Source organism: Battus philenor, unplaced genomic scaffold, assembly GCF_028537555.1.
Source record: "Battus philenor isolate CCGP_79_NKW_IND1 unplaced genomic scaffold, ilBatPhil1.0.hap1 SCAF_14, whole genome shotgun sequence".
NCBI lineage: Eukaryota > Metazoa > Arthropoda > Insecta > Lepidoptera > Papilionidae > Battus > Battus philenor.
In genome coordinates, this window is record NW_027181676.1 from 12822430 (window position 1) to 12874664 (window position 52235).

General features: G+C 33.7%; 4 protein-coding genes across 6 annotated transcripts; 1 reads left to right on the forward strand and 3 right to left on the reverse strand.

Moving 5' to 3' along the window:
- Positions 1 to 875: 875 nt before the first annotated feature.
- LOC137933775 (uncharacterized) lies at positions 876 to 16246 on the reverse strand. The gene is made up of 14 exons (XM_068777825.1): positions 16149 to 16246; positions 14560 to 14610; positions 12896 to 13114; positions 11926 to 12011; positions 11468 to 11531; positions 10435 to 10569; positions 9489 to 9605; positions 7963 to 8148; positions 6401 to 6628; positions 4419 to 4453; positions 3801 to 3861; positions 3254 to 3394; positions 2109 to 2339; positions 876 to 1269 (listed from the first exon to the last, which is right to left on the reverse strand). The coding sequence occupies exons 1-14, from the start codon at positions 16182 to 16184 to the stop codon at positions 898 to 900; spliced, it is 1962 nt and encodes a 653-aa protein (XP_068633926.1). The 5' UTR covers positions 16185 to 16246; the 3' UTR covers positions 876 to 897.
- Positions 16247 to 20537: 4291 nt separating this feature from the next.
- On the reverse strand, positions 20538 to 24714 carry LOC137933769 (activator of 90 kDa heat shock protein ATPase homolog 1). The gene is made up of 4 exons (XM_068777816.1): positions 24126 to 24714; positions 22761 to 23297; positions 21747 to 21905; positions 20538 to 20771 (listed from the first exon to the last, which is right to left on the reverse strand). Exons 1-3 carry the CDS (start codon positions 24480 to 24482, stop codon positions 21774 to 21776), a joined length of 1026 nt encoding a protein of 341 aa, XP_068633917.1. The 5' UTR covers positions 24483 to 24714; the 3' UTR covers positions 20538 to 20771; positions 21747 to 21773.
- Positions 24715 to 29432: 4718 nt separating this feature from the next.
- Positions 29433 to 49412, forward strand: LOC137933746 (short/branched chain specific acyl-CoA dehydrogenase, mitochondrial). The gene is made up of 9 exons (XM_068777776.1): positions 29433 to 29534; positions 32026 to 32146; positions 37561 to 37661; positions 38634 to 38840; positions 41490 to 41660; positions 43805 to 43968; positions 46978 to 47122; positions 48631 to 48766; positions 49144 to 49412. Exons 1-9 carry the CDS (start codon positions 29505 to 29507, stop codon positions 49320 to 49322), a joined length of 1254 nt encoding a protein of 417 aa, XP_068633877.1. The 5' UTR covers positions 29433 to 29504; the 3' UTR covers positions 49323 to 49412.
- A 1254-nt stretch (positions 49413 to 50666) lies between these two features.
- LOC137933847 (protein FMC1 homolog) lies at positions 50667 to 51951 on the reverse strand. 3 transcript variants are annotated; one of them, XM_068777919.1, is made up of 3 exons: positions 51812 to 51836; positions 51682 to 51745; positions 50667 to 51049 (listed from the first exon to the last, which is right to left on the reverse strand). In XM_068777919.1, exon 3 carries the CDS (start codon positions 51038 to 51040, stop codon positions 50717 to 50719), a length of 324 nt encoding a protein of 107 aa, XP_068634020.1. In that variant the 5' UTR covers positions 51041 to 51049; positions 51682 to 51745; positions 51812 to 51836; the 3' UTR covers positions 50667 to 50716. The 3 variants fall into 3 exon arrangements, with proteins under 3 accessions (XP_068634020.1, XP_068634021.1, XP_068634019.1); XM_068777920.1 differs by lacking the exon at positions 51682 to 51745 and having other exon boundaries at positions 51812 to 51899; XM_068777918.1 differs by lacking the exon at positions 50667 to 51049 and having other exon boundaries at positions 51057 to 51745; positions 51812 to 51951.
- Positions 51952 to 52235: the final 284 nt, after the last annotated feature.

Sequence of the window (52235 nt, forward strand, 5' to 3'; positions counted from 1 at the left end):
TGTGAAGAGGTTTTGTTGAAAAGTATTTATTTGTAATCGAACATTATTAGGGTTAGTTTTTATAATTACGTTTTTGAATATACACTTTACAACCACAGGTTAACATGTAAGATCAATGAACTACTAATTTTAATGGAAAATTTATTAAATCGACATTTGGGAAGACTGAGACATACGCCGGCTGCGATTCATTGGAACGTCTTACATTAAGGGAGTACAATATTAACTGTGACAACTATGTATACATAATTATAAATACAAATAAAATTATTGCTTCGATTTTATTTTGTTTTATTTCTAATTGTTCAAACAAATTCGGATACCAAAAAATCTTTATAGGGGTTTCTTTGTTAATTATAGTATGGTACACCCTATTCAATAATCAATTATGGAAACTATAAATAACTTAATGATAATATTGTAAGAAAATTTATTTCCCATAGACAGATTACTAGATACTAAACTAAAATATTATTTATTATCTGTCCCCAGAGACATTGTGCTATCGGAAGTGATTGGTCTGTAGCATTCCAACAGAATTATTTCATAGTGATCACTTTATACAGGAATGTTTGGAAATAGATGTCAAAGCTAAAAACTACAGATTTGCTAACAAATATGCTTTTACACCTATCGCCCGTATCCGTAGTACCTGTAATAGTACTTGACACTATATATTTATATATATATACAAATATATTGTTAATGGCATATACAGGGTATCCAATGGAAGAATTCGAATTTCAAATTCAAATTATTCCATAACCGTTAGGCGGGGAAGAGGGGAAGTGGAATATTTAGTTCGTGGCTGCAGACACGACAAATGTATACTATTGTAAGGTTATTTAAAAAACCTTAAATCGATTTTATGATATTAAAACTTTATTATAAAAAAAATTACACAGAACTTCTCCATATGCCATCATTGTTATATGGCCTCGTGTAGTTCTTCATTCTTTTGTACACGGGCAAAAGTACTAAAGGTCTCTCGGACAATGGCAAAGGTGTTGGTTTCACGTCTATAACTCTTACCGGAGGTTCATCTTGGGCGTCAAAGATACCGAAGTTGAACCGCGGGTTGTTGACTACCCTCGCCGTGGTCCTCAGGTGAGGCACCTGGCTGGGGAGGAACACGTGTTGGAAACGTCGTAACAATTCCTCCAAAGTTTCGTTACTAATTCTCTGCCGGTATCCCGGTAGCGTTGAGGAGAGCTCCGAGAACATTTTCTTGCAGTTGGCTCCTTTGCTTCTCTTTGATATTGGACACGTCTAAAACAGTAATACATTGAACATATTTTTAATATAGGATCGACACTGCTTACAAGCAAATTTCAAGAGGATGGGCAGCAGCGTTCTCTATCTGCGTACTATAATACCGCACTGAAACCACCAACACGCTTGACAAGCGTGGCAATAATGGTATATCCCCCATTGGTATCTTTGGTGAAGGCCAATGCCTTGCTGTCTATTGGATGAAACGATGATATCTACTCCACGTGGTTGACAGACGAAGATTAAGGTGATCAGAAGACGCTTGATGTAGACCGTTTCCAAGCGCTGCTATTGGAAAACTATGGGTTAAGCCAGTAGTGGACGCTTTACAGCTGAAATGACGATGATGATGTTCTTCAATACCTAAATCATCACCTTTAGAATCGCTGCTTTTAAAGACTTATTTTCTCAGTATTCCACAGATAGAGTGTCGGGTGCTCGGTGAAGACAAATAACAAAACAAGTTTAAGAAAGTCTCCTAGCAATGTATTAGACATTTCCTTTTCACTGACTATATTCATTTCCCAACCTAAATTTTAAAAATTCTTTCTTATTTATGACGAAGCCTTGGTTATCCAGCTGCAAAACTTCTTTTGCGAAATACTTCTGGAACTGGCTGCCTGAACCACCTGGAAACGCTCAGAAAGAGTTTCCATAATGTTTCCACAAAGGCAAGCCCACACCATCCAAACCTCTTATTCTTTCTATCAATTACCTGCAACAGGTTTTTGCTAGTCTAGATGTGTATTTTTGAGAGGACACTGTAGAGGTTGGAAATCAAGGCTTTAAAGAAGAAAGAAGATTATAAAAGTTCAGAAATTTAACTAGAATCTTACCGCCAACATTGTGTCGAGAACATTTAAAAGTTTCTGCTGCGAGCTGCAATGTTCCCTATACAGAGGAACGGAGCTGAAGGCTGCTGAGTAAGTCGATCTCATCGGATACCAGACGCCCTGGCAGAAGTCTCGCAGCCTGTCCTGCGTCTTGAAGAAGTCTATAAAGCCGTACTTGTTAAGAACATCCATTTTTTTCATGATGCACGTGGCCGGTGCAGTCTCTTCTTTGCACTGAAAAAAAATAGATTCTATAATTTCAAAAGATTAAACTGAAATGGAATAAATAGAAAATATAGCCACTGAGGCTTTGTAGTTTTCAAATGGAGACAATAGACCGGCAAGCGCAGCAGAGAACATACACCCAAAATGTCGATGTACGATGAAATGACGACGGTAGATTACTAAATATGTAATTTAAGTTTTTTATAGTGACTCCCGTTGGAACGTCTCGTTGCCGCAACTTATTTTTGGGACAGGGATATAAATCTTCCTATTTTCTCCCTCTCTCTATCTTATCACAATTTTTCTCTTTCGTCCCTCTTTCAAAATTCATATTTTATATAATTCTCGCAGCACACAATTACATTACATTCACCCATCTCCTCCCATCCATCGCCACATTTTTTGAAATTTTAATCATTTACATTTCCAATTGACTGTTTTCATTTTTATTTCCTACTATTTCTCTATATTGTTATTTCATACAGTTCCTTCTCAGAACAGTGTCCTCTTGCACGATTATGTCACGTTTAATAACATCGTAAGTATGGCGGCTCTGTTTCTCCTCAAGAAGGGAAAGCGATGCTGCTGGAAACAATATTCTTACCCATTTCCACTTCACAAGCCCATCTAAACCTTCCATACACGTGTTAGTCTTCTGTACACCTTATGTTTGCTGGTCCGTGGTCAGACTCCAGAACTTTAAAGAACCAGTGGTCATCTTTTTTGCGCGCTATAACCCGCCCATAGCAACTTTACCTAATCCGATGAGCTATGTCAGCTTTCGTCCATCTATGGATCTCGACGTTCCCGATTCGATCTCGTAGAGATATCTCGAGCATAATTTGAACATGTTGAACGACCGTGAGCCAATCAAAGAGGACATAGTTGAATTAAAACAATGCTGTGATATACTTCTTTATTACCTTTGTACCTTCCGGCCAGCTTTGTTTGGGCGGAGTGGAAACATTAACGTATTCCAGTTTCGTCACCGCTTCCACGCCGCACTCTTCCATCACCTTCTTGTCCACGAAGTCCGGCACCGAGCAAAACTGTCGCCTGTCCCGCTTCAACAACAGAACAACAACAATTTTAATTCATAGTTGTCAGTTTAGCCACGCCCTTTGACTAATTGTAAAGCAGTATTCACATGGAACAGTTAAAGTAAAGCAAACAAACTCTTCATAAATTATGAACATCGAGATCATTTCAACCGTTAGACATATATACTGCAGACTGATACAGGATGATTGGCTATTGGAGTAAAAGCTTCAAAGCTTTTGCTGACAAATAAGCTACACGTTCATTCCTTTAAACCATTTTTACATTTATAAGCGTATATTCGTTGCTTACAAAAAGGTTAGTAATATTATAGTCTGTAGAAAGGTAAAACAAGCTTGTCTTTATATCTTCGGTACTAACCACAACCACCACGTTGTAATTAAAGGAAGTCATAAATAATCTAATACTTACAGGTCTAAATTTAGACGAGCTAATTTGGCAAATAAAATCATTCTGCAATCCACTCGAGTGTCTGAAAATCAAAATATTTCCATCAATTAAAGAATACATCACTAAAATCGGTACACTAATCATCACCATATTAATATAAGTTCATTCACTGCTGGACCCTATGTCCAGAAATACAAAAACAAATTAGATAAGATTTGTGACTGCTGTCTAGTCATGACGCCTTCCTGATAACGAGAGATCGGTGAAGTGCAGTTATCATCACTACATAAGTACCCCATGGATTCCCAACAGGACCCGTTGGAATTTCCCTGAATCCAGTATCTTCAAACGACCTATAGAAGGGCGCTCCTGAAGAACCGTGATCTTCACTCCAGAATATGGGGGCTCCAGCGGCTATCTATTCTACGCGCTATGACCTCGAGGTCTCTCTCTGAAGCTAACTACAACCCGTACTATACCGGTCTATCCCCCACGCCTGGAAACTACATGATTCGTAACTACCTTCGAAAATATACGTTAAACTGGTCATTGTGTAATTGACTTTCTAATGATGAATACAGATGATTTTTACGAAAATCAAACTGTAGTTTAGATAATAAATATTAAAAAAAAACTTACTTGCACGGATGCTCCTTTTTGGTGTCAGGACAGTTCTGAAAATATAAAAAAAAGTATAATTCAGGCAACATTACCTTATTGGTAATAAAAAAATCAAAACTTGTTGCGTTATTTTAATTGAATAGATGTAACTTGTCAACATTCCATTGATTCCGTGTGCCTGGTTCATCGCGTTATAGGAACAGGAGCTGTGTACGATGTTCAGAGCTGACAAATACATTTACTTTAACTAACCTAGGAGTCAGCTAAATTTTGAACGTAGACAGTAAGAAAAAGTCTAGAAACCGCTTGTTTAAATAACCTATTAATCCGTACCGTAGCACGTTCTAGAAATTACCTGATGTTCACTTTTAACAGGTTTACGTCTTCAAGCAGATTATAGAAACGTTTCGTTGTTAAACCCCGCGTAAAAATTTGGTAAGAATAAATTGGTACCACCTGTAATATATAAGGGAGCTCAATTTGATTCTAGCTTCCGTCGTATAAAACTTTTTCGAAAATGGTCCCATAGTTGATCACTAAATGATGAAAAGTGGAAGATCATCATCATGTACGCCAATAGACACCTATTGCAAGGCATAAGCATCTTCCAAATATCGCTACGAGACTGAGCATTCAGCGACTTCATATATACCATACATACATACAAGAACGCGTTCTAGATCTCTCTTTTTTTATCAACGGTTAAGACAAATATCGGTAAACGTGCACCCTTACACAGGATGTGTGACCTCCACAATTCATATATTAGTGATATTGATATATTCTCGTGCTCTCTCGTATCTTTTAATAGACAATTTCGTTCGAAATTATTGCATACACAATACAATTTAAACCTCATTGCAACGTGACGGCTTGCTGTGACTCGTAATTATTGCGGTGTAATATGCAGAATGCGCTGGATCTTTAATTCCTGTTTAGTAATGTTTTTTTTTATTGCTTGACTTTAAATCATTAAATGTTCTTAGTGAGATAGTTATAAAGTAACAATTGAAACTAATTTTATATTTCTAAGTTTCTAAGTTTATACTTTCTTACTGCCTTTTGTTGCTGTTTATCTCCAATAAAGTAAATAAATAAGACCCACATCCGACATATTCCATACATTTTGATTCACATAAACTTCTTGAATGCTATATATTAAGATTTATTTAATAAAATACTTTTAATTTAACATTTCAAACTAATTAAAGAAAGGTATGAGATATCTTGTGAAAATTTGTATAAAACCATGTATTATTTTGCTTTCGTCATTTATTGGCATGAATAAAAATTGTTAGAATATGAGATAAAGCCTTCTCTGGTAAAACAAAATGCCAACCCGGTAAAACTGTATCTAGCCTGAGAGGAGCCCTCAAGTTTTTGCTCATAAGAATTGGCTAAGCGCTCTCTGCGCCCTGTCGCTACAAACTCTGATTTGGAACTGGAATTTTTAAATGCCACTAAGGTAGCAGTGTAAGATCTAAAAATTGTACAAGTTGTGGGCGCATCCAGCGAAGCACCAGCTCGTTGCCACCGCTGGTGGAGGATCATCATCATAATACTAGCTTGGTGTTGATGTCCCTAAATGTCACCACAACACCAGTCTTGCGCTTCCTGCAGCCATCACCTTTACATCACCTTAACTTCAAATATATATAATATTTATCTAATATATAAAATTCTCGTGTCACGGTGTTCGAACTTGAACTCCTCTGAAACGGCTTGACCGATTTTTACCAAATTTTATATGCGTATTTAGTAGGTCTGAGAATCGGCTACTATCTATTTTTCATACCCCTAAGTGATAAGGTTTGTTCACCCTTAAACATTTTTTTTTGACGAAATTTTTTGTTTTTATTTTTTTATGATACAACATACAAAAATACATACAACCCTAAATTTTCAACCCTTATTTTTAAATTGAAAATTAAATTTTTTTTTTTTTGCAAAACAACGTTTGCGGGATCAGCTAGTAATGTTATATAAATAAGCCAACGTACCTCTGTAAGCACGTCAAACGTGCAAGCCAATACTTTGTTAATCTCGCAGTCAAATTCGTAACCAACTATCGGTTTGGACAAACACTTCGTGTCCACCCTCGCCTTCGCGTGCACCCACTTGCCGTCCCGCGTGATATTGTCCAGCATCCTGGAGAAGGCCAGGGTGTCGACGGTCCCGGAGCTCGACACGATCCTCAGTTTTTCAAATATACACTTCTCTTGTTCGCACTGAAGTTTTCAAAACACACTTATAAACTGAACTAACATGTATTGTATAATAACATACTTATCGGTTATAAAAATATTAATTTGCAAATCTAAAAAGTTCATGTAAGCAACCGACCAATTAAACAGTGGGAATACTTGACCAGTTCAGAAATTCTTTGCTGGATTGCGTGTATACTTTTGTATCTTCATTCTGAAACTCATTCTAGACCTCTTTGTTTAAAAAATTTATCAAAAACTTTCTTTTTGCCAAAGTTTATTAGAAAATTGAGAAAAACATAAATGATAAAACGCCATAATACAACTCGAAAGAAAAATTAATGTAACGTTCTCGACTTTTTGAATAGAACAAGTGTGGAGTTTCTTGCCGATTCTTCTAGCGCATATCTGTTTTCCGGAAGCGGTGGTAGAGTTATATACGTATACATATACACATACTTAAACATATACATATACATATATATATAAAGAATTTTGACAAAGACCAAAACTTTACAAACTTTTTCTTTTGTCCCATTATTATAAAAAAAAGTCAATAAATGATGATGTTAAGAGCAAAAATATAATATCACAGATGACAACCATTACACAGTAAGAAATTTAGTTAGTATATATAATGTAGTAAACAAATCAACCTTTATATTTGTAGGAACTACAACTCGTCGATGTCAGCTATTAAATAAAACATAAGAATGTATGTTTTCAAAAATACCTAACGGATACTGGATATAATAATCTATATTATTTATTTTAATTCATAAATAGTTAATAACTAAAATGTTCCATATTTACAATACAGAATTTAGTAAATATGTCATGGTTAATTAATAAATATGTTAGCTATGTTTGTCATTTAAATTATGTTTAGGTTTTTACTTTGAAACCATTATAAATCAGGACTACACTACAGCGTTCATTTTCGTGGTCTTATAGTTTCCCATTTTAATATAATCAACATTCAGCCTTAGAACGTCAACTATTGGACATAGACCTTCCGCATAGATTTCCAATAAGGCCGTGTGCAGCCTGCATCTAACGTCTAAGGTCGTCACTTGAACAAAGTCTCTTCAAGTTTACCGGTTCTTGGTCTCCAGAGCTTTAAGGCTCCAGTAGATATCTGTTGCCTGCTATGATGCTTGTTGTTAAGCTAGCGCCATCTATCGTAAAACGATGTCCTACGTACTTAAGACGAACTACACATGCCCTCACATATCTATTTATTTCTTTTTTATTAACGTTGTTACCAAAAGTTAAATAATACCATTAATTAAAGACGAATTCTGTCTGTTCTACCAATAATTAGCCCTGAGCTGTGCATTACCACAAGAGAAACTTACCGTTAACGGAACTATCTTAACGTCGAACTTGTTGCCGTGTTTCGGGGACTCCGTGGTGGCGCTTGGCCCTGGGGCTATGACCAGCCGCTCCTCCTTATTCCACGACAACTGGAAGCCACACTCGGACCGCCACTCCGGTGAGATGAAGTCTCGCATATCACAGCAATCCAGGGGATCATTAACCGCCTGAAAACATTGTAGTAACAACAAAGTAATATTTCTTCTTTCGAAGACAGCTTGCAGCCCTTTAAACATGTTTATAGGAATGAAAGGTCATAGAATGAGCAACAGAAAAGCGCGTAAAAATATTAAATAAAAACAAAGTCCCTGTCCCACAATAGATAAGGGGGTACGGGAGTCCCCACAGAAGGGGACTTATTGTAAAAAAAACACGTTAATAAGGCCCGCTAATCATTCCGAAAATTCAATTTATTTATCGACTTTATCCCATCAATATATTGTTATAAAATTAATTAATTATAATAAAATAGTAGTACATATTAAACCGAAACAATTTGTTTCTAACAAATTACTCTAACAGCGACTTGCTCAAACATGCAATTTCAACTTGCGACATGTCTTCTTGATTTTTTTATATTGTACTTGTGTTGAAAACTTTACTTTCTCAGTTCTACATTTTCTAATTGTAATATTAATTATAAATATTGTTTTGTAAATTATTAATAAGTTATACTACAAATGTCCGCCAAACAATTTTAAAATTTTAATTGGCCCTTTTCATTAAAAATGTTGCACACCCCTGGTATAGATTACAACATTTATACAACTTATGTTTAAGTATTTATTTCTACATACTATTATTAATCTAGACATTACACAGTACTACCAGTGAAATTTAAATTCTAGGTTTAATAATTCAACGATAATGTATATTATAGATTCATTTGTGGAAGCAACATATAAACTCTAGTTTATAAGGACATATAAACATTGTTATAAAATGTGTTTATATTGTTAAAAGGGAGAAACCATGGATTAATGGATTGACTAGAGAATTATTTCTTTATTTAGGTACACCAGCGGTACAAATAAGTTAAAAATACATTAATAAAAATTGAATTTTTTATAATATGTATGTTTGTATATATGTATGTTTTACACACGTTAACTATCTATTATTTATACTTCGACCTTTTCCATACTATGGTTGTCTGTAAGTGTTTGTCTCGTGTGATAAGACCGCCCATTGTACTCTTTTGTTTGTTATTATGAAACTATTTAAATGTATTCTAGCGTATACAACAAAGATATAAAATAAATAAATAAAAGTCATTCTACACATAATGAATCTAGTATGTTTCTTTATAGGTAACACGACTTTAAAAGTTTACTATATACAACATTGCAGAAAGATCAGGCCACATAAAATCCAATAAAAGTGAAAATTAATCGCGCGTGAGAGGAAACATCTGGATTTAAAAATGATTCTTCTCCGTATGCTTAAAAGTACTATATTAATATCAGTAGTGGATGATTCCGTGATAGAAGATTATAGCATTACTCACCTCGTTCTCTTCTGTGCCGATATCTGCAATTTTTACAGATTCCACAGCAGTGAGTTTATCATTGCCAACTGGTTTGGCGTGAGACACGACCGTTCTGTGGTTGTTCGACGAAACTGGCTGAAAATATGCCAAATGTGGCTGGTCACAAGATATATTTTTGTGTTAATGAGTCTTCATTGATCCAAATTGATACTAGGGGATTCCCCGAGCACCTGCATGGGTTTTAACTCAAGGAGAGTCTCTCGTGTATCTGTGACCCAGCGGTGGGGCAGTGATTGCTTGTTTCAGTTGCAGCAAGGAGTCGAAGAAAGAAACATCGCATCACTTATGGACAACCAGGACAGGGACTTTTCTAGAATACTGCAGGTTTATAGGAGAGATCATAAAAATAAACAAGTAGGTAAAACAATATGTATAAGAGTAGTTAAAATAAATATTTAAATTTGTGATAAATATAAAGAAAATAGTGAAATAAAAATTCAATTATAAAGGTATGTAATTATAAGAAAAAAGTAAACTTATAAATAAAAATAAAATAAAATTTCCTTCACAATTAGACTTTCATTTTTTATATTTGTTTTTCGTGTTATATAAAATTAACTAGTTTCACCTACCTTTATTAATTTACCTCTGCACCGCCTAGCGTTTACTGGTAGAGAAAGCCTTCGGCATTCAGTTCGTCGTTATATATAAAATGTATGTATAAAAAGTGTTTAAATAAATAAAATGTATTCTGATAGGAAGGCGACGAAAATGAGATTATAAATGAAAGGATTGATGAATTAATAAATGATATTGAGAACGACGAAAGATGAGCACGCAAATAATATGACAAATAAAAATATATTTGGTAGAAATAGTTACTGTATACCCAATACATGAGAAGTACGAAAGGCCAGGGCCAAAATAAATGACTATACAAAATTATTTGTAACATTCGACTTACAATTCTGTCGAACATCAAATGGGCGTCTATTTGCTCGCTGTGCATGTGGTACACCAACATGGACTCAAACCCACATTCGCTCAGCACCGTCGCGTTGAACAACTCCGGCAATTTACAGCATTTGCTACTGAAGTACTGTGCACATATATTGTATAAAAATATTTCAAATTCAAGTTTTATTCAGTAAAAAATAGTAAATTATCTATGTAGCACACAACAGCATCTGATAATTAAAAAGTGTTTCTGAAGGTAGATAAAAAAGTAACTTTACAATTTGTTTACATACCCACAAAATAAATAACGGTGTACCCGAAGTTATATAGACATAAATAACATGTTACAATACCCGACGATGAATATTGCACATCGACTTTTAGAACGGCTAATTCGGCTTCCGGACAAAACGTTATAGTGTGGGACAGAGATAATGCTCTACGAAGCCGATTGACTCTTTCCGAAAGTAAAATATTTATCGACGGGTACATTTTGTATTAAAATTTTGTTGAATTGTTTAATATAATACAAATTAATGTCAAATAAAAAAAGGTATGCGACTAACACACTAATCTATTTTCGATATATATAAATGATTTCCACCGATGTACAGACTCATCACGATATCCCTAGAGCCATAAGTCTTAGAGACTTAAAATTTGATAAATAATATTCTTCTTATTGAGTATGGCTAAGAACAGATTTTATAATCAATCCTCAATAGAGTTCAGAGGAATTGATTTAAAAATACAAATTTTCAAACTACAACTCATGTTATTATAAAACTGGCCAAAACATTTTGTTTTGACATATTAAAAGTTACCATATTTTTTATAAGATTACATTTATAAAAGGTAGTGCTTGCTATTGTTAGCTGATCTCGTCTCTTCAAAATGAATATTCCTACCAAACTTTAAGTCCGAATATATATATATAACATAGGTGTATGTGTGTATGCGTAATTAAACATAAAACAATATCTTTTCGGTCATTACAAGAGTCATAGGCGGTACTGTGTGACAGATAATAAAAAACTTACGTGTTGCAAGAACCATGCGGGTCGGCGGTCCAATGTTATATACTTTTTAAGGTTTGCGTACCGGCTGAAATGTAGAAAAAAAAAACAAGGACATATGTTTCGATTTATTTTTAAAAAATATTGCTGAAGCCTGAATAGCTGACAACTACGGCTACAAATGATAGAAGGAGGAAAAAATATATTGTGTACTATGGAAGACGAGAACGAAAATAAAAATTCTAGTGAAAAAAAAATTATTAAGAAATACAAAACCCTGTTCCCAATTAAATAGGAGGTGGAAGAGGTCCCCAATAGCGGGGGCCAAAAAAAGAAAGAAAAAACAACGGCTACAATGTTTTTTTTGTTTTAAGCCAATTTCGCGCGTTCAAAATTCGAACGCGGATTTGAATTCGAACATGCATTCATTTATTTGCATACAAATTTTCTTTTATTGAACAGTTTTCTTCCTTAATAGTTACCTTTGTGAAAACATGTAGTTGAATGAAGCGAGTGACGACACAGGTGCGCAGCCATCTTCTTTCAGCCACTTGTCGTCGGGGCAGTTCTGTAACGAAACTAACTTATTACAGTCTACCCGCGGTAACAAATTAGTTGCTTATCGTTGTAAATCAATTTAGCCACGCCTTTCAACGAATTTGATCATAGTAAAATAGAAAGTCGTATTCACATTGACCAATTGAAGTAACTTCTTCGAAGCAATAGATATAGGTGAACTTATGAACAGTTTCTTTAAAGTTGAAGGCTCTTGTTGGAGCATAAATCTGACAAAACCTCGAATTAGTCGGTTGCTATTGCCTTTGTTAACATTAGTTAATATTCTTTGTTGTACACGCTAGAAAATATATACATAGTTGTATAATAGTACTATAATATATACATAGTTGTATAAGTACAATACTCGGTCTTATCACTCGAGGCAATTTAACAGTAGAAAGATAAATAACGGGCATACAGACAAAACATGTATATTTACAAACATATATATACGTACATATGTATATAACATATATACTTATAATAAATACGGTATAATACATAATTATATATACAATAATAAATAAAAACATCAAACTGACTCGGATCGCACTTGCCTCGGAAAAAATAAAGAAACGAAGAAATAAAAAAATGGAAAAAGGATAAATAATCAATGGTCTAGTAAATATTTCTTAACCATATTTTTAAAAATAGGTAATGAGTCAGCACGTCTTATATTCAGCGGTAAATTATTCCACAAAAGAACGAACTGTGTGATAAAATATCTGGACATAAACGAAAAAGAATGCGCCGGCATTTAATTTCAGATTCTCTGATGATCTACGATATTACTAATATATTTGAAAGCATTAGCGCTAGGAGAATTGGAAATATAAAATCCATCACCGCTTCAATCGATGATTAGAATAATGATGATGATTTACGCATACTTACAGCAATAAGGTTATCCACGACGCAATGCAGCAGGGCCTGTCCAGGGCAAGTGTTCGTGTATCGCCTGGTTCTGTTACCATAGCAGACGTCCAGCGCCACTTTCCCTGCCTCACGCCAATCATCAGGCAACAGGGTAGCCAGCGCAGCAGCCGACTGCTCCCTCGACGGTAAAGCGTCGGGAAGTCCAAGTCTCTTGTTCAGGCAGTTCCATTGGTGACACTGTAAAATTACATTGCATAATTCTTACGCATTTAATGGAATCAGGCGTTACCTTGCGGAAGTACATTCTAAGTAAGAGAAGGACCAATATTTAGCCACTTCCACACAACCACACAAGTGATTTAACGGTGGCAGTTGTGTAATTCGCAGTGTTTGCCGCATACGCATTTATCAGCGGGCTGGCGGGCGGTGCACTTTGTTGCACGACTTTTTTTCCCTCGTTCCTTTTCTTACTTGAAATTCTTACGAATAAGAAAATATTATGAATAGATAATGTTTCGGCCATCTCGATCTCATACGATTAGTGATGATGAACGTGTCTGCAGTTGCAGCTCAGTCGATTTTCCCTCCCGATACCGGTCAATGAAATATTAAACATTCATATAATTTATATTTTTGTGATAGCAATACTGAAATTTAATATTTCCTTGTTTTTTTTCACTGTCAACATTGAACCTATGTGTCATTAAATTTGCTATAATAAGCTGCTGTTTATGTAATTTTAATTCACGGTGTGTTTTATTTTAGCAGTTTTATTATAAAAATATCAGTATGGTAAAAACATTGGAAGATACAAGATATAAGGTTTAAAGTCACCTGTAAGCAATGGAGTGGGCTATGCTCGGAGTTTCGCTTTGCTCAACTGATGCGACAGTGGGCACATGAGTGGTGACATTGAAATGTTCTGGAGTGGTAATCATGAACTGGAAGACACGGGCAACATAGTTGCAGGAAGTCACTGGATAAAGACAGTAATCTTTTGAGGAGACCTATGGTTACCAGTAGACGTCTATTATTTAATGGAATCAGGCGTTACCTCGCGGAAGTCCATCCTAAGTAAGAAAAGGACCAATATTTAGCCACTTCCGCACATTACTCAACACGTGTTTCACCCCTCCACGGGGCATCTTCAGGAGTCATGCTACACCGATTAGTGCCAAACACAGAGTCACTCTGAGTATTTTGGCGGTGGCGGTTGTGTGATTCGCATTGTTTGCCGCATACGCATTTATCACGGCAGAAGTGGCTAAATATTGGTCCTTTTCTTACTTAGACGTCTATTACCTCAAAAGGAGAAGAAAGATATCTTATCTTGTAAGAAATATAGTTTGTATTGATATGTTCGTGTTTCAACTAAAAACTTTTTCGTTTTAGTTTAAGCTATTACATATACATCTCTGAAATATCTATAAAATGACGCCAAGTCAAAGCCTCGTATAAGTTCGGTAGTGGTCAGAGTCCTCTAACAAGGTATTACATCATAATCTCTCCCACACACAGACCAGACCTCCCACACAGAATGTCAGTATCATTAGGAAATGGCCTCCCTCGAGCCTCTTCCTCGCTGCCTATCCTAAGGTCCTTGATCTCCACTTTAGAACCTAAATACCTTCATTAACAACCCATAACATATATAAATACTAGAAACTATTAAGTATACTTACCAATCGTGAATTTCTCAAGTAAGATGTGCCAAAACCAACTTGCGCCAAAGCCTGTTTCACATAAATGTTTATTTGGTTAACAAAGGATTTAATTTAAAAATTACCCCCCGTATATATCTTTAGGTGCCTACCTATGTATGCCTTATAGTGAGCGCCTATTGGCTGAAACAGCAATACATTTGTCCACAGAGCTAATAATATTATGAAGCCTAGAAAAAGATATGTGTGCTATCCTTATGTATATTGCTTTTTATTTTAAAAAAGTAATAAAATTATTATACCACTAATAAACTAATTCAAGTACATTTTTAATCTGTACAGTTTTAATGGTTAAATATATTTTCCCGCCAAAACGTGTGTCATGTTAAACAGTAACATGAGATACGTTTTTTGCGTTTCACGTTCATTGTTCGCCGTTATCTTTTCTTCAACTTACAATGTAATCATTAAACTCGACCGCGTGAACAAAGAGATGTATTAATACAATAAAATATTATTCAATTAACTTTTCTCAATAATCATATTTAGGAAGATTTATTTAATAACTAATTTTAGTGAATTTTATTACAAGAATATGTAATAAATTAAATTTGTTAGTAAGTATGTAATGTAGTTGTTCATTTAAAATCATTTTTAGGTTATAAAAAGATTAATTGGAAATAGGTGTAACATTTTTAAGGGATTAAATATAATTTGTTTCCCGTCAATTTATGTATACACAAACCATCGTACCTCCGAGTACACCTTTTGTAAAAATCAATGGTTTCACAAAGAATACGTAACCTCATGACTATACAGTTAAAAAAGCGTTTTAAAAATTCATCTGACTACATATTAAAATTAATTATTATATACTATTTGACCTTGTAGACTTTATACTGCCAGAAGTTATATTAGAGAGTTATCACTTTAAAGTGGGTGATTGGAAATAGCTGCAAGAACTTGAAATAGATGAACGTACAACTCATATGCTGTCATTACCATTTTAAAGATATTGGTACATCAACCTGTATAGATTAAATAATAAGATCATCATCAGATGATCATCAGATTAGGCGATTTATTAAATATATTAAAGTTACTAAAAACGTCTAGACAATTATATATTTGGTCAGTCCAATGCTTGCAATTTGTAATTTATATTGATTCCTATATTTATTAATTACACCTTATTTTGTTTACAAACCGTGTATTCTATTTTTAAATGTTTTTTTTTTGTTTTAAATTTCTACATCCTCCTGTGGAATTATTTTTACATGATTTCATTACATTATTTTTAAGCTGTGGACCTTAATGTATTTTCTAATGTTAATAAAATTAAAATAATTACTATAATTATATGTAATCTGTGATTTTATACTTTTAATAATAATAATGTGAAATTGTTTGCTTGTTTCTTTATTTAATAAATATTTAAACCTCACTATTTTAAATGTAGATAACTTTACCATTATGTATTTTATTTAATATTTTTATCTAAAATAAAAATAGAATAAGTTGACCTGGTTTACAAGAGTATTAAAACTAAACGGTTTGAATATAGAGAGAGAATAATGAAAAAACTTTTTGTACCATAAGTTATAACTTACATGTTGAAGTAGAACGCAGATCAACAAAATGCGCATGTTCGCCACCTCAAGGTCCAAGAGCCACTGTGCCGGAGATAGAGTTGCCCCTTAGGCGCCGCGGTCACCGAGCGAAGCGATAACTCTGCGATGTTCATAAAAATACGCGCAGCAAACTTATTCACTGATACGGAGAAACTAGAGTAACTTAGTTTATTTAGGACGCTGTAAACAATGACTCGGTGTTCCCATCTGTGAGCTGTATCCCAACAGGTAGCAGACTAAGACTTGAGATCCTAAATCGCGGGTTTGTGCATTATTTTTGCCACTGCTCACAAAGAAGTTTCCAGATGATGGGCAGCAGCGTACTGTCGTACCATAATACCACACTAAGATCGCCAACCCGCCTGCATAGCGTGGCGATTATAGTATACCCCTCCACAGATATCTTTGAGGGAGGAGTGTGCCTTGCAGTGGACGTCTATGGGCTGATACGACGAAATAACGGCTATCTAATAGTCATACTAATGCATACCACAGTTGTTAGTTCTCACTCGTAGACCCCTATGCCATGTTTTTCCGTGTCGAGTATACCCCCTACTTACCTGATATTGATTTCCTGTAATTTTCTAACTGTAAAGAAGTTTAGTGTTAAAAACTTAAAATAAAAATACATGTTAATTTATACATTTATTAATTGAACTTAAATTAAAACTACTCAAAATAAAATTTTGTATCTGTTATGTAAAATATACGTAACATTAAATAAACATAAAATAAACTATAAATAAAATAACAAAAATAATAAGTCAATATTTTTAGTGAGAAGGATGAACCTGATGCTTTAATAATAAATTATCAACATTTGGCGTCAATTTTGTAATGGTTAATATTAAATCTTCTCGACTAATGATGTCCACTCTGTTTCTTTTTTTCGTTAGGAGATTGGTAACAGCGCTGAACCCCCTTTCCATTGTATTGCGACCACAAAGCGAATACCAACATCCTACAACTTACACAAATTTATAAACATATGTAATAATTTTTGTATTTCATAGGTACTTTTATAAATAATGTAAATGTTTTGATATTATAAGATAGTATGATGTAAGTAAATAGGTACTATCAGTGTAGGTGTTGAGATCCATTATCGTGGACCCCCATTTTCATTTCATGAACCCCCAATTTTTTTTTCTCAGACGTAGACCCATTGCAGGTTGACATAGACCCCTAGGGGTAGATAAAGACCACTGGGAATCACTCGTTTAACTCATTATATGAATGATTGATTGATGAATGATGAAGTTTGACGTTGATTTATGGGAAAACTGATATAAGATTCACATATATAATAAAATATATATAAATCACATTTACTGCAGCAGTACTTTCTATTATTAATTTTGTTTGAAGTATGTCAACTTCAATATTCATGGTAATAGTTAATAGATATAAAAGCGTCAAAGGAGTGAATGTACAGTTCGTTTGACAATAAAAGTCTTCAAAGCCTTTGCATTTATTTCCAATGACTGGTATATGATTCCTGAAAAATGTAGACTAAAAACTTCGGTAGTCTACAGATAGTAAACTATTATCATAGTATGTACTATATTATTACGTTGCATATTGTCTGCAGCCATTGATTTTTGGATAGTTTGTACATATATTAGTTGACAGATAATGAACTTACCGATCATTCTGTGTATATTTATGATTTTTATACTGATACTTCATGAAGTGACTAGGTGCAGAAGTTCCAGAGAGGGGAACTAGGTTTGATCTGCAACTCGACCCGCTTTGAGCATTCCAGTCCAGGAGTACACACGAGTACCGAACATTCACTTAATCGGTATTCGTTTTTCATTACTACAACTTCGGAATACATTGCCGGCTGAAGATGTCACGGAAGAAACTCCAGCAACGCTTGTATTTACGTATAAAATAAATCTGTCTTATGATTATATCTCGTGTAAGTTGTAACAAGCTCCAAGAACAGTGTACTCATAACTGTATGTAAAATGATTTGCTTTCAGTTTGGCCTTTAAGTCGTTCAGAAATTAAGTAACCCGGTATTAGGTCAATGCAATTGTAACATAGATATTACTTTTAGTAAGTTACCACATACCTAAAGACGAAGGTCTAGGACCAGTGTGTTTTGACCCTGAGAACTTACGGATCTGTAACCTTTTAAAAAAGCTCAAGGTCACCCAGGGAGTAGAGGGCTATTTTCGGAACTTAGCTAAGAGATAGAATCATAAATGTTGAGATCTACAGAACCGAAGCCATCGACGTAGCTTGAAGAATTACTTGTATGAAATGGCAGTGGGCCGTGGAGATCGCTCGTGCCAACAGACGTTGGAGTTAAAAGGTTCTCGAATGGCAGCCAGGTGCCAGTAGACGCGGCATGGGTAAGCCCCCCGCTAGGTAAACCGACAAAATAGTCAACGTCAAGCGAAGTCGCTAGATGCAGCGCAGGACGGTTCATCGCACTGGCAGGCATGATGAAATCTTAGTAAATTAACCTAAATGTAAAGCTAAAATAAACACAAAGATAAAATAATTATTTATAACTGATTTATTAAGTGTTCTATCGTTTTTTTTTATTTTGATGCTAAATTTAATGATTAATTCTATTACTGTGGAATAATTATTGTTTGCTATTTTTCACATCCTTAGTTTTTTTAGTGGCAACACTATCATATACCTGTCGAAGACCTTTCCTTTTTTTCTGAATAAGTGAAATGGCATTTATTCTCTAATCCCAATTTAATTAACTCAAACCAACTAAATATAAACAAAAATTCCGATTTGATTCCGAGAATTGATTAACAAACGAACGGTCGCGTTAACAAAAACGTGTTTTATATTCCATTTTTATATTTATAAGCGTAAAAATTTATATTCCAAATATTTGAATAGGACGACAACGATTTAAATATAGAATACCTGACATCCGGTCGTTCCATTCCCATGGTAACATGAAATATAAAAAAGTTGAAAGATATCTTGTTAATAAAATACAGCATTCGTTTGAACAAAAACCACAGATAAAATATTATCATACATAAGAACGAACCGCAAACCAGTCAAACATAAATTTTGCAATGTGAAATGTACATTTATATCAACATAATTACGTTAAATATTATATTGAAGTCATGTCTATAAATAATGTTGTCTATTTTCGCTCCAAAGGCCAATCGTGTTTGCATATAAATATACACAGATCAAATTATTTTTGTACTAGTTTCGCAAGTCAAGACGTTTGGGGACGGTCTAGACATATGCTCTCTTAGAAACAGAGTACATGTAGAGTAATTGGTTATAGGTGCAAAAGCTCGAAATGAAGTATAGCTTATTTGTCAGCGAACACTTTTAATGCTTTTACATCTATTTCTAAACATCCTGTATAAAGTGATGACTGTGAAATATGTTACATTAAATTATTTTTATAAAAATACAACAGAATAATTTGTGGCAGTAATGGCTGCTATTTCGAATTTTGAAAAAAAAATATTTCTGAAACTATAGATATTTGAATTAATTGGCAGAAAATTAACTATAAATTGGCTGTTTAATTAAAATTATGACACTTATTATTAAACATCGTGTATGCAGAGTATTTTTCTCCCTCAACTTTCAATCAGTGTCAGTGATGAACGAAATATGTTGTTTATATTATACTAGGTAATCCTGAAATCTAATGAAAAAATTGAACAAAAAGGCAGTTTTAATAACCTAAATATAAATGAACAATTTAAAAAACTTCCTTTTCTTTAAATTGGATTTATGGTTTTTGAATCTATTGAAGACAGCCCGCTGATAAATGCGTATGCGGCAAACAATGCGAATTAAACAACTGCCACCTTTAATTCACTCAACACGTGTTTCACCCCTCCACGGGGCATCGTCAAGAGTTATGTTACACCGATTAGTGCCAGAGTAGGGCTAGCGGGCGGTGCACTTTGTTGCACGACTACGACTGATGTGCGGAAGTGGCTAAATATTGGTCCTTTTCTTACTTAGGATGGACTTCCGCAAAGTAATACCTGATTCCATTAACTATTTTCATATTTTTTACCTGTGCAAACACATGTATGGTTTGTCATCTCACTCGCACAACTAGGTTAAATTATCTGTCTCTCTCCCCCATTTCCAACCACGGATTTTTTCTATACATAAACACTCCCATGTAAAGCCAACTCATATAGTCAAATCACACGTTTTTACTAATAACAACATTCTAATATTAATACTTAAAGCATTTGATATAATAATTGTAATAAATAACATATATTGTTGATGACATCACCTTTTAATACAAAATCTTTGATCACCATCCGTTAATTAAACTCATTTCAATCACACAGCACCACTAAACTTAAAATACAGGGATCTAAAAAAAACTCCAAATATATCTAACATAATTTATTGGAAAAACTCCATAAATTAATCACTTGCTTACACAATGAGCTACTTAAAAAGAAGCAATAACATCTTGCAGGCGAATGAATCACAAAGGCTGCCGATCACTCAAGAGGTGCGGATGCAGTTGTGAACATCACAGTGTTAAATAAAAACTCGCAATCAAATACAACGGGGCCCTAGCATACAGCAGTTTTACTGGATATTTTATGACAATTCAATCTGGAAAAAAAAAATAATTTTAATAGATTTAATAGGTTTATAAGGTTTAAAGGGGTACACATACCCAGCGATAAATATTGCACATCAACCTTTGGAAAGAGACAATCGGCTAATTTCGACTTCGTAAAGCGGTATCTCTGGCGCACGAAATACAAAAAATCTGGTATCTCTTAGGAGCTGTTAAAAAGTATCATTTGCTACTTTTGATAATCATTATTATTCTTTGCATAAAATACATCAATTTTTCTATAAGTGGTGGCTTTAAGTTGGGGTATTTATCGACAGGTACTGTATGGCTCATTTGCTGTCAGTAAAGGTGTACAGCCTTAACAAAAATCAATTGTCTAAGAAATAACAAATATGATAATAATAAGTATTCTAAAAATTTAGATTTCCTTACAATAAAATTAATTTTTGTATACTGTCTTTGCAGATTGTGCTGCCAGAAGTTATAGATCTGTTGCATTTCAATAGAAAAAATTAATTAATTTAACATACTCAAGTGTGATCACTTTATATGGGGTGATTGAAAATACTGTGTAAAAACTTTTACACCTATAACAAACCAAGATAGGTGGATCTTTTTATTGATGATTATTGATTTTATTAATTTATTCATTTTATTTTAGTGGATAACTAGTATCACTCGCGTGCCTTATAAGAAGAAAGCCAATTTTAAAGAAACAAGAATTAAGTTGGATTCTCCCATAGTAGCATTCTAAAGTTTTGAGGGTTCAAAGGCATCCTCTTTTTTATTAGATCCCATAACAAACTCTGAAGGATTTTTTTCGTGATTACTTTTACAAATATACTTAATAAAATAATAAAGACAACTTTAACAACTATTTGTTCAATAATCTTTTAAAATTCTTTCTAGGATTATTTATACATATCGCTATTTCTAGTGTATTGGAAACACGATTTAATAAAGTTGGGTCAGATTAGGTTAGGTAAATGCAATATAAAAACACAAACCTAATTAGCCTAGATGTAATGAGGTGATCACAGGAATGCACCAAAGCCGAATGCGCGTTTGATGCTATCAAAATAGTAGCGCTTCCAGTTCTCACTGGTATGTTCCACCTCCGATGCGGGAACCAAATCTTGTTTCAATGTAACTAAGGTGTGATCATCCTGGAAAATGTGATTGCTTTACAAATACAGGTTTATACATAAACATCTTCCGTCATCTATTCAAATGCAGAATCCAATTTAGTTATGAAATAATGCTATTTGTATACTGGCATTTACTGCTTCTCTGAGTGTGTTTATTTTAACTAAGCTAGAGGGATCACTAAGAAACTATTACTCTGGCTTATTGTTTATTTGTATTACATATTCCACTGTATTGTTTTACCATTATTATACTTTCAGAGCTCTGTAGTGAGAACTGAGTATCCACCTAAATATTTACCATTTTTTCCCTCTCAATTTATGTTGTATTGCATAATTTTATCTTTGCTTATAGTTATATTTGTCATTTCTCTGGTGCTCATAACATAACTATAATTCAAAGATTCTTAAGAGAAAAATAATCTAACTGTATCAATTAATTTTATTTCTTGAGAAGTCATGGCTAAGTTATAATCATTTAAAATTAATAATGTAATGCCTGATCAGGTCTCTGTGGTGTTTGAACTTGGTTTCTGAACTGGGGGTGGGGGTGTTTGAGCTTTTCATACCTCAATAATAATTCTAGGACTTTGATACTTTTTCTTTTAAGACACACTCTTGAAGCACTATAATCACAACATGAAGCTGTCAATGCTAAACTAGGGCCTAACAAATGACCTTAAGGACATTGGAAGCCTGTGTCCAGCAGTGATGTGGCTAAAATGATGATGATAATTACAAATCAACATTGCCCATAAATATACTATCCTAGAAGAGCCTAGCTGGATTACTAGAACGCCCTAATCATAAAAACCTATTAAAGGAATGTATTATAAATATTGTAAACTTTAGATATATTATTTACAAGCCTCTTACCTTTTCATCTATAGTGAAAGTAACTTCAGAGAAATGTTGTTCAGGCCATTGCTTATATCTCCAGTACTGTACTATTTTCTTACCGGGAATTAGTTCCTTAAATTCCCCAGTTACATTGCCTCCAAACAGGGCAAACTTTCCACCCTTCTCCGCCTCCATTTTCACATGGCCTTGTGTAAAAGCTGTAACCATTTCTATTCGAGTCATTGCATTATAAAACTCTTCAGCCCTACACTGGAAAGTCTCTGTCAACTCAATTGTCTTGGTGTCCAGTTTACAACCAATCTGCTTATTTTCAGTTGATATCACGGGTAGCATGTTTATTTTCTTATTGAAACCACTTGTTATAGTTGAGACACTATCGGGTTTTACAGATGTTTCCCCCTTTTTGGGCAAAATTAGTCCTTTGGAGAATTCTTCCTTTAAACCTTTAATGTATTTATTGAGTTGTTTGCGAATCTCATCACGTCCAACATTGTGCATGAATGCTTTCACTCTTTGAGCTTCTTCACCACTTCCTTTTATTGTAACGGTCATCTGAAACAAATACATTGTGTATACAGGGTGATTGCTTATAGGCATTGAGATTTAATATGGTACATGCTATTCAAACTCATTGGTATCAGAATTAACAAATAACATGGAAAATAATAATTTCAAAATTTGGATTCTATGTGTTCTGGTACACTATATTTTGGCAGAAGATATTTGTCTGTCACATTTCAATAAAAAAATAAATTAATGTAACATATTACAAAGGGATCATATTGTACAGGGTAGTTGAATAATCAAAAGCTTTAAAGCATTTGTAATAATAACCAATTACTGCTAATGTCACTTATTTGTTATATAAGTAATATTATGTTATGGTTTTAAGAACACAAAGTTAAATATTTAAATGAAAACAACAGTTTTTAGTCCATGTCTTTTAGATATAACTGGTTTTTAACTATTAGACATACTATTCTAAATTTTATAAAAATACATTCACCTATTAGGAAGCATGTTACTCATTTTGTTGTTAACCATGAATTAGAAGGAATTATCATGGAAAAATAGTGAATTTAATAATTTTCTAAGCACAAGTTTAAAAAATATGTTGTATAATTTTGACAAAATATATTTAAACATGACATAAAGTGTAAATTATTGTAATATCCGAAATACTATACTAATTTTTATAAAAGCTGTAAATATATGGATTATTAATAATTATTAAAATCAGGTAAATATTTTACGACACAAAATATACATTTTTTTTGGATTGTACGTGGTTAAACATTGCTACAAAAAAATTACATTGACAAATACATTTACATATATAAAATAAATTGAATAATAAGAGAAAAACCTTTGAATACTTACATCGACCTCACTGACATCATTTTCTTCAGAAAGATTCGGGATATGCACCTCGCCTTTAACGACGTCACTGGCGCCGGCGAGGCGTCCTTCCCATTTCAATTTAATGTCCCATTCATAGAAAAATATTAATTTTCCTTTCCTATTATTCGCAGAGGCTTCTCCTTCAACCTTCTCCACCTCGGTCACTTTACAATCTATACCATTCTGGGCTATTATTAAATTATTTAGCAGTTCCTTCAATCGGTCCTTCGACCATGGTCCGGCATTTTTCTCCGTCCAATGCCAGTTATTAACGTTGGTAGCATCAGGTCGTTCTTCCACAATCCATCGTGGGTCGCCTTCGCCCCATTTGGCCATTTTCTATACACGAGGCCAGAGATATGTGATTTTAAATTCAGTGATTTCAAGGTAACTTCGTCCACTGGTCACAATCTTAACTAATATTGACGCTATTCCACGTTGTTTACCCGATACGTAACAAGGACAGGCTGCTAAGATTAAGAAATATTAGCTATGGAACAGTTCTCGATTTAAAGTCTGTCGTAGAAAATAATTCGACTTCGAGAAAAGTCGTGTAAACCACACCAGGGCAAAGCTGTAGAATTAACTGTCAGCATAAACAATATTGCCATATACCTGTATAAAAGTTGCCTATCAAATTTAAGTTTATTATTTATGTGGTTTTGTGTTGTTACATATAAAGAATAATTTAATACAAACAATATACAGAGTATTTGAGTTAAAATAATTACGATAAATAGATACATATTTTTACTCTTTAAGAAATCAAACGCTTTTCACTTTTGTAAGTACTATATGTAATTAACGAAATGAAATATTTTGCCGCAAGAATTTATATCTGTACAATAAATAACAGAATAATACTGTTACCTATAATCAGTCACCTACTAACGTAATATATATGTTATATGTGAATGTGCAACGTTTACTAATAATTTTAAAATATACCGAAAACAGTGCAAAAATGTAGAAGCTGGTAACATTAACATTTTCTGTAAGTTTCTAGAAACTGTATAGCCAATCGAATTAGAATGAATCTTAGTTTCCGGATGTCAACTTTAAAACGTTTCATTTTACGCAGTTTTGTAGTAATAAAAATGAAATATCCTAATATTTATAAATTCTTTTTTTAAATATTATATTAAAAAGAGATATTTTTTTAAAGTTTTGACTTCATAGTCAGTCACAACCTAAATTATATTTTGTTGAAAACCCTTCTTGTAAGATTTTATAAATAATTTTTGGTTAGTCTCATGTGCTAACATACTCTTCAACACACATTGAATTAAAGCGCCTGTAGTAATTTAATAGCTAGAAGATATACAAAAAGAATTATTCAATATGTAAGAATATTTATTAACTTGTTGTTTTAAAATTATGAATATTGTACATTAAATGTGTACTTTAGGTGAAAGAAAACTGAATATAAGATTTCGATATAAGATTCAAACATTATGATAACAATAATTTTGTTTATTATTAATTATACTTTTATAATTTGTATAATGTTATATTCAGATTACAGATAAATGTTTGCAAAGCTGATACAAATAAACGCTTATATGCATTATTTATTAGAAAAACATAAAATACCAAATTATCCTTGTAACGAGTTAAATAATTGTTCGTCGTTTTCAAAGGAAATAAATACTATTGACTTAAAAACACTGGCATATATTTGATCTATCTGATTATGCAATATAACACCACTGGATGTTCTGTCAAACCATATTAAATATACGCTATACATCATAAAGTAGAAATTACGGCATTATAACTCGAATTGGTTAAAAAGGAACCGACATCTGCATATATAGTGTTGATTGACATCTGTCAAATATATTTTTTTCCTTGTCAAAATAAAGTTTAATAATGTTCATACAACTTACCTCTTTTATTTTCAATAATTTTTATTAATATAAACATTAATAACGCATGAATGCAATTCAAACCTTAACGGAATATTGAGATCATGCATTATGTCTCGAATTCAAGAGTAAGCAAATATTGTTTTCATTGTAATGTTATTATTATATTTTGTTTATACATAGCGTGAATAATTTTACTTTCATGACGTTATAATGTTTGTTCTATACATCACGCGGAATTATTTGTTGAACCTAGAAAATTGTTACAAGCTATATATATATAGATTGCTGATCGACCAGAAAATCTTCTAGACAAGAGCCATTTTCGAGATTGGTACGGCTTTCAAAGAGATAAAAAACAATAAAGCGCTAAGTGAGGATGGAATTACGAATGAGCTTCTAAAGACAGGTAGACGACCATCTTAGAAACACCTTCAGAAACCATTTAACAATAGGAGTTTGGTGGTGCTGTTCTTCAAATAAGGTGATAATACTTTGGTGAAGAATTACAGTTTGGTTTTAAACCGAATGAAACTGATTGATAAATCTTTTCAAAATAACCAATATAGTTAACTAGGTAATAGTTTTTCAACTTAGCTAGGTAATGTCTACGCTTGGAATAGATAATGTGTTTATATTTAAGAAAAACATAGTCGTCAACACTAAACGTTTAAAATCGAAAAAAATGGTTTTTTTCGGTTTTAAACGGTTTTTTTCGTTTTAAACCGATTGGTTTAATTCGTTTTAAACCGGCCTTACATCTATAGTCATGGCTACAAGTATTCTCATAACGTATCGTTTAGAAAACAGCTTTGATTACTCCCAACCTCCCGAAAAATCCCGTTTCCGTAAAGGCTTTAATTTCATAGACCACATACATATACTGCGGCAGATTATACAGAGGACTGAAGAGTTTAATTGGCCAATATGACTGGCGAGGCGTTGGACTATGAGAAAGCCTTTGATTCGGTCGAGACTTAGGTGCGGCAGTCCCTCCGAAGGTGCCAGATAGACAATCGATACATTCAGCTGTTAAAGTGTTTGTATAAAAATGCCATCATGTCGGTCAGACTTTTAGAAACTGGTCACCGCTGTCCTGGAAGATGTCTTCAAGCACCTAGGCTAATGCGGTCCCGGCACCAGCATAAACAACGAGTATAACAATCAGCTTCACTTTAGCGATGATGTAGTCATAATAGCTAAGACCATGGAAGACCTGAGTACAATGCTCGATGATCTCGATGGGTTCTCCAGACAAAAAAGCCTTAAAATAAATAGGGATAAGACTAAGTTAATGTCTAATGTCCATGTCGTATCTACTCAAGTGTTTGTTGAAGAAGCCAGAATCGAAGATGTAGACGATTATATATATCCAGGATAAGTCACTGAACTTGGAAAGTAAAACTTCAAGAAAAGATCACTCGCCGAATCCAACTGGCAAAGGCAGTGTTTAGGAAGCTCCGAAACATTTCTCGTCCAAAATACTTAAAGATGAAGGTCTTTGATCAGTGTTCGTTGCCGATAATAACTTACGGATCCGAGAAAAATAGTTTTATATTTTTATTTTAATACATTACTAATAAAATTACCCGACTTTGCGATGAGAAAATCGATACGGGACAGAATTTTGCAATTTGTAATTGGACACTTGACCGCAATCAGTACAATCGCGTACAAAAGACAACTTATAGTCCTTTGTACGCGATTGTACCTACCATTGAATAAAAGGAGTAATTCAGAGACAGCTCTTTAACAAGCATAGAAAGCTGTTTCTATATCTTCTATTATTCTATATCGATTTTACACGTCATTATATTATTATTAGTGACTATTTTGACTTGCTGCGTTCGAGAACGGAGTAGAAATATTTTTTTTACATTTCATGACATAAGCATTTTTTTACAAAAATTAACTTGAATAGTTCATGTTTTTAATTTTTAAATGGCGGTAATCTAACGTACATGTCTGCACAATGATTATAAAAAAATAAATACGTTAGAAACAGACATTAGACACCGTCATAACTTGCGAAAGAATAAAAAAATTAAAATGTATTTTATTTAATAATATTTCCCTTGGCTTAGAAACTATGTAGGTGAATATAATTAATAAAAGACTATGTTAATTTGCAGTGGCTTAACTAATGTATAAAAATTCTTTTCATGGTATATGTTTTTATATTCTTTGTAAAGACGTTTTAGCTAATTTTTTCTTTGACTAACCATAAAAGTTTTAATGTCTTCTTGTATGTCAAAGGTTTACAGTTTTTCAGGTAAAAAAATGTCGTAAAAAGTATTTATTTTATAAAAACAACTTAAGGGCATTAAAATCTGGTATTTAATCATTACAAGTGGTAATTGTAGTGTTTCTCAGAAATTTTCATAGTAACCGATCTAAAATTCTCGTCTTTAAAATTACAATATTGCTTGTTGCCAATTACAGTATTGTTTACTGCCAGTTCTACCAGAATAAAAGATAATTTCCATTTATAAAGTTGTTTTTTTTTCAAAATTCCTTTAATACTATAAACATACAAGAAAAATTCTCTCATAAACATGTTCGAAACAGCACTTATTTTTAATTTTATTCATTACTGCGGGACAGGGTGTTTTCAACCTGGTCCTCTTCCTCTCTTCAATTGTAGCGATATAGGTTCTATAAGACCCCGTAACGTGATGAAAAATAAATAAATTTTTACATCATTTCAACAAAAAATCTATGTTTTTTGCTTTGACTATTATCTATAATAAACTGATTTATTGAATATAATTTGTTTTAATAAAAATAATTATTATAATGTTTTTCTAACGAAAACGTGAGATAGCCTACAGCAAACAAACAACATTGGCCGCGTGAAGCTAGTGCAGGGTGGGGTACAGGGTAGGAAGGGGAGAGTGAAGATACTAAGTCCTCTTTATCTGATACCTCATTGTATTTATGTTTTATTTCTTCAATACGGTATCAGATCTAAAACATCTGCTATTAAGCTGACCACGCCTTTGGATTCTACTTTAATAACGCATCTTATTGACATAATTAATTTCTCTCTACACCGAAGCAAATTGAAATTAACACTCTCGCACAATGGCAATGTTATAAAATATTTTTAATTTTGCAGATTCATGACTATGAACAACGTGTTTTCGTTCTGGTTTCGTACTCAACGTATTAAGGAATTCAAATTAAGAACAAACATAAAATATACAAATTGTATTATATGTATACACCAGAATTAAGAAACACTTTTTATAACATTAATTCATTAAATTATGGTAATTACATTACCATTTTTATTTCATTTTATTAGTAATACCTATTATTCATTACACTATTCAATGTTTTAACTATATGTGTTATCTAGAAATGAATGCGTCGCCATTGAAAACAAACTTCCAAGCGAGTCCATGTTACATCAGTTCAGATTTGGGTTTGTACTGCGTAGACGCGCGTTTCGCGGCCATTTCGCGCGTTATTCCAAATAGAGATAAAAATGTTTCCTCTGCGCCGATTTTGTCACAAGGTTCGTTAGTTTTTATTTAAAGTTATTTCAATCGTGTCATATTACATATAACTAATACGTGTTCATTTACTTCAAGTGATATACAATTCTTAGTTTTTTTTTATCTGCTTTTATAGCCTATTGATACGGATGCGAATTTAGTTTAGTTTAAAATCATCATTAATTCAGAGTGCAAGAACCAGAACCATTGAATAACTTGTTTTATGTTCCCAGAGCAAAATTAAAAGAAGATTAATAACTAAAAACATTTAAGGAAAGTAGTTTTTATCATTTTTACGTGTCAGATACTAATTTGTACAATCACTAGATTGTCATTATTTGTTTAAAACGTGTTGTAAAACCTTGAGCTTAAAATGATAAGTTGAGAATCCAGTACATATGGAATTTTGTTACCTCAGGATGTCAAAAATAAATACGGCTGTATACACAATAAAATGTAAATATTTATATTAGATAAAGATGATTTATTACGAATTCAACGTCGTTAAATATTATTAAAGTATTTAGACATAGCTAGTAATATTTAAAACGCGTACAAATACACAATAAAATACATTTGCCCTTTTGAAGTGATCACTCTGAAATACGTTACATCAATTTATTTTTCTATTTGAATGCGACAAGGTTATAAATTCTGCCAGTAAAAGAAGACAGACAGATAGTAAACAGTTTTTAATTTTAACATGCATTAACTCTAATTTTGAAAACGTTTTTTCTTAATGTATTATAATTACGTTATTTATTAGTTCTGTACCATACATTAATTGACAGTAAAAAAGATAAACATTCATCTCTTTAAAACTTTTATAACTATTTTAAATCACTCTGTATAATCATAAAATGAGGCGGTAGAATTATATTTGGAAAACAAATTTAACCTATTTGGCTGGTGTAAAATTAAATTCTCTTTACCAAAACTTGTAAATAATGACTGAAAAGTAAACAGACAGCGCATTAACGATGAGTTTTTGGATCATATAAGAAACAATTACTTTCGATCATTTTTAAAAAAATAAACATGTGTAAACGCATCTTTAAATATCTTTACAATTGTCTCTGCTTATCTGTTCGTTTCTTTAACTTTTAGAAGTAAAGAGGTTTAATATTCTACCTGAAATTTAATACTGTTTTGTGAAACAAACCGCAGACTTTTACGTAATGCCTGTGTTGACAGAATTATATGGATATTTATACACTTGCGGGAATAATTCCATAAAGGGTTGCCACAGTAGCGCGGCATATGACTGGATCGTTGTGGCAAGGTTTTCAACGTCCTGTTCTACCTTAGGCGTTACTTCAAGTACTATGTCTGTTAACAAGAAGATTGTTCTCTCTTCGCTTTGAGGGTGTTGTCGGTCGGGACATAACTTTTTTTTTGTGTTGGGAGGAAAATCTTCAGTATGGACACAAGATACCCTGCCCTCCGGGGGGAAAACAGGGTTATGTGGAATTTTTACCCAGTAAAAGCCCCTTCATTGGTCTTCTTCGGTACTTTAGAGGGGCTGCCGATTCTCCTATGGAACTCACAATTACCTTTCAGTACTTTGCCAAGGAATATCCCAGAAGGAAGCTGGAGAAGATGTTGCTGCGGTTTAGTGGGATTGTTGGGGGAGGCACAGGTTCCGGAATATTTCTTGGCAAAGTACTGACGGGCAGCTACGAGTTCAATCAGTTCAGTAACACTGTCCTTCCCCCATAGGGCAGAGTATCTTCTATCCCTCCAAAAGATTGCCACAACTATTAGCATATGGGGGTCGATCAGATAGGATTCTAACTGTGAAATTATGTAGAAAAAATATATAGGTTTTATACCAGACCGTGACGTCGTAGTTTTGCCGGAATTATCACAGAGACTCATCAATAGGGAATCACAGGGTATGAAAGATATAATGTCGTTACTATGTTAGCCTTTTAGTCGCCTTTTACGACTGGCAAGGTATACCTTTGCCCTATTCTAGTGAACCTGGTCTAAAGGTTAAAATCAGAACCTAACCTTTTTTTTTGGTTTCGGTGGGGGAAATCTTCCAATGTTCAAGATGCCCCGCCTCTGGGGGGGGGACAGGGGGATGCGGGATTCCTACCCACTAACCCCCCCCCCCCCGTGATCGCCCCCTACGCTATAGGGGGGCCGCGGTATCTCCCGGTCAGGGATCGCCACGCGCTCTTCCCTCGCGCCGTGCTATTTTCGATGGCCTGTCCCGGGGTATGCGTGTATACGCTACCCCCGAAACCCTCGTGATGCTATCACGATGGTTCGAGGGCACGTCGAACCATCGTCCGCCTCAGAGTTGCCGAAGCTAGTGGGAGTTTAGGGCCTCCACCCTAAACTCCCGTGATTCCAAGGTCAGAACCTAACCTAACCTAACCTAACCTAACCCTCGAGTAGCAATCAGTCGATTGTATGTAGCTACAAGTGTGACAGCCACGAACTCTTTTATCTAATGTATATATTTTATATTGATTTTTAATATTTTATTTTCCCGCCATTTAGACCTTGGAGCAATGGCGGACACCGATCGCCGTTGTCATGAAGCCACAGAGAAGTTACTCCGACGCACCGCCGCGTCCTTTGACCATGCTAACAGAAGACGAATTGGCCATGAAAGAAACAAGTAAGGCTTTTTATCATTAATGTTTGAATTGTTTGTTAGTGTATAAACATGATACGGAGATATGAATTCGGGCGTTAATATGAAACCATTTGCTATATTCGTAATGATATTTCAACAAACAATGATAAGACTTCCGTACGCTTACTAAATTTATTATTTATGCTCCGAAATATAGTCGTTGTTCAATAATTAAATCCCTAACAATAAGATACTTATACTTATTATATACTTGTTGAATGGTAAATGTCATATATATATATATATATATATGACATTAATTTCTTGTTTTACTAACTTTTACTATTTGTTTCTTTTATCTACATGAACTCCTCCGTGGGTGAAAGCCCCCCTACAATGAATATATATATATATATATATATATATATATATATATATATATATATTATATAAGTGGATTAAAAGTAATACGTTTAATAATGTACGTGGGATGCTCAAACGAATTTGCATTAAAAACTAACTAATACAACTGCTTAACAAGTTCCTTTTTTAATAACAACAGTCATTTGTCAAAATTTACCAGATACATTTTTAATTTAATGTTGTTGCTAAAACTAATCGCTCACACACACACATTATATATATATATATATATATATATATATATATATATATATATATATATATATATATATGTATATATATATATATATATTTATGTATGTATGCATATGAAATCTACGAATTAAATGACTGTTAGGCGAAATGAAGTTCGCCGGGTCAGATAATTGAATAATAAATCATGAAAAAACGTTAATCCTTTATTTCAAATATTAAAGGATGTTTGATTAAATTAATAGGCATACATTAATTTTTATATCATTTATTACAAACTAAATAAACAACATTTTTTGCTAAGTATTTTTTTTATTTTGAATGACCTCATACAAAACTTGACATTCATTAAAGGTCATTACAAAGATACAGGGGGTTTGTAATGTGTAATAACAAGATTGTTATTATACATTTGAGATAACCGATTACATATCAATAAAAACGATAAAAGCTTATAATGCATACTGTCAACGAAAGTGTTTATATCTCGAGAAAGATAACGCAACTGTCATTGAATTGTAAAAGATAATTTGAATTAACATATTAATGGTAGTTAGTTTAATACTCTACTATAGATGCTGCATCTTCGAGAAAGATATGAATTCTAGAATCCAACTCTACTGAGGAACTGGATACTACGAAACATTTTGTTTTACAATATCAGTGCTTTTTTGTATGACTCCCTCTGCTGTCCAAATTTACAGATTACAAAATTAACATTTACAGATTCCGCGAGTTTCAATTTTAATTTCCCAATTTTTTGAGGCCATTATTTTACAAAGATTTTTTCGTTACGATTTTATTTGCACTCCCCTCTCTCGTCCTTCACAATTTCTTTTACTAAATCATCTCTCATTTATCACATTTTATTTCGTTTTCTTACTTTCATTCGCCACATTCTTTGGTAGTCACAATTTCAAATTCCTATCCTTATTTCTATTTATTCTCCTAACCTTTTATCTTAATCGTAGTCCTTATTTTTATTTATTATCTTCTCTATATTTCTTTTACGGTATTTAAGGAGTTTGTGATTGCGTTATTTACTTTCCATTAGGGAGGCGATGGTGTTACTTTCCACACTTTCGCCCAGCTCCACCTCTCACTCCCATCTCTTTATTGCGAATACGGGACAGCTCGTTATTACCCGCATCACGTTCTGATCTACCGCTAGGTCACAGAAGCAAGGCACTTTCCCTGAGTAAAAACCCATATAGGTGCTCTGCGAATCCCTTGCGATCCGTGAACACTTGGCCAGAACCGTATCCAGCTCCTCTGTACACAGTGGCCGGGAAGTTCTTCCTCGTTGTCAAAGTCGTCTCGCCTTACACATACCTCCTATTCCACTTGTCAAACGTATCCAGCCTTAGCTGTCACTTTACAAATGAAACTAGATCTAGGATCTCTTCTAATATTCTGATCTTCTTTTAATCTTTGGGGCCTCGTTCTTGGCAGCTGCGGCGGAAAGTCGAGCCGCCTCCTCACCTTCCTTCAGACAGGAGAATTCCACACCAAATTGACCAGACGGTTGTAAAAGTTTCAAGTACCTGATGTGAACTATGAACGCCTGGCAGTGTGTTCTACAAGATAAAATGAGGAATGTGATCTGTAGACGAACGAAAGTTAAACATAAGCAAATTCATGCGGTAGGTGGCCATTGGGAGTTTATGGTTCTGCAAGGGAGACCACGGACCTACCTACTAGACGGAAGACTTTGAGGTTTTGAAGACTCTAGATGCAGGTCGCTTCGAATCCATTTTATTGGAATTCTATGGAGGAAGTATATGACGTTCTATGGCTTAAATTGTTAATAATAAACTTGATGAACTAACTTGACATTTTAAAATTAAATTTACTAAAGATGAACTGGTTACCTACGGCTGAAATGACGATAATGGTAGTTGCTGCTATTTATTAGTAGATGACAGCGAAGAATTCAGAGGATAGAAGGCTCTTATTTCGCTAAGGACCTTTGCAGGTGATCCATTTGCCTCAAAGTACTGAAGACCATCGAGGGTCATATCATCTGCTTTTAAGTCATGAACTTCTGGACAAATGACGTTGATTTATGGGACACACTGTATAAACAACCGGAGATATAAAGGCTGAACGTTATCAAATTGTAAATTCCTTATCAGTACATATATGATATGTCAAATTATAAAGACTCTTACGCAATACTTTTTATCAACCGTTGCTAGTTGGTTCGGAGTTCTGTATGCCGTCGTGATCTTTAGTCAAATATATTTATTTAATATATTTTATCGCATTTTAGCGCTGTGTACAATGTGATTAATTTATTTGTTGGCACCTCTTGTTCACCCCCTGTATATAGTTATAAATATTATTTTTATTTTCACTGTCATTTTTTATCTGTCTTAATCTCAGATTATTAGATATATGTATAAAGAAACATTTGTTTATTGTAGTTTTTAGGAGTGTCATATGTCATTGTATTGATTTATCATAAATTTTTCCTCCTAGAGAATAATGAAATTATAAAATAATGGAAAGAAACTTGACAATATATTAGGGGGACCGCAAAGTAATGTAGCTTTCTTAAGTTAAATTCACATGACTACATTTTTACACAATAATATATTCACCTTTATCAATAACCTTTTGCCATCTAATATACAAATTTTCAATATCGGAGCGGTAAAAATCAATCAGTTTTTATGTAAAATATGATGACAGAAATGACATTGTTTTCCAGTCTCCCTAATATAATGTACACATGAAAAACTTTCTGGTCGACTCCTCTCAACAGAACAGCTTTCCGAGTCGGTGGAAGCTTACTGTTTATAATGATAAAATAATTGGCAATTCAAAAACTTGCGTGAATGACTTGAATAATGATATTTTCAGTTTGAATTTGAACACACGACAACATTTTTAACATGATTTTATTTCTAATCAACAATATATACCTTTGTTATCAATAACCTTTTACCATCTAGTATACAAATTTTCAATATCGGAGCGGTAAAAATCAATCAGTTTTTATGTAAAATATGATGACAGAAATGACATTGCTTTCCAGTCTCCCTAATATAATGTACACATGAAAAACTTTCTGGTCGACTCCTCTCAACAGAACAGCTTTCCGAGTCGGTGGAAGCTTACTGTTTATAATGATAAAATAATTGGCAATTCAAAAACTTGCGTGAATGACTTGAATAATGATATTTTCAGTTTGAATTTGAATACCTTGTTCCATCCAAAGAGCGGTTACGAATCAATTAGTTTTTCTGTAAAATATGTAGACAGAAATGACATTACTTTCCAGTTCCCCCATACTTTGTTTTTTTTTTAGAAGCAACGATTAATTTTAAAATCAGAAAAGATATCTCTTTATATGGTACATCCTATCTAAAAATCAATGAAGAAACAAATAATAAATAATGATAATATACTAAGGAAAAGCGTTTTTAAAATTTAGATTGTTACATATAATAATTTTTTTGTTTACTGTCTGTCCATACAGACTTACCTTTACCTTTACCGCGAGAAATTATATTCCTGTCCATTTCAATAAAAAAAATATGATATATTTCCGAATGATCACTTTTATACACGGTGTTTGAAGATATGTGTAAAACTTGTGCTTTTTTTTACACTGAGTTATATAATATCTTTTTATAGTTTTCGCATCAATTTTCAGTCGTTGTTAAGAAATTTAAAGCACTAATCGTGATAAGTAAATCATATCGTAGTCCAGTTTGCAAGTTAAATTGTAAAACTATCAAGTTGGCGTTTCGATTCTAAGTATTTTTAATTCGACCGCAAGCCTGTTGGCAACTGGTAACCGGTTTCCAAGTCGTTCGTTGAGCCCGTCCGTCGTATATCAAAGATTGCCACGAGACAGACAATATTTTACTTTTTTATTTTTTTTTCTCACTTGATACCAGCGGTGTAGTGGCTGGAATTAATATGTTTGACAGTTGGTCGTTAACCAAATATAAAGAAATTAAAACAATACAGGACATTAACGTCTGAATTTTTGACTGTCACAAATGAAAGTAGTTTTAATAGTGAATATAATAAAAATGACATCACAATATTCAGTACATAGACCATTGGAAAGAGATAAATGGCAAATTTCGGCTTTATACAGCATTATCTATTGTCTATTGTCTTATGCGAAGTTCTTGCTGTTAGCCTTGCGGCTTTTACAGCTTCATCGGAAACGAGTTCACGGAACGGAGGGGTCCGTGAACTATGTAGCATTATCTCTGTCCCACACTACGTATATACGTTTTATCCTTCGTACGTCGTGTCCTCTACGAAGCCGAAATTAGACGGTTGTCTCTTTCCAAAGGTCGATGTGCAATATTTATCGCCGTGTACTGTATGAAGTTTTGTCTGTCGCAAATGAAAGTAAAAAAAATAAATTACCGTGAGAATAATAAAAATGCCATCACAAAGTTCATAAAATTCACTTTCTTTTTATATTTCTCTGCAGTAAGCCACTGTATGCTTGACGTTGATTTATGGGACACCGTCCCCGAGACAAGGTCATATATATCATAGCATTTAAGTTTTTACTCAATAGAAATGCGTGGAACTTGTTCCGATGACTCGTTGACATGATTGATATAATAATGTACACGTGAAAAAATTGTTAAATTTTATTTAAGTGTAAACTGTCGAGTTACCAGCCGACTCTTAAGTTACCTGTGTTCCGAGTCGGTGGTAACTTACTACTTATAATGTTAGAATGTTCAATGTTTCAAAATCATATGCCTACTTGAATAAAGATATTATGGATTTTTATTATTGAATTTTGTCCACCATTTGTCTATCGATACGTAATAACACATTTCTCATCTTTGCTCTTTCAGTAAGAAAATTAGCCACGGAACAAATAGGACCTCTTGTGAAAAAGATGGAGGATGAACATAAAATCGACGATGGAATTAGACAGCTGTTATTTGAAAATGGGGTACGGAAATATTTTTTATATTCACATTTCTCTAACTAAGCTGACTGTCTATATTAGAACTTATAATAATATTTATAATTTCGTCTACGGCCACAATGTTCAGTACAACATAGGCTTCCCCCATAGATTTCCAATAGGACTATTCCAAAGAAGCCAGCGACCAGCGTTTTCCTTATACAAATGAAATTAATTATTGACAAAAGTGTGTAAAAATTAAGAAAATATTCAAGCTACTTTCATTCTAGGGTATTTCTGTACAGTACCCAGCGATGAATATTGCACTTCGAACTTTGGAAAGAGGCAATCGTCTAATTTCGGTTTCGTGGAGCGTTATCTCTGTCGCACGAAATACGACTGACAAATCGTCACATAGGTAGTGTGGGACAGAGATAGTGCTCTACGAAGCCGAAATTAGCCGATTGTCTCTTTCCAAAGGTCGACTTCTTACTTTTGAGGGTAGTTGAGTATAAAAAGTAACAAAGGATACATCCGTACTTTCTGAAGAGTTTTTGTCATGGTTTGGCTCCACCATAGATTTCTAATAGGATCACTCGGGGCCGGACACCCAGCGTCTTCCGTAGACCTTAAAAATGTGAATACGGCTTTCTAATTTACTATCATCTTATTGGTCTAAAGGCGTTGCTTATGCGACAACGACAAATTCACTATTTTTAAACGCAAATAGTTTAGTATTATTCGTTTCGGTTTCGGAACTATGCTCGGAAGTTTGTGAAATTGAATCGAAAATAAAGAGATCCGTAGAAAAACCTAGATCATTGATGTAGCTCATGGAATTCCTTATCTGAAGTTAGGTCGAAAGGATCCCAAGTGTCGACCACGAGTAGACACGGCTTAAACCCCTCACTGGGTGGTTGGACGACATGGTTAAGTTCGCGAGAAGTCGATCTTTGGGGGAGGCCTATCCCTTGCAGAGGGTGTCAATCAGCTGAGATAATGATGATGATTTTACAGCTAATGGGTATAGAAACGCCAGTTGAATACAGTGGATCGGGCTGCGGCTTCCTCACCATGATGTTGGTGGTTGAGGAACTGTCCAGGGTGGACCCGGCGGTGGCAGCGTACGTGGACATCCATAACACCCTCGTCAACTCTCTCTTCATGAAACTGGGCACTGAGGAACAAAAGAAGAAGTACTTGACGAAACTGTGTACGGAATACGTAAGTGTTTTTTTCGACCATCTTTCTTTTGCCGATACTCAGTATTACTAATATATTATACTATTGTGTATTATTTATCATTGCATTTTGTAAGATTTAAATAATTTACACCGGATAATATCATTACATTACATTCATATAATGATATTAATGTTCTTAAATGTAAATAATAATTAAAAATGTTTAAGGTTCAATTTATTATTTTATTTCCAATTAAAACGGCCATTGGCAACTAGGAAGCGGTTCATTCGTGAAGCCTTATTTATATTCAAACCTGCGAAGGCCTCGGTGTCTATACTATCGTCGCATACTGATGTTCTCAAAGTTGTTCATCTAGAAATATATTATATATAACCCAAGTATTAAAATTAATTGTGTATAATTATTGAAAGTAGTAAACTGTCTTAGATCGCTTTTAATAATGTAATGTCAGCGCTTCAGATATCACAAATATTATTTTATTGCTCACTCTTTTCTTAAAAAGGCTCAGGGTCTCCCAGAGAGCAATGGAGAGGGTGATGATAGGAGTTTCATCGACCTGGAGCCTGGTTGTAAGGTTGAATGGTCCTTTCAACCAGGCTCAAATCTGTATGTTATCACCGGCAACACATTTAGTCAGTACTTCGTCTTCAGACATAGTAGTATTTATGTAACATTGCGTATATATTTAAATTTATATAAAACCTATTTACACATAAAAACTAAATATTTAAAAAGTGACGAGATTTTTCTAAGTGATCTCCGATCAAATTTATTTTATTGCTTTTTGATAACACTGTGATAAAATAACACTTTTAATAACAAATGATTTTAGGTTTATATCTAGTCTTACCATAAGTTCTGTTACAAAGAAAATATCCGATAATTTGTAAAAAATAATTTTATTTTAAAGTTTTATATGTGTTGAGTCTAAAAGATATGCGATATATAACGTACTAAACTAGTTATTCAAAGTGACCACCCTCAGCTTTAAGGCACGCTTTTAAACGGTCGGGCCATTCATCGATGGATTTACAAACGGTTTCCATTGGAAACTTGGTCACTGCTTCCTTCAAAGATTTCTTGAGCGACTCAATTTTTGTGTGACGCTTAGAGCGGGCCATGACTTCTAGCACAGACCACAATATATAGTCCAAAATGTTTAAGTTCGAACTTGTCGAAGGCCAATCAACAGCCTTTATGAAGTCTGGAATATTTTGCTTAATATTTAATGGAATCAGGCGTTACCTTGCGGAAGTACATCCTAAGTAAGAAAAGGACCAATATTTAGCCACTTCCGCACATGCAGTGGTAGTCGTGCAACAAAGTGAACCGCCCGCCAGCCCGCTGATAAATGCGTATGCGGTAAACAATGCGAATCACACAACCGCCACAGCCAAATTACTCAACACGTGTTTCACCCCTCCACGGGGCATCTTAAGGAGTTATGTTACACCGATTAGTGCCAATAGACTCTGTATTTGGACAGAGAGAACGGCTGGCGGGCGGTGCACTTTGTTGCACGACTACAGCTGCATGTGCGGAGGTGGCTAAATATTAGTCCTTTTCTTACTTATTTTGCTCAAGTCAAATTTATTGTATCTTGATGTTTCCTATCCAAAAAAAGGGGTGGGGGGCGGCAGTCTAGGTAGATACCAGTATTAATTTAGCGACAAAACCTTACACTGCGGTTAATAAGCTGCTAAAAACTTAATAGAAAAAGAGCTTCACCAACTTGTATGTTAACAAATTTTAACTATATACTTTTTGAGGTTAAAATAACATACATTCTTGTTTAGTTTATAATAAAGAACTCTCATTTTAACATTGAACGTAGATAAATATTTTAATTATTCTTTAGTAATATGTATTATTAAGACATACATGGTCCTTTGTTAGTTTTTTTTTATTCTAATTATAAACCCACGGAAATACAAACTGTATAAAATTAACTTGTAATTATAATCTGGAATATAATTATAATTATTCTAACAACTGATTAATAATTCAGAAATAAATTTAATTTGCTTATATAACTATAATGTTATTATAGAACTTTTAAAAATCTTAATTTTATTATATTAAGCTAGGATGTTCACCCATAAGATGGATAGACGAACTTGTTAAGGTGGAGGCCTATGTCCAGCTGTGAACGTCTTAAGGTTGACATGATTTTGATGAATTACAAACTACGATTAGTATTTTTTTTAATTTATTCCCAAGTCAACATTTTTCTTTTACCACTATATTTGTATGATGTAAAAAAATTGTTGTTTTTGACTATTTTCATATTAATTTTATTCTTCATAAGAACCTTTCACGTGCCTTAACCCTTAACTTGGCAGATTTTTTTTAATATAACATTAATATTCATACCACTTTACTTTTAAGACCCAAGGATGCCAACAGCAAAACTGAACAAGCGTTCGAAAATTAAGAAATTACCTAAACATTCACATACAAATGATTACTTTGCGTTCAAAATTGATGCCACAGTTTTTTTTTTAATTCTGATGTATCTCTACAGATACATTATCAAGAAAAGGGTTAATGACGGTATTTAAAAAAATATAGCCTAGTTACAATTTTAATAAAATTATAATGTTTCAATTTAAAGTATAAATAGGCATTAGAATCGAGCATGAATTTCATGGTATCGATTGTTTACAGGCGGGAAGTTTTTGTCTTACGGAACCCACTTCCGGTTCTGACGCTTTCGCACTGAAGACAGTAGCCAAGAAGGACGGCAACCACTACGTGATCAACGGCTCCAAGATGTGGATATCCAACTCGGACGTCGCCGGAGTGTTCCTCGTCATGGCCAACGCTGATCCTAGCAAGGTAAGTGCTTGGATCTTGAAAATTCTCCAAACACACTATTATTTTTTTATTAACTTTTAATAAATAGTGGTTAAAGACAGTGTTATTCCATTCTGGGTTCGAATACTAACAGGTGCACACTTCATGTGTTTTACAATTTATTATTTATGACGAAAAAAAAATTAAATAAAAATTTGTGCCTGTCGTATACCAAAATTTAAAACGAGGTAGATATCTCCTGTGCTTTTATATGTTTTTCAAACAATACCATTATTTAATTCAAAATATTAAATACAAAAACCTTTTCTCTTATAAGACAGTAATAGATTCACATTTTATAACTTTCATGCAAACTGTGTTATATCAAACTTAATATTATGAGCAGGAAATTTTTTCAGTCATCGTTTATGATGTCAGAAACATTTTTCAGTCAAATTTAAGAAATTACCATGATTGACCCCTGGACTAATCTCTGAAACCCCATTGTGTGATACAGTCATTGGCTTATTGGTTTGCTATATAAATACGTCACAATACACGGCGATAAATATTGCACATCGACCAAAGACAATCGGCTAATTTCGGCTTCGTAGAACACTATTTCTGTCCCACACTACCCATGTGCCGTTTTGTCAGTCGTTGTATTTCGTGCGACAGAGATAACGCTCTACGAAGCCGAAATTAGCCAATTGTTTCTTTTCAAAGGTCGATGTGCAATATTTATCGCCGGGTATATATTTATTAAACATGATAACAATTTATCATGTTTAATAAATATATATACGTCAATTCCTTAAACTAATATATCTAATAAAATTAAGTGTCCAATACATAACGCTATTAATAGAAAATAAACAACTTGTTTATCGTAATTTGTTTGTAATACGATTTTATTGCGTCATTTGAATAATTGAGATAAACAGCGTAGGTTTAAATACGTAAACGACCTTGCAATTTACTTGAGTAATAAAATTTTATTTTTAAGGTTTTATTCTTTTTATTTACTCATAGCATTGGTAATGGGGTATTTATTCGAAAATAATATTTTTATTACTATTATACGAATATACCTATTGACACTACACTATTAGTTTGTAAGATTCTTCCTAGGGCCGTTAGGTCTGTAGTAACAACACAAAATCCCCTAAGTAAAAGTGTGTTTTTAGAGTCAAGCTTTAACCTTTTTTATCCCCATTTATATCGACGTAAATTTAGAATAAAATTTTTTGTGGAATTCCCCATTTTCGAAGCGCCGCTGACGATGATGTAATGTTGCCACTACGAGTTTTTACCGATTTCTTAACAGAATAACATTATTGCAACGCGCGCCATACCACATTCGTTGAACGGTGTCCCCGCGACACTAACTTACGCTTTCATGAACGATGCCTGCACCACTGCTTTTTCAAGATAATCCTACATTAATAATCACTTTGGGGACATGGTCCACAACTTCAAAAAATCGTGTAAGACGAGAAAACTCCAAATAATTTCCAAAAAAAAACCTTACAAAAGAAGTAATAGTTAAATGAATATTACATATGAAATCAAATAAATCAAATCGTGTAAATATTTTTAAAACGAAATCAATGATTTCTTACTACAAAACAACATAAATTAAAATAAATTTTGCTACTTCGCTACTCACTTAACTGTATGATAACAAGTAATATTTGTGTTTTGTTGCTATGTAGATGTCTGTGAAAATTAGAATAATAAAATAGACAACCCTGAACAAAAAATTCGCATAAAAAAGTTTAATTATTGTTATTCGTGAACCGCGTTAGCATCATGTAAAAAGAGTTGAGTGTATATAATTTCTCACGACTATGTAGGTATATGCATCAAATAAACAATAACGCGCTGTTTAAAACAGAGAAACGTCATTTAAAGTTTATTATTTAAATTGTAAGTTTTTTTTTTATTTCCTTTAAAAAGTTTATTCTGAAATATTTCAAATTATCACTTTAACATCGCAAATACCAACTGCTTTACCGACCGGCGATCGCAATGGACGCCATTATAACACCATTAGTAACAGCGCCATCTATGAAGTGTCGAGGTTAAACAGCTACTGCTTTGCCGACATTAAATAAGCATGGTACAATACAAAATTGAATTATTAAAAAACTAGTTTCATATATATTGAATTTGGTTTGTACCAGGGCTACAAGGGAATCACTTGCTTCATAGTCGACCGCGAGACCCCGGGATTGAGTGTGGCGAAGCCCGAAAACAAGCTTGGAATCCGCGCCTCCGGAACTTGCATGGTACACTTTGACAACGTCAGGATACCTGAGGAGAATATTCTCGGAGAGTATGGACATGGGTGAGTTAACACGTTTTTTTTTTTATTTTAAGCTATCATCATCATCATGTCTGGTGATAGACGCTCACTGATATTGGCCTACCTGCATCCAACGGCTTCCAGCTACCGTTTGCACACAAGCTCTTAGGTTTATGTAAGGCAAACCCTATTGTGTTTCTTATTCTTGGTTCTGAACAGGTGACGCGTTACAAAAATACAAGTAACATGGTTTGGAAAGGAATGTTATATACATCAATACCTCGCTTTGCGTCGTTTCGTTTTCCGTTTTTTTCGAAGTTGCAACACTGCTTAATTAGGGTAAAACAGGGTAATGGGGGTCACTTAAGCGAGAAATCAAATAAAAATTAATTATAAAACAAAATATTTATTGCAACCGCCTTTAAATATAATATAACTAATATACTATCAATTGAGATCAGTTTCAATCACTTTGGCAATCAACTTTGAAAATTATTCAAGTTTAAAAAAAAAACAGATTTGACTCCCATTGCACCGATATGAGGGTAATGGTGGTCACCCTGGGGGCAATCAGAGTCAATGAAAATCTAGCACATATCACAGACATAACCTTGAGCTGAGTCCCACCCAGTGCATTCCGAGTGAGCCCATAGACCACATGAGGTACATCTGAACCATATCTCATTGTTTCTGCCGAAATCGTTGCATACTGGGCACTTGTTTCCCACATCTTTTAGGTCATCATCCTCATCATGCTGGCACAAATCGTTAGTACCAACATCAGATACAGAGGTTTCATTCGATTCTTGAAGTATTTGACGCTTTACCTTTTCAGGAGTCTTCTTCACTACTTTACTTTTTTTCCCTGACCTTTACCTTTCCATTTCTTATTTTCTTTCTGTGTTTCTCTTTTTTTCTTTTCTTTCTTATTTTCTTTTTCTACAAGGTTTTCTTTCAATGGCGTTGAAGTTAAAAGTGTTGCATGTTGTTTTTTTCGGCATTGTCTTGTATTAATAATACGTGTCTTCTCTGGTAACTTGATCAAATCATGCAATGTAATTTGACTTGAAGTGCTAGGATCTGATGAGTTAATCGAAGACACTGACTGTTTTGGTGTGCTCGGTACTATGGGATGAAATTCTTTTGATGTGCTCGGAACTGGTGATTATGATTCTTTCGATACATGATCATTCGTGGGAAATGGGAGTCACCCGACTCTCATTACCCACTTCTACACAAATTAGAAAAAAAATGAATGAAAATAAAACTGTAACATATTAACACGCTAAGAACTGCACATCACAATTTTAAATGTCTAACTAAGCACGTGTGAATGTCTTAATCGTATACTGCAAATTATTCGACACTTACCTTTTAATTTACATTGACGAAAAATTAGATCAGCGGAGCGAAAAAACAAAATACAGCCATATCTCAGAAGTGCGGGCGCCAACTGGTGCTAGACTTTCGAGGCAACGCCTGGGGGCCAGGGCAGGGTAGAGGGCCTCATTTACGAGTCGCTCTCGTGTACTGTTTTGTGGATGTGTGGGTGATTCTCATTACCCACTGACTCTCATTACCCTACTCTCCCCTAGTACAAATTTCACTGTGCGTCGTAAAATTTTCGGGGTTGCGTTGTTTTGGGTTCGAGTCTTTAATTTTTTTTGAAATTTTCTTTTTTTTTCCAAAAGATGGCAAAACTTTTGTTTCCAATTGCGCCATGCCATCAAAATCGGGGATTTCCTGTCTAACTAAAAGTCAACTCAATTTTAATACAGTTTTATTTTCATTTTGGAGTTCAGTTTCAATTAAGTAGTGTGTTGTGCTTTTTATAAAAGAGTTTAATATATATAAATATATATGTGTGTGTTGTTTCTGGTTACAAACAAGGCATATATTTTTCCAATTTATTTAATGGCAGAGTTATATTATTTTTGTTATTTAAATGTTTACTTTGTTCAATTTTCTTTTTAAAAAGTTGTATTTTTGTAACCCTGGAACCTATCTTCGATCTTTACATGGTTTGCTATAGAAAATCTTAATTCACTTTGCGGCTTTTCAATTTGGGTCGTGTTTTTTTGGAACGTAACCACGACGCAAAGTGAGGTATTGGTGTAATTGTAGTATAAATGATGATGGAAGAGAGATCTTATAACGTATGATTGATTGTATATTAATAAAAGAATTTTTAAATACATAAAGCCGTGTCCAAAACCAGATACAGGCATACGAAATGTCCCCAGTAAGGGAGCCTTTAAAAAAAACCTACACTTAATTTTAAGCTGACATTAACATTTTATAGAGTAATTATCGAGTGTCTTGTCAGGTTTCTTCTCAAATTAACATTCCGAACTAGATAGGCAGCTAGCGAGCTAAAGACGAGAAACATATATATATCTTTGCAAAAGATATAATCACTTTCTAGCTAGTATGTGTTTCAATAATATCTCTATATCTTTGTACTTAAGAGTCAATTTTCGTGATATGTTACGACTCGTTCAGAGTTAGATAGAAAGAGATGGGCTCATAAAGCAATTTTCACGTAAAAGAGAGAGAGACGGATAGATTTTGAAAATCGGATCAAATTGATTCCATTATTTTAATTTCACGCGTTTTATTCCGTCTAATTGAGTTCTAAAATAGTGATATATAACCCAAGATCGAAAAGATATAAGTCACTCTTTTCTTGTCAGGGATACACTTTGCCCATCAGCATTCCTAACCTGGTAGTAGTGTGTTATACAAAATACATACTGTACCCGACGATAAATACAACGACTGGCAAAACGTCACATAGGTAGTGTGGGACAGAGATAGTGCTCTACGAAGCCGAAATTAGCCGATTGTCTCTTTCCTAAGGTCGATGAGCGATATTTAAATATTAATAATATTAACCTTTCATGAGTCCCTATCAAACCTATTCGAAAGAACAAAAATTTGTTTCGTTGTTTTAAAAAAACTGTGATGAGATAATACCGAGATCTCGCCACATATTTGTTTCATAAATGAATTTTTATGAAATATTATATATAAGTAAATTTCTCTACTCAGGTACAAATATGCAGCTGGTTTTCTAAACGAAGGCCGTATCGGAATAGCTGCACAGATGATAGGGCTCTGCCAAGGTTGCATGGATGCTACCATACCCTACACGCTGGAGAGGAAACAGTTCGGGAAGAACATCTACTCGTTCCAGGTAACTGTCAACTGTAACGTAGTCACTCTCCACAACTAGCTATAGAATAAGATGCAGCTATTTAAGGAAATGTTGACATTTCCATTTGAAAGCTTGAGCTTAAACGGTGTAGCAAGAGAGGAGGGGGGTAAGGTACTCGAGGCTAATGACCCACGTGACAGGGTCATGGAGACCTCCTTATAATACACTAACGTCAATCTTCACCGATGAGATTCGTGAAGAGCGCAATCCGCGCTGAACACAACCGCATTTGGCAGGCTAGATATGAGAGCTCGGTTCAGGGTCGACATATCATAGGACTCCTTTCGAAATTCACCGACATAAACAAACTGCGAAAACTAATCAAGACATCTTTCCATCTCATACAACTACTAAGCGGGCACGGGTACTGAGAGCAGTACCTGCACCGTTTTAAAATAATCGATAATGAGACTTGCCCATGTGACGACTCCACAGTACAGACTTTTCATCACTTCGACACTGCTCCCGATTCGAATCCAAAAGACGTAACCACGTGACCTTATGTGAAAACCTTAATATACCATCGTTCAACTTACCGGACATTCTCAAGAAAAAATCTACAGCAGAATCTTTTGATGAGTTGGCCCGGCACGTTGTCCTAAATCTCAAGGCATTTAACGGTCTGTAGCGTTTGGGCAGCGACTTGAAATAAAATAATGTACCAACTAATATATAATTCAGTAAAACTTACAAATTTATTGTTCATATGTATACATTTTAGCTATATTTACCTATAAGAGAAAATTGTGTAAGAAAAATTGTAAAAAATTATAAAACGCTATCGTCCCTCGCAGCTGGGAGAATAAAGATCCGTATCAAATAGCGGCAACCCTCTCCCGACTGTCTGCGCTTAGTAAAAGCGAAAAAAATATTGTAAAATGATACAAATTAGAATTAATAAAAAAAACTTCACCAATAAGGTCCTATCACTGCTGCTTTAGAATCCCGGTCTAGTCAACTGATATTCACTCTTGACTGATAGATATTAATCCTTCGGCAAGTAATAGATTTCATTGTTCTTCGTGTAGATTTTGGTATTTTAAAATAATGCTATGTACCAGAGAATTTCGAGTCATTGTTCGAAATTTGAAATTGCTTCGTGAGCCGCCATTTAATACGCATTTAAAACACGCAAACAATTTTTTCTAAATTACATGACAAAAGTACAAAATATGTGTATTAAAGTTATATAAAATGGCACACGTATATAACAGAACTAATAATAATACTCAAAATGTCGCTTACTTATAATCGGTGTATGGATTTCGCTAATTTTATAGCGGAAAAATATTAATTTTCATATTTCACACCAGTAATTTGTTTTGATTTCCCAGGAGCTGACATAGGTTATATAAATTAAAATATTAAAATAATTCGACAATCAATCTTAACCAAAAATAATCTTTAAAGAGCCGCAGTTTGGCCACCCTTGCTATTTACACTATTCAAATCTAGTATGCTTATGTGTTATATAATATTTTTTCCAGGGTATAAGCTACCAGATAGCGCACCTGCAGACGCAGCTCGAAGCAGCACGCCTGCTTACATACAACGCAGCAAGGCTCAAGGAAAACGGGATACCATTCGTCAAAGAGGCCGCCATGGCTAAATACTTTGCGTCAGGTAACCAACTGATTATATTTTTTTAAATTATATTAGAGGGCCTTAGCCATCAGTGAACGCCCTATGGCTGATAATGATAAGATTTACCTATATGTACAATTATGGTACATATTTAAAAAAATTGCATTTAGACTACCCACTAGCTAGACCGACGACATTGTAATGGTCGCCGGAAGTCGTTGGATTAGGGCAGCGTAAGTCCAATCATCGTGGAGATCTTTGGGGGAGGCGTCAGCCCTGCAGTGGGCGTCTTTGGGCTTACATGATGATATATATAATATATATGATAAACAGCTACAGTCTTATCCGCAATTATAACATACTAAGCTTAAAATTAATAATTGCTTCTTTTAAACTTTTAATACTTCTCTGTTTAGAAATCGCCCAAACTTTAACATCAAAATGCATCGACTTCATGGGCGGAGTTGGCTTCACAAGAGATTTCCCGCAAGAAAAATTCTTTAGGGACGCTAAAATAGGCACAATCTACGAAGGTACCAGTAATATGCAACTGCAGACAATTGCCAAGCTCATAGAGAAAGAGTACACACAATAATATATGAAGAAGAATGAAGAAATCTAACACAAAAATGTAACTCAACTTTAAATCATGAGCCTTATTTTTTATTGTAAATAAATCGAACACTATGGCCAAGTTCTTTTATTTTATATTTTTCATGTCAATAATGTTGAATCCGAAATATTATTTACATCACTTGAATCTCAAAAAAAAAATCTTAAGTATTTCTTAAATATACTATGTACTTCAAAACAATTATATACTTACATTATATATTATTTTGGATAACTTCTTATGTAAAACAGGATTAAATATACTTCAAAAAGTTAACAAATCCTTCATGCATCTTAGTGTGCGCATATGCAATAATGTTCCAAAATATATGTTAGGCCTACCTTTTCTTAATTTTACATCTTAGACAAGTGTTTCCCAACATGGACCCCACAATCATCAAGAAGGCAATTCGAAAATGAACTCCACATGAGTCGAAACCTTTCCCTATGATATAAAAATTGTATATGTAACATGGCACATAATTGGTTGAAATACTGTAATACTGTCTTAAGGCCCTTCTTTTTTTAATTTTGAATCAATAAATAATAAAAAAGTATTATTAACTGTTTTAATCTAAAATTAAATGTATTTTTATGAAATGAATCTTATATCCAAGAATATTAGTTGACCAAAATGTGTGGAATTTTGTGTTAGTTCATACAATGTTATATACATTCTAACATTGATAATTTCATTTAAAAAGAGCAATGAGTTTCTGGTGGCTCTTCTCACTAGACCAATATTCCGAATCGCTAGTAGCTTAATACTTGTATTAAAATAATTGTTGATGTCTTTGAATTAAGATATTATGGAATTGAATTTATTAGCTACAACTTAAAAATGATGCCATTTTAAAATTCACTGTAATGACCAAAAATCTGGCAGCCTGCATTCAGGTTTTTTAAAACTTCATATGTAATAATGTTGATGTAGATAATCTATGGCTCATTGAATTTAATATACTCTGATTTGAGAAAAGTGGAAATAATCTAAAGAAATTGTATTTCACATTTATTAGTTCAATGGTTTTTTATAAATACTCTGGAATCATATTGTAACCAATACAGCTGAAATATAACCTATAATAAATGTCTTCAACCTGTTATAGTATTGGGATATTGTTGAATTTCTTTATGCATATGCTGATAATCCACCACACAGGTAGGGTGGATTTGTGCACCAAGGTTTTTTTAGAATTTGGGTAAAAGTCATGGGTGTATATAAATCAACTGTGTTTACAGTGATTTGAACTCGGGACTTTTAAAGATCTTTACAACCAAATTACAACTGCTTAGAATCTAACAAAAATTGAAAAACAAATTTTATTTCACTAAACACATATATTTACATCATCTGGATTGCTAGTAATTTATTTTCTATTTTGGATCATGTGGTAGTTTAAAACCAACCATTCTTGCTGTCTCTTCAACGCTTCTTTCACCCTTTCCCTTAAACTCTGTGTTAATTTCCTTGTATCTCCTTGAATGATGAAGATAGTCACAGTATGTCTTAGCTCTAAAATGCATTTCATCAATAGCCTTACAGAGCTGCTGGTCTGTTGTTTGATATTTCCTGTATTGCCTCAAAATATATTGAACCGTTTGATTTTCTGCTAATTTTTTAGATGAACTCTGTTTTCTGAGCTCCGATAGTAGTTGTCTCAGGGTAACTAGAGCTGGTTTAGTTGTTATAGATGCCATTTTTCAACCCTTAAAACAATTTAAATACTCAATTTTTCAACCATTTGCGATGTTATAAATTCTTCAATGTCTTCATACTTAGGTTGTTCTGTTTTATTCCAAAATTCAGAATCAATGTCAGGTAATTTTTCTTTAGAAATATAATGGATAGAAGTGTCATTAAATATGTCTTTATATTGAAAGTTATTTTTTAAAACAATTTCATCAATGTGAGAAGTTATTTTATAGATATAAGGAACAGCTTCTTTCAGTATTCTACTTGGTTGATTTTGTAGTAAAGATGCGAAGCTATTACAAAGGAGAATGCAATTTTCTAATTGAACGCCCCAATTGCTCCATAGAAAGTTGTTTGTTAACTGTTTAGGACAATGAGGTAAATAGACAAGAGTAGTGTGCTTCTGCGATATTACATAACACCCTTCATTGTTTTGGGTTATAACTGTAAGCCCTAAACGTCTAAGTAATTCACATTCATCTGAATAAAAAATAGGATCGTGAACGAAGACATCGCAAAGATTAAAAGATTGTTTTAAACATAACAAAAAAGCCAATTGATAACGCGAAATATTGCATTCTCCAATGTGTCCGAGACCAAAACAAACAATTTCTAGTAAATTTCGTTCCTTTAATACGTTACTCACAGACTTGAGGACGTCGTTGAAGTAATGAGAACTCTTTATATCGTCTACGGCTGACAAGATTCGACTGAAAACAAAAATAAGTTTGAAACATAACCCAACATTTGGAGAATGATTTCAAATCAATACTCACCAATAAGATGCTTCGATGTTAATATTATTTTCGTGTTTAATAAATTGCTTTTGGTTGTGGGGAATTTTAGTTTGTTTATTTTTACTGGCGCGTTTGGATGTAACTATCTGAAAACCATCGTCGTCTAGATGTTTTGACATTTTGATTTTTAATATGACTTTTCTTAGTGTTAACTATTTAATAAAAGAAAAAAGTTATTGCCACACTAAAATAACACAGAACATGTTTAGGGTATATGATTTTTATATTTTTTCTAGTTAAAGAACTTTATAAAGTGTATCAACTACTATGATTTAATTATTACCAAAGGCAGAAGTCTTAATAAAATAAAAATTAAATCATGGAATTTAACGGATAAAACAGGTAATATTTTAAATAAAATTCCAACCTGTTTGCTGAATATTTTTTAACCTATGAAATTTTG

Bases quoted from the DNA above. Each gene is read 5' to 3' on its own strand.
- LOC137933769 (XM_068777816.1), bottom strand. From the start codon at position 24,482: ATGGCCAAATGGGGCGAAGGCGACCCACGATGGATTGTGGAAGAACGA. The intron at 23,298-24,125 runs GTAAGTATTCAA...TATTTGTTTCAG, and splicing joins ATGATGTCAGTGAGGTCGAT to ATGACCGTTACAATAAAAGG. The intron at 21,906-22,760 runs GTAAGAGGCTTG...CACATTTTCCAG, and splicing joins CTTTCACTATAGATGAAAAG to GATGATCACACCTTAGTTAC.
- LOC137933775 (XM_068777825.1), bottom strand. From the start codon at position 16,184: ATGCGCATTTTGTTGATCTGCGTTCTACTTCAACAT. The intron at 6,629-7,962 runs GTAAGTTTCTCT...TGAAAACTTCAG, and splicing joins TTAAGATAGTTCCGTTAACG to TGCGAACAAGAGAAGTGTAT. The intron at 3,395-3,800 runs GTAAGTATTAGA...CTGTTGTTGAAG, and splicing joins GCTCGTCTAAATTTAGACCT to CGGGACAGGCGACAGTTTTG.
- LOC137933746 (XM_068777776.1), top strand. From the start codon at position 29,505: ATGTTTCCTCTGCGCCGATTTTGTCACAAG. The intron at 32,147-37,560 runs GTAAGGCTTTTT...TTGCTCTTTCAG, and splicing joins ATTGGCCATGAAAGAAACAA to TAAGAAAATTAGCCACGGAA. The intron at 48,767-49,143 runs GTAACCAACTGA...TTCTCTGTTTAG, and splicing joins GGCTAAATACTTTGCGTCAG to AAATCGCCCAAACTTTAACA.
- LOC137933847 (XM_068777918.1), bottom strand. From the start codon at position 51,951: ATGTCAAAACATCTAGACGACGATGGTTTTCAGATAGTTACATCCAAA. The intron at 51,746-51,811 runs GTGAGTATTGAT...TTTTGTTTTCAG, and splicing joins AACATCGAAGCATCTTATTG to TCGAATCTTGTCAGCCGTAG.